The sequence below is a fragment of the Hyperolius riggenbachi genome, chromosome 3, assembly GCF_040937935.1.
Source record: "Hyperolius riggenbachi isolate aHypRig1 chromosome 3, aHypRig1.pri, whole genome shotgun sequence".
Taxonomy (NCBI): Eukaryota; Metazoa; Chordata; class Amphibia; order Anura; family Hyperoliidae; genus Hyperolius; species Hyperolius riggenbachi.
The window spans coordinates 194405394-194477482 of NC_090648.1; the positions used below are offsets into that span (position 1 = coordinate 194405394).

Here is a 72089-nt window from a genome sequence, read left to right on the forward strand (position 1 = left end):
GTTAGAGGACCTGCTTAGCTACCCAGGGATATAAGGCTTGTGGAGGTTTAAACAAGCAAACGGAAGACATTTGTTCCGTTTTGCAGCCCAGGTGAAATTGTCTATGGGGATTTGCGGTGGGTCCCCTAAAGTAGACTAGCTCCGTTTAGTGATCAGACATTAGATACAAATCTGTCAGTCTAAATGCTTAGATTCGGGCTAAGGCCTCCTTTCCACAGACCGCTGATAGGCAGTGAAATGCCTCTCAAAGTCTCTCAACTGCTCACTGCTGCCTGGTACCTGCTTGTTGCTGCATGATAACTGCTTATTTGTGCCTGGTAACCGCTTGCTGAGCACACAGCTTAACAGTTCGTGGAAAGGAGGCCTTACTGTAAACTAATTGATGTCTTGATGGTGAGCACAGTGGTGTAGTGGTTAGCGCTCTATCTGCAAGGAGTTTGTATGTTCTCCCTGTGTCTGCGTGGGTTTCCTCTGGGCACTCCCTTTCCTCCCACATCCCAAAAACATATAGATAAGTTAATTGGCTTCCCCCCAAAAAATTGGCCTTAGACTACGAGACATACATTACACCATACATAGACATATGACTATGGTAGGGATTAGATTGTGAGCTTCACTGAGGGACAGTTAGTGACAAACCTATATATATATATATATATATATATATATATATATATATATATATATATATATATATACAGGATCTTCTAAAAAAATTAGCATATTGTGATGAAGTTCATTATTTTCTGTAATGTACTGATAAACATTAGACTTTCATATATTTTAGATTCATTACACTACAACTGAAGTAGTTCAAGCCTTTTATTGTTTTAATATTGATGATTTTGGCATACAGCTCATGAAAACTCAAAATTCCTATCTCAAAAAATTTGCATATTTCATCCGACCAATAAAAGAAAAGTGTTTTTAAAAAACTAAAAAAGTCAACCTTCAAATAATTATTTTCAGTTATGCACTCAATACTTGGTTTGGAATCCTTTTGCAGAAATGACTGCTTCAATGCGGCGTGGAATGCAAGCAATCAGCCTGTGGCACTGCTCAGGTGTTATGGAGGCCCAGGATGCTTCGATAGCGGCCTTAAACTCATCCAGGGTGTTGGGTCTTGCGTCTCTCAACTTTCTCTTCACAATATCCCACAGATTCTCTATGGGGTTCAGGTCAGGAGAGTTGGCAGGCCAATTGAGCACAGCAATACCATGGTCAGTAAGGTTTTGGCACTGTGAGCAGGTGCCAGGTCGTGCTGAAAAATGAAATATTCATCTCCATAAAGCTTTTCAGCAGATGGAAGCATGAAGTGCTCCAAAATCTCCTGATAGCTAGCTGCATTGACCCTGCCCTTGATAAAACACAGTGGACCAACACCAGCAGCTGACATGGCACCCCAGACCATCACTGACTGTGGGTACTTGACACTGGACTTCAGGCATTTTGGCATTTTCCCTCTCCCCAGTCTCCCTCCAGACTCTGGCACCTTGATTTCTGAATGACATGTAAAAGTTGCTTTCATCCGAAAAAAGTACTTTGGACCACTGAGCAACAGTCCAATGCTGCTACTCTGTAGCCCAGGTCAGGCGCGTCTGCCGCTGTTTCTGGTTCAAAAGTGGGTTCATGCTTCCATCTGCTGAAAAGCTTTATGGAGATGAAGATTTTATTTTTCAGCACGACCTGGAACCTGCTCACAGTGCCAAAACCACTGATAAATGGTTTACTGACCATGGTATTACTGTGCTCAATTGGCAAGCCAACTCTCCTGACCTGAACCCCATAGAGAATCTGTGGGATATTGTGAAGAGAAAGTTGAGAGACGCAAGACCCAACACTCTGGATGAGCTCAAGGCCGCTATCGAAGCATCCTGGGCCTCCATAACACCTGAGCAGTGCCACAGGCTGATTGCCTCCATGCCGCATTGAAGCAGTCATTTCTGCAAAAGGATTCCCAACCAAGTATTGAGTGCATAACTGAACATAATTATTTGAAGGTTGACTTTTTTAGTTTTAAAAACACTTTTCTTTTATTGGTCGGATGAAATATGCTATTTTTTTGAGATAGGAAATTTGGGTTTTCATGAGCTGTATGCCAAAATCATCAATATTAAAACAATAAAAGGCTTTGAACTACTTCAGTTGTGTGTAATTAATCTAAAATATATGAAAGTCTAATGTTTATCAGTACATTACAGAAAATAATGAACTTTATCACAATATGCACATTTTTTGAGAAGATCCTGTATATATATACTCTATAGAGCAATGTGGAAGATGTCGGCGCTATATAAATACTAAATAATAATAATAATAATGTCTTCACATACATCATTTGGGCTCCTTACAGTGCTGAGGAAAAAGAAATTAAGCTGGATTTTCTTGCTGAGATCCTGTGTTGAGTGACACTCCTTCCTGCTCTCTAATCCATTGCTATGTGTGCACTTGCTTTTTGGTCAAAGTCAAAGCCATTCATAGACATTAGGAAGGAGATAGATGTGCAGCATATTCTTTCTGAACTTCAGCATGTCCCTCAGTAGGGTTGCTCATCAGTATGGTGTACACAATATGATTTTTTTTTCTTAATTAATGAGACTTAACAGTTGATAGAAAAATTGAATTCAAAGGAAATTAAAGTGTACCCGAGGTGGCAAATGACATGATGAGAAAGACATCTGTATGTGCATTGCCAAGCATACAAATAAATAGTCAATGTTCCTTTTCCTTTTTTTTTTTCACCTCAAAAAGTTAAACTTTCGGGTATGCAAGTGACAGTTTCTTTCCAGTGAGGACCTAATCGGACTCTAGTGTAATACTCACTGACAGGGAATTTCCACCAGAAAACTCTTGCCTGGAAGAAAACCGCTCCTGAGTGCTGGGGATAGATAAAAAAAAAGTCAATAGTTCAAACATATATTTTAGCTTATGGGACAGTGAAAGACTATGTCAAGTCATATGAGACAATACATAAATACATTTACTTTCTCAGCTTTAAAAAAGAAAAGAAAAGAAAAGAATAGGAGGAGGGGAGGCATGTGGCCGCAATTAAGGTCTTTATAGTCTCACAGCTTTGTACTGCATTGAGCACTGTAAAGTTAGCAATGGTAGTGGTGTAATCATTATTTCTACTCAAAAGGGATTAAGATGAAGTGAAACAAGGTAATAAAATGATCTGGATTTCATAAGTGTTTTGAAAAGTTCCACTTAAAATCAACTTTTGCCCCAAAATTACCTTTTATTGGACATCCTGAGTTTCCCCCCAGCGTTTTTCAATGGCTCCAGCTTTCAATGGTGTATCACCAAGTCTTATACCACCTCCAACAGGTTTTGGCTTGGTGATACATTTTACCCTTTTTTAATAGAGTGGTCCCATTTGAAGAACATTTTTGCCATTGTCTGCTTAGACATTACTCAAAAATCTCCACACGTGGGATGGAGCGCGGGGAGGGAGCGCTCAATGCTAAATTTTTTGAAAATCTATACCTCTCTGAGCAATTTCCCAGTGGAGCCTTTTCTCTCCTTTGTACCCATATTGTGGGGTAGAAATCAGGTTTTAAAGGTGGCAATGCATTGGTATCACATGCCAGTTAAACTTCACAAACTATTTCCACAGGTTTAAAAAATAGGAAAGAAAAGGAGCGATCTCTGGTGCATTAACTTTTTAATTCGCTTCTTTAAAGGGTAGAATAAAACTCACAATGTTAAAATGAAGACAAAGCTTATCACACTTAAAAGTGTACTTCACCGGGTCCCTCAGTTGGTATCACCATCAGAAGACGCCTCCACACTGTGGGCAAAAGTGGGGGAGAATCACAAGATCCAAAGCGCTAGCGGGTTCGGGGACTCGGAATGCTATCGGCAGCTGCCCTGCACCTATTGCGTCATGGCGCGTTTTGGCGTTCCACGCCTTCGTCAGATGACGCAGTTGCACAGGGGACGCATGTAAATACGCGTCCAGTAACCTAGCAACCACCCCCGGAAAGTCAAACTAACTCCTACGGGGACCGCAGAGGATTAAAAAAGCTCTAAGCACGCTGCTTGCGGCGAACAAATAGATGGCCCATTACTAAGCCACTGCCGTAAACTACTACGTTGGCCACCGCTTCTCATTTCAAACAGCAGCGAGAAGGAACACGGTTGTACAAGAATTTAGGCATATAACAGCACAGGATGGTAGAGCAAATCTGCGCTAAGGCCTGGTGCACACCAAAAACCGCTAGCAGATCCGCAAAATGCTAGCAGATTTTGAAACGCTTTTTCTTATTTTTCTGTAGCGTTTCTCCTAGCATTTTGCGGTTTTGTGAAGCGTTTTTGGTGTAGTAGATTTCATGTATTGTTACAGTAAAGCTGTTACTGAACAGCTACTGTAACAAAAAACGCCTGGCAAACCGCTCTGAAGTGCCGTTTTTCAGAGCGGTTTGCGTTTTTCCTATACTTAACATTGAGGCAGAAACGCATCCGCAATCCAAAATCTGCAGCAACCCGGGAGTATGCGTTTCTGCAAAATGTCTTCCGCTCTGGTGTGCACCAGCCCATTGAAATACATTACCCAAGCGGATCCGCACCCGCAAGCGGATCGCAAACCGCAGCAGAACCGCTCTGGTGTGCACTAGGCCTAATACTGCCGGGCGTTCCCCCATTGATGCCCACAGTCAATTCACGTGATATTAAATCAACCTTACACTATAAAATAAAAATGAAAGCTTATTGTTAAGAAATATAGAAATCAATAAAAATATATGGAGATATATAGATAGATAAACTTGACGATTTCTCCATCATAAAAATAATAACCGCTTTTTGCATAAAAACATACACAAAAAATCTTTGCAGAGCTGCTCAGCTGCATGTAAACATTACTCGCCACTCAAATACATTTGGAACAGTAAGTGGATGAGTGAATGAATGAATCAGTATCTCTTATCGAGATTGGTTGGTAACACATTTTTAAAGATACAGTACAGAACTAAACGAAGGGGCTGGAAAAAGAAACAGATAATTTAGACAGCCCCACTACCATTGAGCGTGTGCCAGAGAGGATCCATGGGAGATTCTAAGAGAGGAAAAGAGAAAGACAAAGACACCATACACTACCAGTGTAAGATACCACAAAACTGTTAAACTCATCATTATTACCATCCCAAATGATTAGTATGTCGTCAATAAATCTGGTATAAAATACCAGATGTTTCTTAAATGGATTGTTACCCCAGATAAAGATGTTATCCCAAAACGCCATATATAAATTGGCTTTGGATTACTTAAACTATGAGACCTCCCTAAAGGGGCCCATACACCTAACGATTTTCCCGCCGACATACAGCAGATTCGATCACTGTGAACAAATCTGCTGTAAAATCGTTGCACAAATGCCGACAGAACGATCGATTTCCATCTGAAATCAATCGTTCCCGTCGATCCGTCCGTGTGGAAGATTTTGCTTAGTCGCCGGCGGGTTGGGAGTGCGTCAATAGCGGCGTTCGAATGCCCGACGACTGACGCTAGCGGCAATACATTACCTGCTCCGGCCAGCGGGACTCCCCCGGTCTCCGCTGTCTTCTTCTCTGTGCTGGGCTCCAGCTGGCTTGGCTTCACTGAACTTCCTGTCCCGGCAGGAAGTTTAAACAGTAGAGCGCCCTCTACTGTTTAAAACTTCCCCCGGCAGGAAGTTCAGTGAAGCCAAGCCAGCTGGACCCGGAGAACAGCGCGAAGAAGAAGACATCGGTGACCGGGGGAGTCACACTGGCCGGAGCAGGTAATGTATGTGGGGGGGGGGGGGGGCGGCAGCAGAGGCAGCTTCACAGATTGTGATCGGTTTCATGCTGAAATCGATTCACAATCTGTTTGCAGTAAAGGCAGCCATACGATCCCTCTTTGATCAGATTCGATCAGAGAGGGATCTATCTGTTGGTCGATCTGATGGCAAATCGACCAGTGTATGGCTACCTTAATAAGTTTTTTTTGGGCTTCCCTCTAGTGCCACCATTTAAATCGGGTTCTCAATATGGAGTGTATGCTCCTTCTTTCTCCTCTCCGTGGTATCTTACACTGGCAGTGTATGGTGTCTTTGTCTTTCTTTTTTCTGCTCTTAGAATCTCCCATGGATCCTCTCTGGCACACGCTCAATAGTAGTGGGGCTGTCTAAATGATCTCTGTTTCTTTTTCCAGCCCCTTCGTTTAAGTTCTGTACTGTATCTTTAAAAATGTGTTACCAACCAATCTCGATAAGAGATACTGATTCATTCATTCACTCATCCACTTACTGTTCCAAATGTATTTGAGTGGCGAGTAATGTTTACATGTAGCTGCGCAGCTCTGCAAAGATTTTTTGTGTATGTTTTTATGCAAAAAGCGGTTATTATTTTTATGATGGAGAAATCGTCAAGTTTATCTATCTATATATCTCCATATATTTTTATTGATTTCTATATTTCTTAACAATAAGCTTTCATTTTTATTTTATAGTGTAAGGTTGATTTAATTTCACGTGAATTGACTGCTGTTTGAAATGAGAAGCGGCGGCCACCGTAGTAGTTTATGGCAGTGGCTTTGTAATGGGCCATTTATTTGTTCACTGCAAGCAGCGCACTTAGAGCTTTTTTAATCATCTGCAGCCACCGTAGGAGTTAGTTTGACTTTCCGGGGTGGTTGCTAGATTACTGGACGCGTATTTACACGCGTCCCCTGCGCCATTCCGTCATCTGACGAAGGCGTGGAACGCCGAAACGCGTCATGACACAATAGGCGCAGGGCAGCAGCTGATAGCATTCCGAGTCCCCGAACCCGCTGGCGCCTTGGATCTTGTGATTCTCCCCCATAGTGTGGAGGCGTCTTCTGATGGTGATACCAACTGAGGGACCCGGTGATGTACACTTTTAAGTGTGATAAGCTTTGTCTTCATTTTAACATTGTGAGTTTTATTCTACCCTTTAAAGAAGCAAATTAAAAAAGTTAATGCACCAGAGATCGCTCCTTTTCTTTCCTATTTTTTTACTTTTCTACAGAGCCATTACTATAGTCCCAGAGTAATAACGGATCAGCACCTATTGGATGAGTTTATGTGATCCTTGTGGAAGTTTCTTCCTGATTGAGCGCAGTGGAATTGTGGATTTGCTTTTATTTCCAGGTTTCCCCACTTTGCTTTAGGGGTTGTCAGTCAAAAGGTTAAATGATGCACATCTTGTGGAAGCGCCTATGGGCTGTTACTCTATGGACCTAAGCACAATTTTAGCCACACCGGCTTCTCGTGAAGCAGATTTCTTTGGACGCCACCCAGGCCCTATTTCTTGCACCCAACTTTTTTATACCTAAACTATAGAAGAGAGTTTATTATGTACTCTTAAGTGCCATTTTATGGGTTTTTGCATATAATCAGAAAAGCCAACTCTGAATTATGATCAGGTTCTTGCTAGGGAATATAACATTATGCTGTCAGTCTGTATTTATCACACAATGGACGATTCCATGGAGAAATGTCACCTGCATTAGGACGATTGGTTCTCGGCTCGTTCTAATTTTGGTTTCCAATAGCATTGGATAGTTTGTTTACAGTTACTGATTATATGAAATGCTTTATATTTTTGCCATTTTTTTTACTCTATTCCAAGACGTTTGTAATCTGTATGTACTTGACGGATGATTGATATATTTTACCTATATCAATGTCTTGTGGGATATTGTTATCATTTTGCACAATAAAACCTTAGTGACAGAATGATCAGACTTTCCCATTTGAGCAGGGAATGATCGATCCTGCCCAACACTTGGTATATGTCATGTAGTGCATGCCTAGCTTTAGAGTGGAATTTGGGATTATTGATGAAGGAGAAAACCAGGGGACAAAAAAACCTCAGGAGAGTAAGCAAACAAGACTTTCTTTCCAGCCCAGAGATTAGTGGCCCATGGCTGTCTGTTGTCGCCCACACTGTCAGAATTTCCTCTATATATGGTTTGTCAACTCACCACAGATAATTATGTAATGTGAGAAAGAGATATAACAATAGCCATGGCAACCGCTCTGTTGACCACTCCCTCCTCCTCCAATCACTACAGTCCATGGGCATCCATGGGCTTGCCTTGGCCTGGATCTCCTCCTACCTATCCAATCGCTCCTTCACCACTTCCTTCAATGGCTCCTCCTCAACTCCTGCCCCCCTTTCAGTTGGGGTCCCCCAGGGCTCTGTTCTAGGCCCCCTTCTTTTCTCCATATACACTTCCTCAATTGGCAAGCTTATCTCCTCCCTGGGCTTCAATTACCACCTTTATGCAGATGACACTCAGATTTACCTCCATACCCCCGATCTCTCAGCCACCACCATAAACAAGGTCTCCTCGTGTCTCTCAGCAATTTCCTCCTGGATGTCAGCTAGGTTCCTAAAGCTTAACCTAGACAAAACTGAGCTCCTGATCTTTCCACCCCATGCTGCTGCACCCATCCCAGGTTTCCACCTCACAATCGACAACACAACCATTCTCCCTACCTCCCAGGCCCGCTGCCTGGGTGTCACCTTGGACTCTGACCTCTCCTTCATCCCACACATCCAAAACATCACAAGAGCCTGCAATTTCCACCTCTGTAATATCTCCAAGATCCGCCCATTCTTAACCCCGGACACGACCAAACTGCTCATCCATGCCCTCATCATCTCCCGCCTTGATTACTGTAACTCACTCCTTTCTGGCCTCCCCCTGAAACGCACTGCCCCCCTTCAATCAGTGATGAACGCGGCTGCAAGACTCATCCATTCTTCGCACCGCTCTGCATCCACATCTCCCCTTTGTGAATCCCTGCACTGGCTCCCTATCCGTCTCAGGATAAGTTTCAAGATTCTATGCCTGGCGTATAAATCTGTGCACAAAACATGCCCTACCTACATCTCGGAGCTTGTTCACAAGTATACACCAGGTCGCCCCCTCCGTTCCTCCAACGACCTTCGCCTCACCACCCCGCGCATTTCACACTCCCATGCCCGCCTGCAGGATTTCTCAAGAGCTGCCCCCACCCTCTGGAATGCCCTTCCACCACCCATCAGACTTGCTCCCTCTTTCAACACATTCAAGCAAGCCCTCAAAACCCACCTCTTTATGATGGCCTACCCACCTCCTACCACACAGTAACTCTCTAAGGAATATTTAACAGCCCCCCCCTAGTGTTTCCACCCCTCCCTTTAGATTGTAAGCCTCTGGCAGGGTCCTCCACTCCCTAGTGTAATCTACAGGATCATGTGCTCCTGTCCTATGACAGCCTGTACTTGTATTACTGGGCCTACCTAACCAGCCCATATTGCATGATCATGTATTTTGTACAATTTGTATGTATAACTTTGTTCTATGTGTATAACCCTATGTATGTCATCCTTGTATCATAGTATATATTTATTGTCCAGCGCTGCGTAATATGTTGGCGCTTTATAAATACAATAAATAATAATAATAATAATAACCGCTATGGAGACCACGCGGTCCTTAAAGAGGAACTTCAGCCTAAACAAACATACTGTCATTAAGTTACATTAGTTATGTTAATTAAAATAGATAGGTAATATAATCTGTTACCCACCCTGTTTTAAAAGAACAGGCAAATGTTTGTGATTTCATGGGGCAGCCATCTTTTTAGTTGAAAGGAGGTGACAGGGAACATGAGACACAGTTCCAACTGTCCTGTGTGCTGATCACAGCATCAGGGGGAAAAAGCCCGAGCAGTTTTCTTTGATGGGTGGAGCTTAGCTAAAAATGCAGCTAAAAATGATGCTTTGGTTAGAAAAACAAAGTTCTGATGCTGTAAAACTGCTAAAGAAACACCAAGCCTTTTCAGTTCTGCTGAGTAGATTTTTAGTACGGAGGTTCACTTTAACTATTTCAGCACCGTAACAATATATGTATATGTGTGTGTGTGTGCCAGTAGTGCCAAGCGAGAATCAAACAAGTCCACAAAGTAAATATAAGAACAAATACAGAGGGGTTGCAGCATACCACGGCCCCTTTCACACTTACCGTACTGTGTCACATTGCACAAAAATACCACATTCCGTCACAGAAACAGTGATAGCTTTATGGTACTATAACACAATGATTGTGGTACAGCAGGTCCCGACGCAGTAACAGTGCATTAACAATAAGAAGAACATGTTTACCATGTAAGTGAGGCATACTTTCATTGTACTGTGTGCCGTGTGTGTGGTGTGTGTGGTGTGTGTGTGTGTACGTGTGTGTGTACGTGTGTGTACGTGTGTGTGTGCGTGTGTGTACGGATGTGTACGTGTGTGTGTGTACGGTGTGTACGTGTGTGTACGTGTGTGTGTGTGTACGTGTGTGTGTGTGTACGGTGTGTACGTGTGTGTGTGTGTGTGTGTGTGTGTGTGTGTACGTTGTGTACGTGTGTGTGTGTGTGTGTGTGTGTGTGTGTGTGTGTGTGTGTGTGTGTACGGTGTGTACGTGTGTGTGTGTGTGTGTGTGTACGGTGTGTACGTGTGTGTGTGTGTGTGTGTGTGTGTGTACGGTGTATATGTGTGTGTGTGTGTGTGTGTGTGTACGGTGTGTACGTGTGTGTGTGTTTGTGTGTGTTTGTGTGTGTGTGTGTGTGTACGTGTACGTGTGTGTGTACGTGTGCGTGTGTGTGTGTGTGTACGTGTGTGTGTGTGTGTGTGTACGTGTGTGTGTGTGTACGTGTGTACGTGTGTGTACGTGTGTGTACGTGTGTGTACACGTGTGTGTACGTGTGTGTGTGTGTGTGTGTGTGTACGGTGTGTACGTGTGTGTGTGTGTACGGTGTGTACGTGTGTGTGTACGCGTGTGTACGTGTGTGTGTGTACGGTGTGTACGTGTGTGTGTGTGTGTACGGTGTGTACGTGTGTGTGTGTGTGTGTGTGTGTGTGTGTGTGTGTGTGTGTGTACGGTGTGTACGTGTGTGTGTGTGTGTGTGTGTACGGTGTGTACGTGTGTGTGTGTGTGTGTGTGTGTGTGTGTGTGTGTGTGTGTGTGTGTGTGTGTGTGTGTACGGTGTATATGTGTGTGTGTGTGTGTGTGTGTGTGTGTACGGTGTGTACGTGTGTGTGTGTACGTGTACGTGTGTGTGTACGTGTACATGTGTGTGTGTGTGTGTGTACGTGTGTGTGTGTGTGTGTGTGTGTGTGTGTACGTGTGTGTACACGTGTGTGTACGTGTGTGTACACGTGTGTGTACGCGTGTGTACGTGTGTGTGTGTACGGTGTGTACGTGTGTGTGTGTGTACGGTGTGTACGTGTGTGTGTACGCGTGTGTACGTGTGTGTGTGTACGGTGTGTACGTGTGTGTGTGTGTGTGTACGGTGTGTACGTGTGTGTGTGTGTGTACGGTGTGTACGTGTGTGTACGGTGTGTACGGTGTGTACGTGTGTGTGTGTGTACAGTGTGTACGTGTGTGTGTGTGTGTACGTGTGTGTGTGTGTGTGTACGTGTGTGTGTGTGTGTGTACGGTGTGTACGTGTGTGTGTGTGTACGGTGTGTGTACGGTGTGTGTGTGTGTGTGTACGGTGTGTGTGTGTGTGTGTACGGTGTGTGTGTGTGTGTGTGTGTGTGTGTGTGTACGGTGTGTGTGTGTGTGTGTGTGTGTGTGTGTGTGTGTGTGTGTACGGTGTGTGTGTGTGTGTGTGTGTACGGTGTGTGTGTGTGTGTGTGTGTGTGTGTCAGTGTGTGTGTGTAATTGTGCGAAAGAGATAGAAAGAGATATAGCAAGAAAAAGAGAAAAATAAAAGGAAAGAGAGGTAAAGGGAGTTTTTTCATTGGTTGCTAAAAGATAGTTGAAAGACGGTATGCTTTTCACTTGGACATTTCTGTTTCTTACCTGTATGTTCTACTAAATTTCCACCAATTTACATACTTTGATGAGAACAATAAGATAAAAGGTGAACTTCAAAATTCTACAAAACCAATCAAAAACATGCACAAAAAATCCAGCATGTGCAGTTTTGCTGTGTAAGATAAAAATACACTGTTTTTCATTATTTGAAGAAGTTAAAGATTCACAATAATTAATTCACGGTCTCCCATAAATAGCTGTACAACTGAGGTGTCAGATGTATTGCACATGGACAGAATGAAGATGTAAAGACAGATACTGTAACTCCCAGCTGGTCCCCTTTCTTTCAGAATTACTCCTCTTTTATTACAGGATTGGGAATAAGTGGCAAACCTGGTGAATAAGCTTGACAGTCATTAAGTAGGGCAGAGGGGGTTGGGAACGTCAACATGGGTATTTTTTAATGACAGCTCCCTCCCAGCTTTAATAATGTATAAAGCATATCATTTGTATGGCGTACTTGCCAATTTTTCTTGAACGTTGAATCAGTGATAGTCCTGCAAACGTGTGATAAAGTATGCGTTATATGTGGTAAAGAACTATATCTGTTTCCAAATCTCCAGAGGCAGTAGTCACAATGCTGGTCAATGCAGCTGCTAGTAACTATGTGGCTGCATAGACTTGTACTGTAGCCATGTACAATGCTGCATCTGTCACATGGTCCTAACCGTCACAAAGTCACAAACCTGAACTGTTGAGGAAATAAAAAGGAGGGGGGGGGGGGGAGGGAAAAAATATACATGTAGTTCTAGAATAAATTATATTTTGTGATCACTTTTGGTGGCAATTTATTTTAAACCAGAATGGACTATTAAGGTGGCCACACACCATACTATTAAAAGATCTAATTTTACTCCAATTTGATACATACGATCGGTAGTCCTGAAAAATCACTTTTTTTTTTTTCATTCGTTCGAGAATATCCAATTTTTATTTGATTAAATAAGATCAGGAGTATTGGATTTTTCTGATAAATTTTTCTGAAAATTGAATGGTGTGGGGGAGATTGTCAATTACTTGATGTTTAGATCCAATCTTTTTTTTTTTCTGAGTTTTAAATTATTGTATTCATGATTGGGAAAAAATTGAACATGTGTGTGAGGTACATTGGTCAGATTTTTTTGAAATGTTACAATCAGTTAGAAAAATTGATTGCAATTTTTCAATTGAAAAGATATTTAAAAAATTGTATGGTTTGTGGCCACCTTCAGAGTTTGAAGTGGATCCACTCGTTAATTGGCAGCCAGTGAAGAGCTTGAAAGAGAAGTGCAGCAGAGGAAAAAGCAAAAAGAAAGATGAATGAGATAAGCCGCTGAGTGGTGACAGTCTGTTAGTTGGTAGTCCACAAAGTAGTATGTTACAATAGTCCAGATGAGATATTATAAGAACACGTACTAACATTTGAGTAGTGTTCTGAGTGAGAAAAGATTGAATGTAAGGTGTGTTTTGAGTTGGAGATGACAGGAGCTGGTTAGAGATTGAATGTGAGGAATAAAAGAGAGAGAGAGGAATCAAATATTACCCCTAGGCACCATGCTTTGGGAACTGAAGGTATAGGGGGTGTTATTACCATTTGTTGTTATGTCAGGCAGAGAGGTGGACAGAGACGGTGGAAAAATTATTAGTTCTGATTTACTCATATTGGGCCTGATCTAATTCGCTTTTTCTCCTAAGTTTTCTCCAAGGAGGTCATTTTTGGCTTCTGTTTAAAATAACTTTTCAGCACTCTTCAATTAAGTACCACAAAGTAGGTGAAAAAGTACTGCCAAAATTATTCCGAGCATTTTCTTGCTTCCTGATGGCTTAAAAGGCATTTTATTGACAAGATGTGAAATATCATCTTGGAGAAAACTTAGGAGAAAAAGTGAACTGGATTGGGCCAATTAAGTTTTAAGAAGCAAGATGTCATGAAAGGTGGATATAGCAAACAATCAGTCAGGAACATGTGTGAGGAAGAAGTTAACCACTTGAGGACCATGGGCTTTAACCCCCTTAAGGACCAGGCACTTTTTTTCCATTCAGACCACTGCAGCTTTCACGGTTTATTACTCGCTCATGCAACCTACCACCTAAATGAATTTTGGCTCCTTTTCTTGTCACTAATAAAGCTTTCTTTTGGTGCTATTTGATTGCTGCTGCGATTTTTACTTTTTATTATTTTCATCAAAAAAGACATGAATTTTGACAAAAAATGATTTTTTTAACTTTCTGTGCTGACATTTTTCAAATAAAGTAAAATTTCTGTATACATGCAGCGCGAAAAATGTGGACAAACATGTTTTTGATTGAAAAAACCCCATTCAGTGTATATTTATTGGTTTGGGTAAAAGTTATAGCGTTTACAAACTATGGTGCAAAAAGTGAATTTTTCCATTTTCAAGCATCTATGACTTTTCTGACCCCCTGTCATGTTTCATGAGGGGCTAGAATTCCAGGATAGTATAAATACCCCCCAAATGACCCCATTTTGGAAAGAAGACATCCCAAAGTATTCACTGAGAGGCATAGTGAGTTCATAGAAGATATTTTTTTGTCACAAGTAAGCGGAAAATGACACTTTGTGACAAAAAAAAAAAAGTTTCCATTTCTTCTAACTTGCGACAAAAAAAAATGAAATCTGCCACGGACTCGCCATGCCCCTCTCTGAATACCTTGAAGTGTCTACTTTCCAAAATGGGGTCATTTGTGGGGTGTGTTTACTGTCCTCGCATTTTGGGGGGGTGCTAATTTGTAAGCACCCCTGTAAAGCCTAAAGGTGCTCATTGGACTTTGGGCCCCTTAGCGCAGTTAGGCTGCAAAAAAGTGCCACATGTGGTATTGCCGTACTCAGTAGAAGTAGTATAATGTGTTTTGGGGTGTATTTTTACACATACCGATGCTGGGTGGGATAAATTTCTCTGTAAATGACATTTTTTTTTATTTTTTTTACACACAATTGTCCATTTACAGAGATCTTTCTCCCACTCAGCATGGGTATGTGTAAAAATACACCCCAAAACACATTATACTACTTCTCCTGAGTACGGTGATACCACATGTGTGGCACTTTTTTGCACCCTAACTGCGCTAAGGGGCCCAAAGTCCAATGAGTACCTTTAGGATTTCACAGGTCATTTTGAGAAATTTCGTTTCAAGACTACTCCTCACGGTTTAGGGCCCCTAAAATGGCAGGACAGTATAGGAACCCCACAAATGACCCCATTTTAGAAAGAAGACACCCCAAGGTATTCCGTTAGTAGTACGGTGAGTTCATAGAAGATTTTATTTTTGTCACAAGTAAGCAGAAAATGACACTTTGTGAAAAAAACCAATAAAAATCAATTTCCGCTAACTTGTGACAAAAAATAAAATCTTCTATGAACTCACCGTACTACTAACAGAATACCTTGGGGTGTCTTCTTTCTAAAATGGAGTCATTTGTGGGGTTCCTATACTGTCCTGGCATTTTAGGGGCCCTAAACCGTGAGGAGTAGTCTTGAAACAAAATTTCTCAAAATGACCTGTGAAATCCTAAAGGTACTCATTGGACTTTGGGCCCCTTAGCACAGTTAGGCTGCAAAAAAGTGCCACACATGTGGTATCACCATATTCGGGAGAAGTAGTACAATGTGTTTTGGGGTGTATTTGTACACATACCCATGCTGGGTGGGAGAAATAACTCTGTAAATGGACAATTGTGTGTAAAAAAAATCAAAAGATTGTCATTTACAGAGGTATTCTCCCACCCAGCATGGGTATGTGTAAAAATACACCCCAAAACACATTATACTACTTCTCCCGAGTATGGCGATACCACATGTGTGGCACTTTTTTGGACCCTAACTGCGCTAAAGGGCCCAAAGTCCAATGAGTACCTTTAGGATTTCACAGGTCATTTTTGTTTCAAGACTACTCCTCACGGTTTAGGGCCCCTAAAATGCCAGGGCAGTATAGGAACCCCACTAATGACCCCATTTTAGAAAGAAGACACCCCAAGGTATTCCATTAAGAGTATGGTGAGTTCATAGAAGTTTTTATTTTTTTGTCACAAGTTAGCGGAAATTGATATTAATTGTTTTTTTTCACAAAGTGTCATTTTCCGCTAACCTGTGACAAAAAATAAAATCTTCTATGGACTCACCATACTCCTAACGGAATACCTTTGGGTGTCTTCTTTCTAGAATGGGGTCATTTGTGGGGTTCCTATACTGCCCTGGCATTTTAGGGGCCCTAAACCGTGAGGAGTAGTCTTGAAACCAAATGTCGCAAAATGACCTGTGAAATCCTAAAGGTACTCATTGGACTTTGGGCCCCTTAGCGTACTTAGGGTGTAAAAAAGTGCCACACATGTGGTACCGCCGTACTCAGGAGAAGTAGTATAATGTGTTTTGGGGTGTATTTTTACACATACCCATGCTGGGTGGGAGAAATATCTCTGTAAATGACAATTGTTTGATTTTTTTTACACACAATTGTCCATTTACAGAGAGATTTCTCCCACCCAGCATGGGTATGTGTAAAAATACACCCCAAAACACATTATACTACTTCTTCTAAGTACGGCGGTACCACATGTGTGACACTTTTTTGCAGCCTAGGTGCGCTAAGGGGCCTAACGTCCTATTCACAGGTCATTTTGAGGCATTTGTTTTCTAGACTACTCCTCACGGTTTAGGGCCCCTAAAATGCCAGGGCAGTATAGGAACCCCACAAGTGACCCCATTTTAGAAAGAAGACACCCCAAGGCATTCCATTAGGAGTATGGTGAGTTCATAGAAGATTGTATTCTTTGTCACAAGTTAGTGAAAAATGACACTTTGTGAAAAAAAAAAACAATAAAAATCAATTTCCGCTAACTTTTGACAAAAAATAAAATCTTCTATGAACTCGTCATACACCTAACAGAATACATTGGGGTGTCTTTTTTCTAAAATGGGGTCACTTGTGGGGTTCCTATACCGCCCTGGCATTTTACAGGCCCAAAACCATGAGTAGTCTGGAAACCAAATGTCTCAAAATGACTGTTCAGGGGTATAAGCATCTGCAAATTTTGATGACAGGTGGTGTATGAGGGGGCGAATTTTGTGGAACCGGTCATAAACAGGGTGGCCTTTTAGATGACAGGTTGTATTGGGCCTGATCTGTTGGATAGGATTGCTAGGGGGGTGACAGGAGGTAATTGATGGGTGTCTCAGGGGGTGGTTAGAGGGGAAAATAGATGCAATCAATGCACTGGGGAGGTGATCGGAAGGGGGTCTGAGGGGGGTCTGAGGGTTTGGCCGAGTGATCAGGAGCCCACACGGGGCAAATTAGGGCCTGATCTGATGGGTAGGTGTGCTAGGAGGTGACAGGAGGTGATTGATGGGTGTCTCAAGGTGTGATTAGAGGGGGGAATAGATGCAAGCAATGCACTGGCGAGGTGATCACGGCTGGGTTCTGAGGGTGTGGGCAGGTGATTGAGTGCCCTAGGGGCAGATAGGGGTCTAATCTGATGGGCCTGATCTGATGGGTAGGTGTGCTAGGGGGTGACAGGAGGTGATTGATGGGTGTCTCAAGGTGTGATTAGAGGGGGGAATAGATGCAAGCAATGCACTGGCGAGGTGATCAGGGCTGGGTTCTGAGGGTGTGGGCAGGTGATTGAGTGCCCTAGGGGCAGATAGGGGTCTAATCTGATGGATAGCAGTGACAGGGGGTGATTGATGGGTAATTAGTGGATGTTTGGAGGAGAGAACAGATGTAAACAATGCACTTGGGAGGTGATCTGACGTCAGATCTGCGGGCGATCTATTGGTGTGGGTGGGTGATCAGATTGCCCGCAAGGGGCAGGTTAGGGGCTGATTGATGGGTGGCAGTGACAGGGGGTGATTGATGGGTGGCAGTGCCAGGGGGTGATTGACGGGTGGCAGTGACAGGGGGTGATTGACAGGTGATCAGTGGGTTATTACAGGGAAGAACAGATGTAACTAATGCACTGGCGAATTGATAAGGGGGGGGTCTGAGGGCAATCTGAGCGTGTAGGCAGGTGATTGGGTGCCCGCAAGGGGCAGATTAGGGTCTGATCTGATGGGTAACGGTGATAGGGGGTGATTGATGGGTAATTAGTGGGTGTTTAGGGTAGAGAACAGATGTAAACACTGCACTTGGGAGGTGATCTGACGTCGGATCTGCGGGCGATCTATTGGTGTGGGTGGGTGATCAGATTGCCCGCAAGGGGCAGGTTAGGGGCTGATTGATGGGTGGCAGTGACAGGGGGTGATTGATGGGTGATTGATGGGTGATTGACAGGTGATTGACAGGTGATTGACAGGGGGATAGAGGTATACAGTACACAAGGGGGGGGGGGGGTCTGGGGAGAATCTGAGGGGTGGGGGGTGATCAGGAGTCCCCAGGGGGCAGTTTAGGGTTAAAAAAAAATAGCGTTGACAGATAGTGACAGGGAGTGATTGATGGGTTATTAGGGGGGTGATTGGGTGTAAACAGGGGTCTGGGAGGTGGGCAGGGGGGGGTCTGAGGGGTGCTATGGGCGATCAGGGGACAGGGGGGGGGGGAGATCAGTGTGCTTGGGTGCAGACTAGGGTGGCTGCAGCCTGCCCTGGTGGTCCCTCGGACACTGGGACCACCAGGGCAGGAGGCAGCCTGTATAATACACTTTGTAAACATTACAAAGTGTATTATACACTTTGTATGCGGCGATCGTCGGGTTAACATCCCGCCGGCGCTTCCGTATGGCCGGCGGGATGTTGCGGCGGGTGAACGGAGACAGGCGCCGGTGGAGGATCGCGTCACGAATGATGCGATCTCTCCGCCCATGCCCCTACAAGGACCGCCGCCTTTGGGCATGAGCTGGTCCTTGCGGGCTCCACTTCCCGGCCACCTCTGTGCGTTAGGCGGTCAGGAAGTGGTTAAGGTCTGGAGCCGAGAGGTACAGCTGTGTATCATCTGCATATAAATGGTATTGAAACCCAAATGAGTTGATTACGTTGCCAAGACCATGCATGTAGATGGAAAATAAGGGGCCAAGGACACAGCCTTGAGGTATCCCCATAGACAAAGCACTTTGGATTGTGGGAGTGAAAATATTAGGGAAGAAAAATAGAAATATTTTGTGGAAGAGAGAGAACTTCTAAAGTTGTGAACTCCAGTGAAAATAATGTAATAAATAAAGTGCTTCATTTTTACAATAATTATGTATAAATGATTTAGTCAGTGTTTGCCCATTGTAAAATCTTTCCTCCACCAGATTTACATTTTGACATTTTTCACATGGTGACATTTTTACTGCTGGTAGGTGATGTCATTGGGAGTAGCTGCTGCTTGCTTTTTTGGCAGTTGGAAACAACTGTAAACAGCTATTTCCCACAGTGAAACGAGGTTCACAGACAGGAAACTGCTAGGACCATGGTCCTCACAGTTTCCTGTGGGTGGGATTTCACCACAATATCAGCCATACAGAGCCCCCTGATCTGTTTGTGAAAAAGATTAGATTTCTCATGTAAAAGAGGGTATCAGCTACTGATTAGGATGAAGTTCAATTCTTGGCCACGGTTTCTCTTTAAGGCTTTTTTTTTGTATGAAATGAAGTCCTCACTCACTTGTGATAAGGTGCGTACACACGCACTACGGCCGCCAACAACGGGTCCGTCAGACCCTCTCGCTGGACGGACTTTCAGGCGACAGTAGCGAGTGTGTACGCACTGTCGGTGGACTGATAAGGCTGTTTCTGAGCGATCCGCCCGGCGGATCATTCAGAAACAGCCTTATCAGTCTGCCGACAGTGCATACACACGCGCTACTGTCGCCTGAAAGTCCGTCCAGTGGGAGGGTCTGACGGACCCGTCGTTGGCGGTCGTAGTGCGTGTGTACGCACCTTTACTTTTTCTTCAACACCGTTCAGCTACTCTAAAGCACCTTTTTAAATCAGGACATCAGAGACAGACTACATGTCTAGGTTGCGGTAGTTTATGCAAATATGTGGGCATACTTGTGCCAGTGTAGTAGGAAAAGAGGAGGAGAGAGAGAAGTTAAGTTATGGTCAGTGAGAGGGAGCGGAGGATTGGTAAAATCAGTATTAGAACAGAGACTAGTGAATATGAGTTCAAGCGTATGGCCATCAGTGTGAGTTGGAGCAATGGACCACTAAGTGAGTGACAGAAGTTTGGTGTCAACAGAAGTGTTGTCATACAGAGATACATAAGTTAATATTGGTATGCATGTTTGGGTCACATCCTGTAGCACCTACCCATCCCCACAACAGTCGGACAAATAGTACTTTAAAAGGAAGTCAGTAAACACACTTTCCATATCCCTCTCAGTGGCTGGATAGTATACTGGTTAAGGGCACCACCTCTGACATAGGAGACCAGGGTTCAAATCTTGGCTCACAGTATTTAGCAAACCAGTACCTATTCAGTAAGGAGTCTTTGTGCAAGACTCCCTAACACTGCAGGGTGGCCACAGCTCTAATGCGCTTTGAATCCGACAGAAGAAAAGCACTGGGCAAATGTTAGAGCTATCGTTATTATTAGATCAGATAGGTATAATTTTAGTGAGTTAAGATACACAAATCTGGGAATAAATAATACTTTTGATGCCACCTTTTAGTGGCATGACTAAAAGGTAAGATGACAATTTCAGTCAGATAATCAGATATCAGAGGCCATGCTATCTTTTCTCTCTTCTCTCTATAGTATTTTGAAAGCAGCAATGTATTGATCCAGGCCAGCTATGTATACATTTTCACTTCCAGGAAATCATAAATTTTGTACATACAGTTAAAGGGAGAGAAACCCATATTTCATATGTTGTGCTTACATCAGCCTCTGTGAGTATTAGGTCAGAGAGATGTCATTATGATTTAAAACTATAAACCCTTGTAACAGCATGATACAAGTGTGGAAAGAGTAAAGGTAAATCTAGACATATTTCTTAGGCTTTCAGTGAGTAGATTGCAGGAATACATACATGATAATTCTAGGTAAGCTCTGACTCCATAGAGAGATGTGACGTGTCTGGCTCTGGTGATCTCTACAATTTCTGGCTTCCAAGTAACAAATGATGTGGCGCTGAGCTGGGAAATGCCATTGTGTCTCACAGCAATATATTTCCATCTGCTGCTCTTCAGTGACAGTGTCCTTGTGATCTGTTGAGTCATGGCAAGCTATGCTTGTAAAAAGATATAGAACAGTCAATAGCAGTGTTGGTCAACATTTTTGTATATGGTGCAAAAAAAGGCCAGTCAATCTTCAACCCCCACTTTTTTTTTTTTTTTTTTTTAACTTTGCTTCCCATTTTTACACACTCAAGGCAGCAGACAAGGTATGTTTCTGTACCCCTCTACCCTAACAGTCTTTTCTCTACAACTCATAATCCATAACACATTATACACACAGCAATGTAAGAAGCGCTTAGTTGCTCAACGTACATTACATACTTTGCGTAATCACCTTTCTGCACATGCAAGTTTCACTGATATTTAGTGAATATACCACATATCTCTTTTAAATCGAACTAAAATATTGTTAGCTTTAGCATTTCTTGCTAATCATATACAGAACTTATTCTGTCAATTAATTTAACACACAGTAAATGACATGCCTCGTGCATTACATCTATCAATATTGGTTATTCATAGCTATACTCCAGTTGCCATATAATTGCCCCATCATTTAGCTTGTCTGCGTCACCTTGTAAACTGGAGATATATCTTCTATGGATTTTATTACATTACCAAGTTTTGTATCGTTTGAAAACACACATACATGGTTTGACAATTGAACTTGAATTTATAAACCAATTAAGAATGAAGTTGCTGAAAAAAAGTTTGTGGTACTTTACTTTCAGCCTTCACCCAATCAGATAATGTATTATAATTCTCTGCACAGGACTTAAAAACTGTAAAACCTCATACAAGTGCCTTGGGCGACAGCTTGAGGCCTAGTTCTGTACAGATGCTTCACTACCCTAGACAAGCTAGCGACACGTCTGTTACTATGAAGCGAGGAGGAGGGATGACGTAAGGCCAAGGTGCTTCCAGCAGGTGTGGTGAGTATGAGGCATGAGTTTGAAGGTTTGTTGGGCGGGAGTTGTCACTAAAGGTGCATCATGCTGGATCTTTAGGCAATGATGGGTAGGCTGCCATGCGCATGCAAGATTCTCCTTTTCCCCTCCCCTGGCTGAATTCACGGTGGTTGAAAAAAAAAAATGCTAATCCACTTACCTGGGGCTTCCTCCAGCCCATGGCAGGCAGGACGCGCCCTCCGCGCCGTTCCGTGGCCAGGAGCACTCTGTGCTTTCCGAACTGCAAACTTTAGAGCACTCCCAGCCATGGGAGTGAAATCACTAGATGCACGCTGCGCAGCTGTGGGTCATGTTCTTATGGATGGGACAGCAGCAGCCTGGAGAACAGCAGAACTTTGGCATGGGACCTGATAGACTTCTAGGGGCTAGAAGAAGCCCAAGGTGAGTAAAACTTTTATTTCTTAGATTTGCATCATGTATCCTTTAAAGGGAAGGTTCATGGTGGTTGATAAAAATAAAAAATGCTAATCTACTTACCTGGGGCTTCCTCCAGCCCGTGGCAGGCAGGACGTGACCTCGGCGCCGCTCCGTAGGCTCCCGGTCTCCTCCGGTGGCGCACCCGACCTGGCCAGGCCGGCTGCCAGGTAGGGCTCTACAGTGCTCCAAAATGCGCCTCACGCAGGCGCGCTGATGTCATCGGACGTCCTCTGGGCTGTACTGCGCAGGTGCAGAACTACTGCGCAGTACAGCCCGGAGGACGTCCGATAACGTCAGCGCCCCCGCGTGAGGCGCATTTTGGAGAGCAGAAGAGCCTGACCTGGCAGCTGACCTGGCCAGGTCGGGTGCGCCACCGGAGGAGACCGGGAGCCTGCGGAGCGGCGCCGAGGTCACGTCCTGCCTGCCACGGGCTGGAAGAAGCCCCAGGTAAGTGGATTAGTATTTTTTTTTTTCAACCACCGTGAACCTTCCCTTTAAAGGTATTTTTTTTTTCAACCACCGTGAACCTTCCCTTTAAAGGATACATGATGCAAATCTAAGAAATAAAAGTTTTACTCACCTTGGGCTTCTTCTAGCCCCTAGAAGTCTATCAGGTCCCATGCCAAAGTTCTGCTGTTCTCCAGGCTGCTGCTGTCCCATCCATAAGAACATGACCCACAGCTGCGTAGAGTGCATCTAGTGATTTCGCTCCCATGGTTGGGAGTGCTCTAAACTTTGCAGTTCGGAAAGACTTGAACTGTGCAAGCACAGAGTGCTCCCGGCCATGGGAGCACAATCACGAGAGGAGCACAGCATACCTGTGCAGAAGCCCACAACCCAGTCGCAGGTCACCATCTTACAGAGGGGTCATCAGATGTCAGGAGAACAGCAGAACTTCAGCATGGGACCTGATAGACTGCTAGGGACTAGAAGAAGCCCTGAATTTAATCCTGAGTGATGTCAGGCAATGAGAAGCTTGAAAGTTGCTTCTCTGAGAAGACAGGAGTCTACAGCAATGACAGTCAGTGGTGCAGGAACTGGCCAGTATCTTGTCCCTTGACCATTTGGGATGGTCAACGCGGTGCAAATAATTCTGATGAATTATGGTGAGGCAGGATTATGCAGATTTTGTATGCAAATTCATGCAACTTGAAAATGGACTAATCATGTCCCGCCAAGGTGGAATTTAACTGGTCCTTTTTCAAGCTGCATGAATTTGCTTACAAAGTTTTCACAATCCTACATCAACGGAAAATTATTTGCATCTTATTTCAAGACCTTGAGGGTATGCGCAATAGACCACCCTGCAGTGTTAGGGAGTCTTGCCAAGGATTCCTTACTAAATAAGTTTCTGTTACCTGGGACAGTGGAGAATTGCTCATTACGAGAATATTTCTAGAAACTACTGACCATTAAAGCAGAATGAATGTAATGTCCGTGATAATCACACCTCTGCATCCTTCTAGTACTCTGTGCCTCCCCCATGTGTTATGTATTAGCTGGTTTGTGAACTGGGAAATTCCAGACCCCAACTGGTGTCATAAATCACATGGCATGAACAGAGCAGGAGGGATGGCTGTGTGATGAACCTTTTTTCACTTGAAAGTAAAGTAGGAGCTTTCTAGGTTTTCTTCTTAGCTGCCCTTTTTCCATTTTCTACACACTGCATTATTCCAAGTTTGAGGGTAGGAACACACTAGACAGAATCACATGGGTTTTCCCCATAGCATAGTGGAAAACGCATATGCGATTCTGCCTAGTGTGTTCCTACCCTTAAAGTTTTCCAGCAGCAGCCATCCATGTCCAGATATCCCACAGATCTACGTTCTGCTGAGACTTTTTGAAGTGTGCAAGGCAGACAAATTACCTTTTTCATTCATTGTTTTCTTTTCAGAATGGAACTGCATTAAAGACAATGAGGGAACAAAAAAAAATTCAAAGTGTGCAACATGGAGGTGTATGCAATATACCTCGTTAAAGAGAGTCTGAAGCCACATTAAATACTTTTTACCTGCTATTTATCTTAAGCAATATAAGCAGTGCTGAAATGCCCCATTCCCGCAGCAGAACGAGGTCTTTAGACCCCCCCCCCCCCCCCAATCCCAGGGGAAAAATGCGGTGATAGCTTCCCGGTAGAGGCAGAGCTTTGCTCTGTAGCTCTGGCAATACTGGCAATATTGCCTCTGGCAATACTGGTTCAATGCCATGCAGCAGCGGCTAAAATAAATTCTAGGATACATAAAATTGGAATAAACAAACAAACACAGAACACTTATATTGCACTTTTCTCCTGCCGGACTCAAAGCGCCAGAGCTGCAGCCACTAGGACGCGCTCTATAGGCAGTAGCAGTGTTAGGGAGACTGACCCAAGGTCTCCTACTGAATAGGTGCTGGCTTACTAACAGGCAGAGCCGAGATTCGAACCCTGGTCTCCTGTGTCAGAGGCAGAGCCCTTAAAGGGATCCAAGCAGCTCTTGGCTTCAAATAGCTGCAAGGGCTGACATTGTTCAGAAGCTCAACCCCTGCTGTTTTACAAGTGCTGTTATCCAGGCTAGGTGTGACATTCTTCAACTGTAACTGATGTTTTCTGTTTGAAGTACAATGGGGGTTTGTTTGTGGTCAATTAAGTCTAAAGAGGCAATTTCTTATCTGTTTTCACCATCTCCTGCTCAGGGACCGCAGGTCCTTTGCGGTCGGACAAAGTGGCTAATTTAACTCTTAGATGTAAAAAAATGAGGTAAAATTAAAGTTTTTTTTAATAATAAACCACATTTTTAGAATGCATTTTTTATTTGCTATAGAGCTGCCCTGGGTGTTAAAAATGATGCTCGGTTCACTTTAACCATTACTCCATTCAGCCACTTTAAAATCATGAGATGCTATTCTACTACCCCCTCTGTATAAATAAGTTGTAAGGCGACATCTACAATATTATTATTTATTGTATTTATAAAGCGCCAACATATTACGCAGCGCTGGACAGTAATTTAGGTTACAGACAATATTTAGGGGTGACAAACCGCAATATGACAATACAGGAATACAAGAAAACCAGATCACGCAGCACAGTATGAGTACAAGGTAATGCTTAGGCAGTCACTGGAGGGGAGCATGGAGATTAGGCAAGTTAGGTTCACTCAGATGCATAGCATGGGTGCACAGTAATGGAGGTGCATGATCAGGTAGGACACAAAAGGAGGAGGACCCTGCCCAAAGGCTTACAATCTAGAGGGAGAGGTAGGGACACGAGAGGTAGGGGACCAGAGTTCGGCTGTGGGTTTAGAGCAATTGTGAGAGGTAGTAGGCCAGAGTGAAAAGGTGAGTTTTGAGGGCCTTCTTGAAGGTGTTGAAGGAGGGGGCTGCCCTAATGGGTGGAGGTAGGGAGTTCCATAGTGTTGGGATATGGGATACAGTTTTGGGCACCGCAATTTAGGAAGGACATTATAGTTTTAGAACATGTACACAATTTTTAAGAGATGAAAGGTCTCACTTAGCAAGAAAGTAGCAGTATTGTACCATGTTAGCCATAAAGGTTAGACAAACTGGACTCGTTTAGCTTGGGAGGTGACCAGATTAACCAATACATCCAAAGGCAATGTTAAAGCTTGGCTAACACGCTTTTATTTATCTCTAGGTCTCTACAAAAGACAAAAGGTTATGAACTTCAGGTGGAGGAAAGGAGATTTTCCCACCTATTTAGAAATGGGTTCTTCTTGGCAAGCTTGGTTAAAATATGGAATACTTTACCACAGGTGGTAGTTATGGCTAATTCTTTACTTGCATATAAAAGGTGCTTGGATGCTTTTTTTTTACCTTTGAAGGGCATCCACAGCTATGGTTGCCAGGTGTGGTAAGATGATACCTTGAACCAGACAGAGGGCTGGTTCACACTGCAAGAGCTTTTTAAACTTTTTTTTTTTCGAAAATATTTTTTAATTTAAAAAAATCACATTACTGTAGTGATAACACACACATTGCAGTACATTAGCAAGAGCTTTTAAAATCACAAGCTCATAGAAAAAGCTCTTGCAGTGTAAACCAGCCCAGAGAGCTTCTGCCGTCGTGTCTTTACTCTGGACTGAGGTGTAGTGAGCTGTGAAAGGTTGGACTTGATTGTACACATCTTTTTTTCAACATAAATAACTGCAACTTTGTAAATGTTAATTCAAGATGACACAGTAGCTTGCTGCACTTCTGGTGACTTTGTGTAGTGCCTTTTGCAACCTCCTCAATGTGCATAAGTAGGTGGTGCCAGACTGAAGATAACTAGTGTTGCTAACTTTTGCATAGTGTATTTACAAATACAGATGTAGTTAATTTTCAAATGTCAAATTGTAATTAAAATGGACTTAATGGAACTGGTACAATCCAACATCTGGCTCATCTCAATAGCCTCGTACACACACTTATCTCTATTTGGTGTGTGTGCACAGTTTACCACCCCTACTTCGGCGACTTTGTTTAAGGATCCAACATACTGCATCTGAGCGACATGTCTGTATGAACTCTTGCCCGGAACAGTGTATGGGCAACAGTTGTTGTGCGTGAGTATGTTCACAAAGTGTTAAATGTTTCCTATCCAGGAGTTGGGGGTGGCAGCAGGAGTCCTCTCATGGTGCCATAACTCAACAGAACACAGAATAGCCAAGTTACTCCTTCCTGCAATGTACTGTTGGGGCGGGAGGCCTGGTACAGGTAGACTATATCTTTAGGCATTTAATTGTCTGATTTGACTGTGAAATCATAAAGCAATTTATGCAACCCACCGATTGATTGCTTTTATCACTCTGAAACGTATTGATAGGTTCTCTTTACTTGCACATCTGCTGCAAACAATATGAGGGAATCCCATTATATTATGGAAATGCAACAGAGTCAGAATCAGAATTGTTGTGAAAGCTCTACTTTGGAAGATCTGAGGGCTCGTTAACACTGGAGGCGTGTTCGTCCTTTTTTTCTCATGCGTGGGCCATTTTTAAAATCGCCCCGAAACGCTTGTGCAAAAAATAAAAATAAAAAATAAAAAAAAGACTTTGTATCCCCCTGGCGGATTTTTAATAAACCGCCAGGAGGGTTAATTAACACCAGAAACGCTATATAAAATCTACCATCAGGGAAAGACATGTTGGAGGTGTGGTGTAGAAGGAGGAAGTGAAATACACATGTGGTGGACATGCCCTATAGTAAAAAAAATTTGGGATAAGGTGATCGTTTTCTCACAGAATGTTTTAGGGAGGAATTTAGCCTCACAGCCACAGAAGCTATTCTCAGTTATTCTGACAAATATCATAGCCCAGGCTGCAACCTCATTAAAGAAATAGGGACCATCTGTAACGTTTGCGGAATAGTTTCCGTGGTCAGCGCACCAGACGTGCGCTGACGCGGCGGAAATCCTCCACAAACGTGTAATTTGGAGAACCCAGGTTAGGTGCAATGCACCAGTAGAGGGTAATTCCCACCAGCAGATGGAGCTGTGGAGTGCAGACGAGCACAGCCTCTGCACGCCACAGATGCCAGGTGGGAATTGTACGAGCAGGATCAAGCAGGGCTGAATAGCCCTCTAGAGAAATAGCACAGGGACAGACAGAATGTGTGTTCACCAATCTAGTCGCCCCCCAGCGACGATGAACACACATCAACGGAAAGAAAGCGCGAATGCAATCACAAGAATGGCGATTGCCAACAGACACCAGACTGAGAAGGACAGAGCATGATAGTAGCAAAGGCACAGCAAACAACAATGAGAAGATAAGGGAAATAACAAACGCTAGCTAAACGCGAACACCGCACTCATTTGCAACAGCGAACGCGTTTCTGCACGATCACCGCGCGTTAGGCGCCCAGTGATAAGCGTGCTACCCTAACTAACCAATGACAGACAAACACGAAATAGAGAACGCGAACGCTTGCTAAACGGTTACCTCACCGAGCCTACAGCAAGCGTTCTTATCAGACAAGACAGACAGACAGACAGGTGAGGCTGCCAGTAGCAACCGCTGCTCTGGCTAGCACCCCTAAGGAAGAGATACAGAAGGAGGCACTGCCACTACCACTAGGGCAAGTGCGATCCAGACAGATAAACAGAAGGGCTACCAGTAGCAACCGCTGCTCTGGTTAACACCCCAAAGGCTGAGATACAGAAGGAGGCACTGCCACTACCACTAGGGCAAGTGCGATCCAGACAGATGGAGCAGCCAGCAGCAACCGCAGCTCTGGCCTACACTCCCAGACGGACAGAACGATTCCCTGTCGACCGCCGCTGGCGACAAGGCAATCGAGGCACAGAAGGAAGCACTGCCACTACCATTAGGGCTAATGCAATCCAGACAGATGAACAGAAGGGGCTACCAGTAGCAACAGCTGCTCTGGTTAGCACCCCCAGACAGACAGAACGATTCCCTGTCGACAAGGCAATCGAGACACAAAGACTGTACAGGCAAAACAGATAGTACAATCCGACTGCACTAAAGGGAATGCCTAGTACAGTCCCAAGGAATTAGTCTAAGATAAACTTTAACTAACAAACAGGGCTGATACTCTAGGAGAGTTCATCAGTAACAAATCATGAAGATGACCAGCAAAGGTTTCTGGGAGAACATGGTATTTATACTGCCAGCCTTCAAAGGAGGCAAGTAGGCAATTTGCATAACGAATGTATGCAAATTCCTCAGCAGCAGAGCAGGTCTGAAACTTGCAAAGCAAAGACAGGTCTCTTTTCCAGAGACCTGCAGCCCTCAGACTTAAGGAATGGTCAAACAGCTGTCTGTCTGTGCAGACAGCTGAGCGGATCATTACACCATCATTGCCAAAAATCTGATTGTAATAAACTGGAAAAATTCTACTCAGCCTACATTGGAAGAATGGGTCAGTAAGATGGCGTTGTATTGTGAAGATAGATGGCATGACAGCGAGGGAAATATATGGAAGAATTTAGCAGAGAACTGCATCAACAGATCACACAACATTTGAACAACCACCAAAGGGAGGGAGGGAAGAGCGGGACGTACGCAGGATGATTGATTGAGGTCTGTTGTGGGAGTGTTTACATGTCATGTGAAAAAAAAATAATAATAATCAAGTCTAAGTGGGCTGTTTGTGGCTCCGCCCCCTTTCTGTATTTGGGCCCCGGTCACCCGGTGACTGGCTGTGCCAGGTTTGAGGCATCTGCTATTAACAGTTTAAGAATGCCAAACTATGATGCCAACCTCAGACCCACCGCCAACAATATGGTGATGCTGTCTGTACAGCTGGGGTCAATAATACGCTGAGTTTGGTTAGAGGAAAAAAAAAAGATTTTGCCTTAATGGAAGGTGTAGGAAATACGCAAAACGCTCACAATATTGATTTGTGCAGCGATTGTGTTGGCGGTTTTAAGAATAAATACATTGTATTTATTATTTACCGGTTCAAAGAGTTCAAACCACAATCGCGCGGCAAAACTGCTTAGAAAAGCGTTTAAAAGAAAAAAACAGCACACAGGTAATCGCAAAAAAAAAAAGCCACAAAACCCACCCACCGCGGACGGCCATGCGAACGCGACTCAATGTTAACGAAGCCTCACTGTTATGTATGGTAGCATATGGCCAATTTAGGGGGAAGCCCATTAACTTATCTGTATGTTTCGGGGATGTGGGAAGAAACTGGAGCACCAAGAGAAAACCCATGCAGACACAGGGAGTACATACAAACTCTGTGCAGGAACCCAGCGCTGCAAGGCAAGAGCACTAACCACTACGTCACCATGCTGCCCAGTAGGAGTATTATTATTATTATTATTATTATTATTATTATTAAATATTCTGTAAAGCCCCTCGGTCCAGGGTGCAAGATGCAAAAATCCTGAAAACAGATTTAAGTAGAACAAAATTTGCCGATAATGAAAGGAACATCTTATTACAGACTATCTACAGATACATACAGGAAAATAGTGAACCATGGCAGAAAGTAATAAATTGCTGTGTGTTTTTATCTCAGGAGCAGAAGAAAAGGATATGAAAGGCATTTCACTACTGCCATCTTTTGGGTACACAAGGGACTGCTAAATTCTATTCAAACTACAGGAATTAAGAAGACGTTCACACAGTCAGTGACACTATTTTGCATTGAATGAATGGTCATAATTATTATTATTATTTTTTGTGAAGGTAATATTTATTGTCATTTTGCAATATAACATCAAGGTTGTAAACAATACTCACTTTTTGAACAAATATGGCAAGTGCCAGTCAAGTTTAAACCCTCTCTTAGGCTTTGTTCACATCTAAAATCGCAATCGCTGATGCCAGCGGTTTGCAATTTTGTGAGTGATTTTTTTTTAGCGCCTCCCGGCGCTTACCTTTTTGCTACGATTTGCTACGATTTTTGGGAAAAGCGCTTTTCTAAGCGCTTTTGCAGAGCGATTTGTTTTTTCACTTCCTGACGCAAGTCAGGAAGTGAACTCTTTGACCCGGAAAATAATAAATACAACGTATTTATTCTTAAAAGCGCTGGTAAAATCACTATACAAAGCACTTTTTCAAGCATTTTGCGATTTCCCTATACCTTCCATTGAGGCAAATCGGCCCAAAAATGGTACAGGCAGCGCTTTGGTGAACGGATCAGAATCTAACTGCTCAGATGTGAACACTCACATAGGGAATTACTGCACAAGCTCTCTAAGGGTGATTTTGAAAATTTACCGGCACTTAAAAAAAGGTGAAAACAAGCCCTTACAAAGCTCTCTGTAAGTTGTCCCCTTCATAGAGCTCTTCACTAATTCCCAGATTCCGTTTCAGCCAGTTCCTCACATCCTTCATTTCAGTCAGCACCTCTCATTCTCGTATCCAGGACTTCTTAAAAGTTCCCACTTCCTTTTTTAGAACCCACTCTTGTATTCTCCAAGCTATGAAACCTTCAAATGCACCTCTTTCAGACAAGCATGTAATCTGCCATAGCCCCTTCAGAAGCCTAACATCACCTGCACCAGATGTCAAGCCTTGCTGCCTCCTAATCCTCATGTTACCTAGTGTCACTACCCTCTAGATTGTAACCTTGCAAAACCGTGTCCATGATAGTGGTGTAGGGCCCGCGGTTGCAACGGTCGCCTTGGCGACCGGGCCTGGCTCCTGAAGAGGCGGGGGAGGGGCCCATGTCCGTTTGGAGGGCCGTGCACGCTATTGGGAGGGGGGAGCCGCAGCCGCGGGGAGGGCAGCCCGACCTCCCCCTCCCTTCCTCTCCCCGCCCCCCCCCCCCTCAGATGCAGAGTGAGCGCGCACGGAAGCGCTGTAGGCAGAACTCACCTCCCTGCGTTCCAATCGCCGCTGATCTCCTCTCTGCATAGAAGCTGATACACACACTGCTTCCCAGGCGCGTAGCTTGGGGGGGTCGGGGTAGGACAGGTGCCCCTGGGCGCTGGGTCCCCAAGGGCGCCCAGCTGCAGTGTCCTTTTTTTTAATATAATTATTTCTCGGCGCCGGGCCCGGGTCTCCCCCGTCAGTGACGTCACCAGTGACGTCACCGCCGCACCGCCGCGCAGCGTCCTTAGCAGTGGAACGCTGCGCAGAGCGGCAGAGATACAGTGCCGCCACCAGACCCATCCTCCCATTCGCCGCCGACAAGTCACGAGGCAGGCAGGGAAGTAAGAACGGGAGGTCAGGTGATAAGTGGAGCCGGAGACAGCGTGGAGCCGGACGGACGAGCCAGCCCAGGGCTGCCAGGCGGAACGGACCAGAGCCTAATAGTGCTGTGCTCACTATTAGGCATACTGACGGTAAGTCTCTGTCTCAGTGAGAGGAAGCCTGGCAGAGGGAGGGTGGATGGGCACATATACCCCTTGCTACATATACTGAGGACACATGTACCCCTTGCTACATATACTGAGGACACATGTACCCCTTGCTACATATACTGAGGACACATGTACCCCTTGCTACATATACTGAGGACACATATACCCCTTGCTACATATAGTGGGCGCATATACCCCTTGCTACATATACTGAGGACACATATACCCCTTGCTACATATACTGGGCACATATACCCCTTGCTACATATAGTGGGCACATATACCCCTGGCTACTTATACTGGGCACATATACCCCTGGCTACATACAGTGGGGACATATATACACCTGGCTACTTATACTGGGCGCATATACCCCTGGCTACATATACTGGGCGCATATACCCCTGGCTACATATACTGGGCACATATACCCCTGGCTACATATCCTGGGCACATATACCCCTGGCTACATATAGTGGGGACATATATACACCTGGCTACTTATACTGGGCGCATATACCCCTGGCTACATATCCTGGGCACATATACCCCTGACTACATATACTGGGCACATATAACCCTGGCTACATATACTGGGCACATATACCCCTGGCTACATATACTGGGCACATATAACCCTGGCTACATATACTGGGCACATATACCCCTGGCTACATATACTGGGGACATATACCCCTGGCTACATATCCTGGGCACATATACCCCTGGCTACATATAGTGGGGACATATATACACCTGACTACTTATACTGGGCACATATACCCCTGGCTACATATACTGGGGACATATACCCCTGGCTACATATACTGGGGACATATACCTCTGCCTACATATAGTGGGGACATATATACACCTGACTACTTATACTGGGGACATATACACCTGGCTACTTATACTGGGGACACATATACACTTGGCTGTCAGAGATTACATGTATTTTGGGGGAACCACTATGGCAGAGCTCAAACTTCCCTGGCAGACCTTTTACACCACTGCTAAGGTCATAAATATTTGGCCCCACCCATTACCACGCGCACATTTTGTTGCATGACCACGCCCCTTTTTGCCGCGGCGCGCCCGCAGGTCCCTCCTTTTAGGGCGCACTAATACTCTTTGTCCCTGGGCACTGAAAGCCCTAGCTACGCCTCTGCTGCTTCCAGCTAAACAGGAAGCAGTGTGTGTATGTATCAGCATCTATACAGAGCGGGAGGAGATCAGCGGCGATTGGAACCAGGGACGGAGGTGAGTTCTGCCTACAGTGCTTCTGTGCGCGCTCACTCTGCATCTGAGGGGGGGGGGGGGGGCCAGGGAGAGGTCGGGCTCCCCGCGGCTGCGGCTCCCCCCCTCCATTATGGGGGGGCACCTACCTACCCTATCCTAGGAGGCAGCTACCTACCTAACCTATCCTGGGGGGGGGGGCAGCTACCTAATCTATCCTGGGGGGGGGGAGGCAGCTACCTAATCTATCCTGGGGGGGGCAGCTACCTACCTAACCTATCCTGGGGGGGGGGGGGGGCAGCTACCTACCTAACCTATCCTGGGGGGCAGCTACCTACCTAACCTATCCTGGGTGGGCAGCTACCTACCTAATCTATCCTGGGGGGGCAGCTACCTACCTAACCTATCCTGGGGGGGCAGCTACCTAATTTATCCTGGGGGGCAGCTACCTACCTAACCTATCCTGGGGGGGCAGCTACCTAATCTAACCTATCCTGGGGGGCAGCTACCTAATCTAACCTATCCTGGGGGGCAGCTACCTAATCTATCCTGGGGGGCAGCTACCTATTCTATCCTGGGGGGCAGCTACCTAATCTATCCTAGGGGGCAGCTACCTAACCTATCCTGGGGGGCAGCTACCTACTCTAACCTATCCTGGGGGGCAGCTACCTACTCTAACCTATCCTGGGGGGCAGCTACCTAATCTATCCTGGGGGGCAGCTACCTAATCTAACCTATCCTGGGGGGAAGCTACCTAATATATCCTGGGGGGCAGCTACCTAATCTAACCTATACTGGGGGGCACCTACCTAATCTGACCTATAATGGGGGGCACCTACCTAACCTAACCTATACTGGGGGGCACCTACCTAATCTAACCTATAATGGGGGGCACCTACCTAATCTAACCTATACTGGGGGGCACCTACCTAATCTAACCTTATACTGGGGGGGGGAGCTATCTAATCTAACCTATCCTGGGGGGGGGGGGGGGGCAGCTACCTAATCTATCCTGGGGGGGCAGCTACCTAATCTATCCTGGAGGGCAGCTATCTAATCTATCCTGGGGGGCAGCTACCTAATCTAACCTATACTGGGGGGCACCTACCTAATATAACCTATAATGGGGGGCAGCTACCTAATCTAACCTATACTGGTGGGCACCTACCTATCTAACCTATACTGGGGGGCACCTACCTCATCTAACCTTATACTGGGGGGCACCTACCTCATCTAACCTTATACTGGGGGGCACCTACCTCATCTAACCTATACTGGGGGGCAGCTACCTAATCTCACCTATACTGGGGGGCAGCTACCTAATCTAACCTATACTGGGGGGCAGCTACCTAATCTAACCTATACTGGGGGGCACCTACCTATCTAACCTATACTGGGGGCACTTACTTATCTAACCTGTATTCGGGGCACCTAGCTAGCCTATACAGGTGGCAACTATACTGGCTACCTATATTGGAGGCACCTACCTAACTAACCTATACTGGGGGCACCTACCTATCTAACCTATGCTGGGGGAAACTATTCTGGCTACCTATATTAGAGGCACCCACCTAGCTAACCTGTACTGCCGGCACCTATCTATCTAACTTATCTAGCTTATACCGGCGGCGCCTGCCTATCTAACCTATACTGGGGGCAACTATACTGGCTACCTATGCTGGAGGCACCTACTTGGCTAACCTATACCAGGGGCAACTATACTGGCTTACCTATGCCTGGCTACCTATACTCGGGGGACCTATAGCTGGCTATAGGGATTTGGATATGTGTGTGCGTCGGGTGTTGCCGGGGGAGGGGGGGCTGTTGTTGCGGGGGGGGGGGGGGGCCCACATCCAAATTACGCATCGGGGCCTAGAGGTTTGTAGCTACGCCACTGTATCCCTAGTGTTTCTCATCTCTGCAGTGCTAATTTTATCAAAAGAACGTGCACCTGAATGCCATGCCACACATGAACTATGCACGCAGTAGCGTCACTGGGGGGTGCGGTAGGTGCGGACCGCACAAGGTGTCACCAGCAAAGGGGGTGACATCAAGCTCCAGGCTAAGGGAGAGTGGAGTAAGGCTATGCAAATATACAAAAAGGGTATTATTGGTTGTGTTTAGCCTGGTGAGGTGGAGGTTAATGGGGTAACAGAGGGGTGACATCATGAGTTTCCACACCCGGTGACAACAACTCTAGTGACACCTCTGTATGCATGTATTTTATACTTGTGTTGCTGGATGTTACATAATTTGCACAACGTAAAAAATGGATGTATGGTCCCCACTATTCTGTATTGTACTCAGTACCGTGCTACAGAAGATAAAGGAGCGTTATTTTGAAAAATAAAAGTCCATTATTTCACCTTGTCCTTCAACAATTTAAGGACACAATACTTGCATTACTTTACCCAGACCAGAGATTGAATTTATTGATGCATTTTCTCTTTTCATATATACATTCACAACTTTATACAGTTGTAAATCAGTATTTTCAATATAATTATAGGATAACTGAAGTGAGAAGTTTATGGAGGCTGCCATATTTATTTCCTTCTAAACAATGCCAGTTTCCTGGCAGCTCTGCTGATGTATTTGGCTGCAGTAGTGTCTGAATCACACCAGAAACAACCATGCAGCTAATCTTGTCAGATCTGACAATATTGTCACAAATACCTGATCTGTTGAATGCTTGTTCAGGGTCTAAAAGTATTCGATGTAGAGGATCACCAGGATAGCTAAGCAACTGGTATTGTTTAGGCCCGGTTCACATTAGCGGTTGTTTGCCAAACGGACCGGATGACCTGACCGGATCCGGACCGGATCCGGATCGGAACCGTACGGTTCTGATCCGGATCCGATCCGGATCCGGTCAGGTTGCATCAGGTGTCCATCAGGATGCGATCCGGATCCGTTTGGCAAAAGTACGTTAAAAACAAAAAAAATGTTGGGGTCTGGGAGGTCAGCAGAAGGGGGACCTGTGGAATCAGGCCCTCTGCTGTTTAGCACTCACCTCCACCTCCGACATGCTGCCAACATCTCCGGATCCGGATCCAGCTGTGCTGCTCCACTCCAAAATGCTTGCCCATGTGTCCCCATCCAATATCGCCGCAACAATCCCCATAGGAAGTGGGGTAGAACATCCGGATTTCTCAGCCAGTGTGTTGTGCGCTCTCCGGTTCCCATTGGTTTGTATTGGCCTGATGGTGCAGTCCGGCTCCGCCCCGGATACGGCTGCCGGAGGAGCCGGATGAAAAAATAGCACATGTTGGAACGGAGGCCGGAGTCCGGATCCGGCCCGGATCCGGTCCGGCTCCGGTTCGGCAGAACGGACGCATGTGAACGGACGCATAGGCTTTCATTGCTATGCCGTGCGTCCGTTCCGTCCGTTCTGCAAGCGGTGCGGCTCCGGCACGGCGATTCCGGAGGGCCACCGCAAGTGTGAACCGGGCCTTAAAAGGAAATACATTTGGCAGCCTCCTTATGTCGCTCTCATTACAGTGGTCCTTTAAAGGTGGTCATACACTTATAGATTTGCAGCAGATTCGAACATCAGATAGATTTCTGTCAGATGCCTGTCAGGTTGAATCTGACAGGAATCTATCTGATGTGTGCCACACAGTAGGGACAGATATCCAATAGATTTCACAATGAAATCTATTGGAAATCTATCTAAATGCATTACTGGACCATTAGATCCAATGCAACTCTATGGGCCATCGATATGCTGCCAGCAGCAGACCGACCTAGATCTTCCATCCTGTCAGAGAGATCAAATCCATCTAAATCAATCGAAATCGGCCACAAATCGATCAATTGATAGATTTTAAAGAATCCATTTTTGATCGATCGATGGCTGAAATCGACCAGTGTATGTGCCCCTTAAGATTAATAACGAGATTGTTCCAATTTCTAAGCTATAGGTTTTTTTCATGTCCTAGCAATCAGAAAACATTCCATGCCTTTTCTTTAGAAAGACCTTATCCACTATCCCCAGCAGAAATAGTGTAGATGTAAATGGTATATTACTTGCCAAAAGGTTAGAATTTAATTGATGTCATTGAATCACATATTCAAAATCTCACACAACTTCGAGTTAAGTCACTTAAGCAATCCTTAATTAGCGTAAGATACCACACCATATATGCTTGATCCACAATAAACGCTATATAGACATATGGAAATGGTAGGGATTAGATTGTGAGCTCCTGTGAGGGACAGTTAGTGGCAAGATATATATACACTGTACAGCGCTGCGTAATATGTCAGCGCTATATAAATACTAAATAATAATAATAATTTGCAAATATTTTTTTTTCACACCGCTTATCTAATGTGGTCATCCTAGCTTTTTGGTTTACTTATAGGAAAACAAAAACTTTCCAAGGTGTCATTATAGAAGCAGAGAGTTGCAACTTGAAGACAGAAAATGGTAGCCATGTCTCCTCAGACAAAATAGTGGAAGTTTGCAATCAAGTACAGAAAACAGGAGGACAACATGCGGTCATCAAAATGAGATGATTTTTAAGCAAGTTGAGAAACCGGAGGTAATGCCTGAAAACTGAAGCGTGCAACCATGCAACGAAGATAAAAAGAGGCTTCCGCTATTCTATCCTGGAAGTAGAACCCTGAAGACTTCAATGCACACAAAGCTGGTAGTTGGAAGCAGAGGATCTCTGCATTGTTGTGGTTTGCATCCAATACAGGGTGTGATGGCAAAACAAATTTACACAGTTCAAAACAGTCACAGTCCCTCTTTCATAACCAAATTAATTGGTCTCACTTTTAGGTCTGCTGTGTAGATTTACATAAATAAATATATCTACCTACTAAAAATAAAGCTCGTAGGGTACTAAATATTACACATCTTTGCGTTGCCTATTAGCATTAATGCAAATTTAAAGCTCAAAACAGTAGTGTTGTCCGGATCATGAACGATTCGGATCTTTGATCCGAATCTCTTTTGTGAGTCGAATCATCCGAATCATCAAAATGAGTGATTCGGATCACAAAGGGGGCAGGGCCAGGAGCGGCACGCCCCCCTCAGCGGGCAGGGGGGTCCTGGAAGCAGAGCAGAGATGGATCGCTCAGTTGGAGGGGAGCCAGCCTTGCAGGGACAAGTAGATGAGAGAGGGGACATCGGTGCCACTGCCAGATATGTGTAGAGCACACATACTGGCTATAATGTGCTGCTCATTTTAGGCTGTTCCGTAGTGCCGCTGATTTTAGGCTGTTCCGTAGTGCTGCATAGTGAACAAATGGGAAACTTTTGGCTCAGAAGCACAGCTCAGTAACTTTGTAGACAGCGTGCTGGGCTAGGACAGGACTGTGATTGCAGGGCAATATGATCCTCCTGCACTGCTCTAAACAGCTGCACTTCACTTCTGGGAATGCTTTGGGGAATGTTTGCTTTCACTGTGAGACGTTTTCATTCAGAATATACAGATGAACATATAGGTGAAATATATGTAAAGCATATGATTGCAGCATGTGGGTATTGTGTGCAAACAAACATTTCTGCTCTCTGCTCGTTCCTCCTCCCTTCTCTGTCCACTCCCTGCCCGTCTCTGTCCATCTATTCCCCTTCTCTGTGTGTCCACCACCCTCCCCTTCTCTGTCCACTGCAGGGAAAGTCCTGTCCTGCTAGTCATTTCACCCCCCGAATGCTTCCCTAGTAAAATGATCCGAGATTCGGATCAAAGAACCGGATCTTTTCAATGATCCGATTCAAATCATCCGAATCATTGAAAAAATCTGAACTTCCCATCTCTACAAAACAGTGATGAAAGAATTAGCAAAATTTGGGAAATTAAAATGTCTTTTGCCTGGAGTTTGGAGGTATACATATAGATTAATATAAATGCTTGGAAAAGAAAGAGTGAGGGATCGCACTTGAGGTGTATAGAATACCCAAGCAGCTCAGGGTGACCCAAAACCTATCTGCATGTGGGCTTGATATGGCTCTGTAAATTATATACTATGCTATACACCAGTGGTTCTGGATGTAAGCCTGGCTTCAGGAGCATAAAAAGATAATTTGCATATTCAGCAGTGGTGCATTGTTGGTAACCACAGTTACAATGCAACCGAATGTCAGTGTTTGTAAACACACATTTTAATAGTTGCTTCGGAGAGAAAAAAAGCACAGTACCTGGGCTGGCACCAAAATGCAGCAGGGCAGACACACCGGGCATAGGACCAAGGAGCGTGCACATCCACAAATTAGTTGTATCCAATAGAATTGAAGGCAAAAGAAGGGGCACCGCTTCTTAAAATTCCTTTATTCCGGTGGGGGAAGTAGCAGGTACACAGCAGTGGGGGTGGAAAGAGCCTGACAGCTGTTTCGGTGGTTTAAACCAGCTTCTTCAGAGGCAGAGTGTACACTCTGCCTCTGAAGAAGCTGGTTTAAACCAGCGAAACAGCTGTCAGGCTCTTTCCACCCCCACTGCTGTGTACCTGCTACTTCCCCCACCGGAATAAAGGAATTTTAAGAAGCGGTGCCCCTTCTTTTGCCTTCAATTCTATTTTAATAGTTGCGCAGGGAAGAACCACTGCATACTGTATAACATCTAGTGCTTGTTCTCTCTAGGGCAATTCATAGCGTTACTCCGCATACAAATTTTGACAGAGAACCATAGCCTATTGAAATCAATAGGCCACTTCCAATTTTGCATACAGGGGCAAAAAAAACACATTGTGGCGGCTGCATTTTTACCGATACCGCATACGTAAAGACATGAAGCCTATGACAGCTGATCGCGCTGATTGGCTGGCGGGGGGAGGGAGGACTGGGGGAAAAAAATAGCAATATTTATAAAAAAAAAATAAATTAAATATTTATAATAAAATAAGACATCCTGTTGGTGGGCTATGATCGCTGCCAGGATGAGGGGGAGAATTTGTGTGCTGAGGGGGGTACGCCCAGGGTCCTCAACAGGTTAAGAAGCTAGCATTTATACAAGAGCAGTTGACAAGTGGTGAACCCACCATTTCCACTACCTCTGAATAAAAATCAAGTAGTTGCTGCACTGTGTGTAGTATACTGTATCTACACACCGCAGGACTTAATCTGAAGTCCCATGGACGTAGATCTTCATCTACCGCCGCCACCGCAGATGTGCGCGCTCCCGTGCACGCTCTCATCACCGCTCGTTAGTGCACAGATCAGTGAATGGGAACACTTCCCATTCCCCGATCTAATTGCCTATGATCAATGACCACTGGCATCAGTGAGATGCCTGGTGAAAGTAAAACATACACACACTACTTCCTCCCAGGGCCGGCGCTTCAATTAAGGTAAGGGGGGCCCCAGAGTCCATGCCCCCCCCCCCCCAAGTGTCAGCACAAATTTAAATTTGGCAGACCACTGGGCACCGGGTTGTGTCTCTGGTGGCTGATGTGCGACCTGTGTTGGTTTCCAGTTTGTGCTTGGCAAGTGGCAGGCAGCGGGAGGGATATACAGGATCTTCTCAAAAAATTAGCATATTGTGATAAAGTTCATTATTTTCTGTAATGTACTGATAAACATTAGACTTTCATATATTTTAGATTCATTACACACAACTGAAGTAGTTCAAGCCTTTTATTGTTTTAATATTGATGATTTTGGCATACAGCTCATGAAAACCCCAAATTCCTATCTCAAAAAATTAGCATATTCCATCCGACCAATAAAAGAAAAGTGTTTTTAAAACAAAAAAAAGTCAACCTTCAAATAATTATGTTCAGTTATGCACTCAATACTTGGTGGGGAATCCTTTTGCAGAAATGACTGCTTCAATGCGGCGTGGCATGGAGGCAATCAGCCTGTGGCACTGCTCAGGTGTTATGGAGGCCCAGGATGCTTCGATAGCGGCCTTAAGCTCATCCAGAGCGTTGGGTCTTGCGTCTCTCAACTTTCTCTTCACAATATCCCACAGATTCTCTATGGGGTTCAGGTCAGGAGAGTTGGCAGGCCAATTGAGCACAGTAATACCATGGTCAGTAAACCATTTACCAGTGGTTTTGGTACTGTGAGCAGGTGCCAGGTCGTGCTGAAAAATGAAATCTTCATCTCCATAAAGCTTTTCAGCAGATGGAAGCATGAAGTGCTCCAAAATCTCCTGATAGCTAGCTGCATTGACCCTGCCCTTGATAAAACACAGTGGACCAACACCAGCAGCTGACATGGCACCCCAGACCCTCACTGACTGTGGGTATTTGACACTGGACTTCAGGCATTTTGGCATTTCCCTCTCCCCAGTCTTCCACCAGATTCTGGCACCTTGATTTCCGAATGACATGTAAAAGTTGCTTTCATCCGAAAAAAGTACTTTGGACCACTGAGCAACAGTCCAGTGCTGCTTCTCTGTAGCCCAGGTCAGGCGCCTCTGCCGCTGTTTCTGATTCAAAAGTGAGTTCATGCTGAAAAGCTTTATGGAGATGAAGATTTCATTTTTCAGCACGACCTGGCACCTGCTCACAGTGCCAAAACCACTGGTAAATGGTTTACTGACCATGGTATTACTGTGCTCAATTGGCCTGCCAACTCTCCTGACCTGAACCCCATAGAGAATCTGAGGGATATTGTGAAGAGAAAGTTGAGAGACGCAAGACCCAACGCTCTGGATGAGCTTAAGGCCGCTATCAAAGCATCCTGGGCCTCCATAACACCTGAGCAGAGCCACAGGCTGATTGCCTCCATGCCACGCCGCATTGAAGCAGTCATTTCTGCAAACGGATTCCCGACCAAGTATTGAGTGCATAACTGAACATAATTATTTGAAGGTTGACTTTTTTGTTATAAAAACACTTTTCTTTTATTAGTCGGATGAAATATGCTAATTTTTTGAGATAGGAATTTTGGGTTTTTATGAGCTGTATGCCAAAATCATCAATATTAAAACAATAAAAAGGCTTGATCTACTTCAGTTGTGTGTAATGAATCTAAAATATATGAAAGTCTAATGTTTATCAGTATATTACAGAAAATAATGAACTTTATCACAATATGCAAATTTTTTGAGAAGATCCTGTACTTTACCTGGTTCCGCCTGCTGGCCAGTTGCCATGGTTACCTTCCGCCTGAAGTTCCTCATAGCGGTGAGACGCACCGCAGACAGCCTCAGTGTCCTCTCTCCTCGTGTTAAAGCAGGCATATGACGTCATGTCAGTACGTCCATGCCTGCAAGGAGGGAAGAGGCGTCGTGCTGACGCTGGATGGGACTGCACCCTCATCTTCTCAGTAAGAGGACACCTGATGCTGCAGACTCCCTTGCCTGCACAGTGCACATGGAGCCAGGGGGAATTACTGGGGAGGAGAGATTTTTTTTTGACAGTATCCAAGTCACTTTGATACAGTAAAAAACATTGTAGGTGGCATTGGATACTGTAAAAAACATAAGTGGCATAAGGGCCCCCAACCTCCCCCTTATAGTATACCTGAGATCAGGGACGGATCTAGACCAAGTTGCCCCTGGGGCAAGGTCAGGTTTTGGCACCTAAACTGCCACTTTCCATCCAAATTTTGCCGCCTTTTTAAGAATTCAACAAACTGCTCCTGGGGCAAGAGACCCGCTTGACCCCCCCTAGATCCGTCCCTGCCTGAGATGGCATGTGTGGTCTAATTTATACTTACCTGGGGCTTTTTCCAGTCCTATGAGCTGCCTGGAGTCCCTCGCCGCCATCCCTGACCCCTCCGTTCTCTTAGAATCGTTCCTGGTAGATTGGTCAGTCGTGGCCTATCGTGGTGTTACTGCACATGCGTGGCTCAGCCGCGCCCACCCCTGCCACGCTCCCGTGCGCAAGAGCACCTGCGCAGGGGCAGATTGCTCCCTAGGATGGAAGCGTGATCATCTTAGTGGCCAAATAGTAAAATTACACCTACATACATTACATACAAACAAAAATACAGACCTTCCCCACTCTCCCATAGTTAACCCCCCCCCCCCCCCCAAAAAATGCATATTTTAAAAAATACCAAATAGTTACCGTAGTGACTTTTTAATATGTCACGAGGGTATATTACCGTTATTGTGATGGACTGAAAACTGAAAAATTACACCTTTATTTCTAAATAAAATATTGTCGCCATTGTGATAGGGACATCATTTAAATGGTGTAATCAGGACAAATTGGCAAATAAAATCAGCGGGTTTTAATTACAGTAGCATGTACTATTTTTACACTATAATGGCTGAAAGCTGAGAAATAATGAATTTTTTCTTATTATTTCCGTTAAAATACATTTAGAATAAAATAATTCTTTGCAACATGTACCATGTCATTTGGTGGTGAAAAAAAACAATATACAAACAATATAATTTTTTTGTGATACGTGGTGATAAAGTTGATAGCGAATGAAAGGAAGGAGCAGTGAAAGGTGAAAATTGCTCTGGTCCTTTAAGCCTGGAACCCACTAGCAGTACATTACTAAGGCTTCGTTCACACCTAAGTGGGAATTGTGCGATTCCCGCTAATCGCTAAAGCGGTAGCTTTTATTAAAAACGCTAGTGCTATTTTTGTCTATGGCAGTGTATACACTTGAGCGATTATCGCTAATTGCGGGCGTTCCGCGATTATCGCTAATCGCAAACGTGTTACATGCAGCATTTTTCCAGCGATTTTGAAGCGATCGCCATTAACATATAAAAACACTAATCACGATCGCTCCAAAAACGCAAATTTGTACAGTGATTTTTCCACGTTACAATCACCCACTGAAAACGCTAACGCAAATCGCTAGTTTTTAGCGATTTTAGCGATTTTAGGTGTGAACGAGGCCTAAGCCATTTCTAAGTGCTTATGATTTGAAAAGCTCTTGCTAATGTAATGCTATGGGTGTAATCCCATTTGAGTGATGTGATTTTCTAAAAATCCCCCATAGCATTACAGTAGCAAGAGCTTTTCATATCACTGGCGCTTAGAAAAGGCTGCTAGTGAGTTTGAGTCCTAAAGGAGATATCAGGCAAATTAAAAAAAACAAAACAAAACAGATTTACTTACCTGGGGCTTCCTTCAACCCCTGGAAGCTTATGTGTCCCTCGCAGCAGCTCTGCTGTCAGCCCTCAGCCCGGTGAAGTTGGCGACTATTGCGAATGCAGGAGACCACGATCAGCATAGCCGCACACTTGCACAGTAGCAGCTGACCTTGCCGCGTTGGTGGCTGCTACGGAGGGTACCCCAGGCAGGGTACTGAAAGCAGAGCTGGGGTAAGGGACACATAAGCTTCCAAGGGCTGGAGGAAGCCCCAGGTAAGTACAGGTAGTCGAACGAGATAGGGACTGTAGGTTCGTTCTTAACCTGAATCTGTTCTTAAGCCGGAGCACTGTGCCATCTCTGTCTCCTGTACCTCCTCTGTGCCCCCCTGTGCCTCCAGTGTCCCCCTCTGTGTCCCCTCTACCCGCTGTACCTGCTTATACAAGTTTAAAAGTCTTTTTTTCTTTGAATTTTTTAAAAATAGATTTTCTCAAAAACTACTTAATCCCATGGAAACACATGCCGTTTGTATCTGCGGGTCGTTTGTAAGTCAGGGACTACCTGTATCTTTTAAGGGGATAAAAACCTTAGGCCCCGTTTACTATTAATCAGTTGCTCTCAGTTATAACTGAAAGGACAACTGATTTTCAGAGTAAAGTCCCATGTTTTCCTATGGCACCTTTCAGACTTAACACGTTTTAACTGAAATCTTTTTTCATAATGCACTGCTATGGAGAAGAAAAAAAAAACGTGTAGGGCCTGTACACACTGAAAAATGCAAGCAAAATCGCAAGCGCATGCGTTTTTAAAATCGCAAGTGCATGTAGTTTTAAAAATGCATCATATGCGTTTTTAAAAAGGCATGCGCTTTTGCATGCGTTTTTGATACGTTTGCGTTTTTCTTGTAATTGCTGATTGGCTAAAGAATCCTTTGTTTTTTTTCCTAGTTTACATTTCAACAGGAATCAGGAAATTGCAGAGTCTTCTGGGATACTGACTTCTGAAAAACGCAGGCGTTTTAAATGCGTTTTTCAAGCGCTGCGCTTAAAAAAATGCAGCAGGCACTGCGATTGCGTTTTTCTAAAAACGCATTGCACCAGTGTGTACAAGTCATCACGATTTTCATTCTTTTTCAAAAGACCTTGCGATTTTAAAAACGCAACGCAAGCGCAGCAGTGTGTACAGGCCCAAAGTGTAAACGGAGCCTTAGTGGTTAACTAGTTAAAGGCTGTTATATACTGCAAGTCACAAATGCTGTGCAATTTCATAGCGATTTTACAATTTTCCTGCAACTGCATTGTCGCTGGATGCAAGGAATTGGAACACAAAGCCTTATGTATCCATGCACCATTGATGCCAGAGCCGTGCATGCGCAGTATCCTGCGACAGGACAGCTTTCAGAGGGGGGAGGGGGGACCTGAAGGACCACAGGGGGCTGGAAAAAGCCCCAGGTAAGTTAAGCTGAAGCATGCGATTACTGCTAACCATGTTAATATTAACAACTTTGTATAATAATACTGTATGATGAATCATTATTAGTGGTGCACTCATCTATTCCATAGCTGTATGATTATGTTAATTCATGAATGCGACATACGTGGTGTCAACAGTGAAAAGAGAAATGTGTTCTCAGCAGGAGTGCAGCATGCGGTTGTTTTATTCAGTGTGGTTTTAATTTTACAGAGTTAATGACTGTGCTTAGCTTCATGTGCATTACTGTCAAAATACATCAAGTCTTAAGTGGACTCTGTCATATTTATGTACATTAAATGTATGCATTTACATCTTTCACTGTGTACTAGTGATAGTAATCCAAGAAACATCGCCAACATCCCTGAGCCAAGCCCCAGCAATTCCCAGTAGTTGTCAAAACAGATTTGATTAATAGAATATAAGTGACTCATTCTACTTCCCCTCTGGATGTTGGCCTCAATATATATATATATATATATATATATATATATATATATATATATATATATATATATATATATATATATATATATATATATATATATATATATATATATATATATATATATATATATATATATATATATATATATATATATATATATATTGAGTATGTTCTTAGACACAATTGACACAGAATACATAGCTTTCTGAAGCATGTGGGCTAGATGGCTCAGGGCTACCACCTGGTGGACGTATTTAGTACAGCACATCAACATGACATAGGCATGATAGCATGCCTTATAAAAGTTAGCACGCCTTATCAAAGTTAACACGCCTTATCAGAGTAGGGGCTCAGGGCAGGACAAGTCGAGCTCTCGTCATTGCCAATTAGCAGGCATAAGTTTGCTATGCTACTCTGATAAGGCGTGCTAACTTTGATAAGGCATGATATTTGTCTTAGTGAATTATTTATTTATTCTATTTATAAAGCGTCAACATATTACTCAGCACTGAACATTAGTTTAGGTTACAGACAATATTTAGGGATGACATACAGCAATATGACAATACACGAATACAAAAAAGACCAGATCATGCAGCACAGTATGAGTACAAGGTAATGCTTAGTCAGTCACTGGATGGGAACATGGAGATTAGGCAAGTTAGGTTCACTCAGATGCATAGCATGGGTTCACAGTAATGGAGGTGCATTATCAGGTAGGACACAAAAGGAGGAGGACCCTGCCTAAAGGTTTACAATCTAGAGGGAGAGGTCGTCTGGGTGGGAGAAATATCTCTGTAAATGAGTTTGTTTGTTTTTTTTACACACAATTGTCCATTTTATATTTCTCCCACCCAGCATGGGTATGTGTAAAAATACACCCCAAAACACATTATACTACTTCTCCCGAGTACGGCGATACCACATGTGACACTTTTTGCAGCCTACGTACGCTAAGGGGCCCAAAGTCCTATGAGTACCTTTAGGATTTCACAGGTCATTTTGAGGCATTTGGTTTCTAGACTACTCCTCATGGTTTAGGGCCCCTGAAATGCCAGGGCAGTATAGGAACCCCACAAGTGACCCCATTTTAGAAAGAAGACACACCATGGTATTCCGTTAGGTATATGGTGAGTTCATAGAAGAATTTATTTTTGTCACAAGTTAGCGGAAATTTATTTTTATTGTTTTTTTTCCACAAAGTGTCATTTTCCACTAACTTGTGACAAAAAATAAAATCTTCTATGAACTCATCATACACCTGATGGAATACCTTGGGGTGTCTTCTTTCTAAAATGGGGTCACTTGTGGGGTTCCTATACTGCCCAGGCATTTTAGGGGCCCAAAACCGTGAGGAGTAGTCTGGAAACCAAATGTCTCAAAATGACTGTTCAGCGGTATAAGCATCTGCAAATTTTGATGACAGGTGGTCTATGAGGGGCCGAATTTTTTGGAACCGGTCATAAGCAGGGTGGCCTCTTAGATGACAGGTTGTATTGGCACTGAAGTGCAGGATGTTCTCAAATCGTGACCTGGACATGGCAGCAGAGAACATGGGCATGTGATGTATTGGGTGTGTAGACCAATAAGACTGCAATACATTCTTTTTGACTAGACCCTGGCAGTTGCGTATTGTATGGCATAACGGTTGGTCTCAGCCACAATTAAGTCGTAGAGACCAGCAGTGATCAGCAAAAAAAAAGATTCTGTCACTCCGGTGGGGCGGGTGAGGGTTTGGCCGGGTGATCAAAAGCCTGCAGGGGGCAGATTAGGGCCTGATCTGATGGATAGGAGTGCTAGAGGGTGACAGGTTGTGACAGGAGGTGATTGATGGGTGTCTCAGGGGGTGATTAGAGGGGAGAATAGATGCAATCAATGAACTGGGGAGTTGTTCGGAGGGGGGTCTGAGGGGGACGTGAGCGTTTAGCTGAGTGATCAGGAGCCCACACGGGGCAAATTAGGGCCTGATCTGATGGGTAGGTGTGCTAGGGGGTGACAGGAGGTGATTGATGGGTGTCTCAGGGTGTGATTAGAGGGGGAATAGATGCAAGCAATGCACTGGGGAGGTGATCGGGGGTGTCTGCGGGCGATCTGAGGGTGTGGGAGGGTAATTGGGTGCCCGCAAGGGGCAGATGGCAGATAAGGGTGTGAGCTGATGGGTAGCAGTAACAGGTGGTGACGGGGTGATTTATGGGTGATCAGTGGGTGATTAGAGGGGAGAACAGATGTAAATGCACTGGGGAGGTGATCGGGGGGGGGGGAGGTCTGAGGGCGATCTGAGGGTGTGGGCGGGTGTTTGGGTGCCCGCAAGGGGCAGATTAGGGTCTGATCTGATGGGTAGCAGTGACAGAGGGCGACGAGGTGATTGATAGGTGATCAGGGTGTTATTAGAGGGGAGAATAGATGCAAGCAATGCACTGGCGAGGTGATCGGGGGGAGGGGTCTGAGGGCTATCTGAGGGTGTGGGCAGGTGATTGGGTGCCCGCAAGGGGCAGATGAGGGTCTAATCTGATGGGTATGATGGGTAGCAGTGACAGGTGGTGACAGGGTGTGATTGATGGGTGATCAGTGGGTGATTAGAGGGGAGAACAGATGTAAACAATGCACTTCAGAGGCGATCTGAGGGCGGGTCTGCGGGCGATCTGAGGGCGATCAGGTGCCCACAAGGGGCAGGTTAGGGTGTGATCTGATGGGTGGCAGTGACAGGGGGTGATTGATGGGTGATTAACAGGTGATCAGTGGGTGATTACAGGGGAGAATAGATGTATACAGTACACAGGGAGGGGGTGTCTGGGGAGGATCTGAGGGTGTGTGGGGAGGGGGATCAGGAGCCCCCAGGGGGCAGTTTAGGACCTAATCTAAAATATATCGTTGACAGTGACAGGGAGTGATTGATGAGTGATTAGGGGGGGGGGGGGTGATTGGGTGCAAACAGGGGTCTGAGGGGTGCTGTGGGCGATCTGGGGGCAGGGGGGCCAGATCAGTGTATGTGTGTGCTTACCAGGGGGGCTGCCTCCTGCCCTGGTGGTCTCTCGATCACTGAGACCACCAGGGCAGTAGGCAGCCTGTATAATACGCTTTGTATACATTACAAAGCGTATTATACGCTTACTATGCGGCGATCGAGGGGTTAACAACCTGCCGGCGCTTCTAAACAGCCGGCGGGTTGACGTTGCGGGTGGGCGCAATCCCCGGCTAATTAGTCCCCCAGGTGCCACCGCCAATTGCCGTTACGCGGTCCTGGGGTGCCACTTTGCCGCCGCCAATTGGCTATGGGCGGTCAGCAAGTCGTTAAAGAGAACCTGTACTGAGTAAAATTATTTAAAATAAACACATGAGGTAACTTCAAATGAACAGTAAATAGTTACCTTGCCATCAGTTCCTCTCAGAAGCTCACCATTTTCTTCTGACAACAATCCCTTCCAGTTCTGACAACATTTTGTCAGAACTGAAATATATCAGTTGATGTCAGTTATATATCAGTTGCTGTCAGTTATAGCTGAGTGGACAACTGATATGCCCGGTAATGTCCATGTTTCCCTATGGCTCAAGTGGATGATGTTACAGTTTAACAGTGTGCTGACCAGAAAGTTGTTATGAGGTAATGACCAATTTCAAAATGGAGGACAAAGAATTCCCTTGATCACAGTGGACATACAGGACGCGGGAGAGGAGAAAGAGTTTGAGGAGTAGCCTACACGGGAGGTAAGTATGACTTGTGTATGCTTATTTTGACTTTTAATTTTTAGTTCAGGTTTTTTTTAAAGAGACACTGAAGCGAAAAAAAAAATTATGATTTAATGAATTGGTTGTGTAATACGGATAATTACTAGAATTTTAGTAGCAAAGAAAATATTCTAATATTTATTATTTTCAGTTATATAGTATTTTATTTTTCATAGAGAAATCGATTTAAAATCTGTTTGCAGTGTAGGCAGCCAAGCCAACAGAGCCCTCTTTGATCAGATTCGATCACAGATGGATCTATCTGCTGGTTGATCTGGTGGCATAATCGACCAGTGTATGGCTGCCTTAACCTCTTGAGGACTGCAGTGCTAAACCCCCCTAGTGACCAGGCCATTTTAAGCAAAATGTGCCACTGCAGCTTTAAGGCTAAGCTGCAGATCTGCACAACACAGCACACACGTGATTTCCCCCCCCCTTTTCTCCCCACCAACAGAGCTCTCTGTTGGTGGGGTCTGATCGCCCCCAGATTGTTTTTTTTTTTGTTTACAAATATTTTTGTTTCTTTTTTTATTAAAAAAAGCGTGTTCTTTTAAATCTATTCCCTCCCTCCCTCCCTCCTTCCCCACAGCCAGCCAATTGTGGCGATCGGCTGTCATAGGCTTCTGCCTATGAGAGCCGATCGCTCTCCAGTGTCCCAGGGGGACAGCCGTGTCACATGGCTGTCCCCAGTACAGCGCTGCTGCCGATCGCAGCGCTGTACGGGTAAATAGACGGCGATCACGCCGTCTATCAGTCTCCCGAGCGGCAATAGCCGCTCGGAGACTGAAGAGGGGGCGGAGCTCCGCCCTCCGAGAATGAGATGCGCGTGCAGCGTGCGCGCGATCTCATTCAAAACAGAGCCCCAGGACTTTACGCCAATTGGCGTTAGGCGGTCCTGGGGCTGCCGCCGCGGCCACGCCTACCGGCGTGACGCGGTCGGCAAGAGGTTAAGAAAGAAGTTGTATACTGTAATAGCACTAGCCTTTCCACAGTAAATGAAACGATGTGTATTTACAGTGCTAGTTGGTTTGAAAGGCCCACTACAGCGAACTTATAGGGCCACTATACAGCAAAAAAAACAAATAAAAGTATGCTGTTAAAATCTGACAGAACCAACAAGGTTTTGGACTAGTCCATCTCCTCATGGGGATTCTAAGTGCCCTTCTACACAATATCAGTTGCTGTCGGTTGTAACAAAGGACACCTGATGTGCAGTCCAGTGTCCATGTTTCCCTATGGCCTCTTTACACTATACGCTGAAAAACTGTAGCTTATTCACGGTGCACTGCTATGGAGAAAAAAAAAATCAGTAAAACGCAATGCATAGCAAAGCATTAAAACGCATTAAGTGCAAAGAGACCTTAAAGAGACTATCAAACAAAAGTTCCCCCGGGGGGTACTCTCCTCGGGAGGGGGAAGCCTTAGGGTCCCAATGAGGCTTCCCCCTCCCCTGTAGCTGCAGGCAGTCCAGCGCTGGCTCCCCCTACAGAGTTCCGGAATCCTCCCTCAACAAGCCTAACAAGCGCTGATAGGTGCTGATTTATTTACCTTTCCTAGCTCCAGCGGGGGCGCTGTTGCGGCTTTCCGCACTGAGATAGGCAAAAATAGCCGATCTCCGTCGAGTCCGCTGTACTGCGCAGGCGACTAGCTAGGGTAGTGCTAGCTAGTCTCTAAATGACACAATTAAATAAATTAATTAATTCCGGCGATTGACAATCCGCAGGAAAACCTCTGCAGCAGCATGCTGCAGAGGTGATAAAGAGGTTAATCCTGCACTCAAAACTTTTTCTGCAGTTATGGTTTGGAGTTATCGCATACCTTAGGAGCACTGGCCCTTTAAGTGCTATTGCCAAACAGTTGCATGTTGGGGGTCTTTTTAGCTACATATTCCTCCTTTTCCCTTTAGTTCCCCCTCCTTCTAATGACATAAGACAGTTCATAGACCTCAGTGGGAGTGTCTGAAAACTCTGGGGGAGGAGGGTGGGTAACGAATACACAATTAGCAAGAGAAGAAAAAAGTGAGGGAGGAAATGATGTCAGGAGGTCAAAGGTAAAAGATGTAAACTGCCAGAATAGGATTCTCTGCTTACCCTTTATGAAATTCACAGGAATCATGTGGACAGTGCAATACATCCGTTATACGAGTAGAACTAATATTTATCTACTTATGAGTTTTTTATTTCTAGGTTACCATTGGTGTCACGTGTTCTGTAAATGGGACCTTAACCGAGTTTAACTTGCCTGGGGTTTCTACCACCCCCCTGCAGACGTCCTGTGCCTGCGCTGGGCCACTGCGTGCAGGTGTAGTGGCCACCGACTGGCCAGCTGCCAGAAATTAAACTAGCTTGCTGCGGGCAACTGGAGGATTGGTTTGTCCCAGCACAGGATGTCTACAGGGGGGCACGGTAGAAGCCCCAGGTAAGTTTTTTGTTTTTTCAATCAGTTAAGGTTCCCTTTTTAGTGAAAGTATTTTAACATAGTTACTATGCACATTTCTACCTGCCACAACAAAAAAAATCTTATTTTTCCTCAGGAATGGCTAGTTTCACTATTTACAGGGAAGGTTCGAGGTAATTAAAAAGCAAAAAACTACTTACCTGGGGCTTCCACCAGCCCCTGGCAGTAGTCCTGTGCCCTCCCCATAGCTCCATTTGCAGCTGGTGGCCAGGGGTCCCCCTCCTCACCAGGTCAGCATCTACTGTGCCTGCACGAGAGCCGTTCGGGGTTATGCTGACACGGATTGGGGTGTACTGCGCAGGCGCCAGGTTTAACCACTTGAGGACCCACCCTTTACCCCCCCTTAAGGACCAGCGCTGTTTGTTTGGATCTGTGCTGGGTGGGCTCTGCAGCCCCCAGCACAGATCCGCGGCCACACAGAGCGATCAGATCGCCCCCCTTTTTTTCCCCCTATGGGGATGATGTGCAGGGGGGGTCTGATCGCTCCTACCTGCAGGCATGTTGCGGGGGGGGCACCTCAAAGCCCCCCTCCGCGGCGACATTCTCCCCCCTCCCTCTCCTACCTGCTCCCCCGGGAGATCTGGGCTGCACAGGACGCTATCCGTCCTGTGCAGCCAGTGACAGGACGTCCCGTCACATGGCGGCGATCCCCGGCCGCTGATTGGCCGGGGATCGCCGATCTGCCTTACGGCGCTGCTGCGCAGCAGCGCCGTACAAATGTAAACAAAGCGGATTATTTCCGCTTGTGTTTACATTTAGCCTGCGAGCCGCCATCGGCGGCCCGCAGGCTATTCACGGAGCCCCCTGCCGTGAATTGACAGGAAGCAGCCGCTCGCGCGAGCGGCTGCTTCCTGATTAATCAGCCTGCAGCTGGCGACGCAGTACTGCGTCGCTGGTCCTGCAGCTGCCACTTTGCCGACGCACGGTATAAGCGTGCGGTCGGCAAGTGGTTAAAGTGAACCTCCAGACTAAAAATTGACTCAGCAGCACTGGAAAGGCCTGGTGTTTCTTTAACTGTTTCACAGCATCAGAACTTTTTTTTATTCTTATACAAGCCTCATTTTTAGCTGCACAGAAGAAAACTGCCCGGGCATTTTTCCCCTAATGCTGTGCAAAGCATGATGGGATTTCTGATGTTGTTGTTCTCGTTCTGCTGTTTTGGTGCATTTTTTTTTTTTTTTACATTTTGAATTTGACATTTGAAGCCTAGCATGTGCAGCTGGGAGGGGGGATCAGGACACAGGATAGTTGGAACTGTGTCTCATGCTCCCTGTCACCTCCTTTCAACCAAAAAGATGGCTGCCCCCATGACAAAGACGGCAGCCCCCATGAATAACAAACATTTGCCTGTACTTTTAAAATGGGGTGGGTAAGAGATTATATTGCCTATCTATTCTAATTAACATAACTAATGTAACTTAATGACAGTATGTTTGTTTAGGCTGAAGTTCCCCTTTAAAGTGACTCTGTAACAAAAATTACAACGTTTTTTCTACCATCCTACAAGTTCCAAAAGCTATTCTAATCTGTTCTGGCTCACTGCAGCACTTTGTACTATCACTGTCTCTGTAATAAATCAATGTATCTTTCCCCTGTCAGACTTGTCGGCCTGTGTCTGGAAGGCTGCCAACTCTTCTGTGCTGGTCTGTTCCTCTATGCACACTCCAGTGTGTGTTTTATTTACATAAGCCAGCAGCTTCTCTGCTATCTTATCAGTGATAGAAGAGAGCTGGATAAAAATCCTCCTCTGTTTAGGCTGTGAAAGTAGCTGGCTGACACATACTGAGGAATTACAAACACAGGCACAAGCAGAGCTGTCTGCAGGAAGCCTGTAATGTTCAGTGCATGAGAGAAGAAAGGGACAGAAGGTGATCTTTTGAGATTCAAAAGGAAAGCTGTATACAGCCTGCTTGTGTATGGATGTATTTTCTATATGTGGACATATTGTACATCAATCTACTTCCTGTTTTGGTGGCCATTTTGTTTGTTTATAAACAAACTTTTTAAAACTGTTTTTGACTACTTTTAATGCGGCGGGGAGCGGCGAAATTGTGACAGAGGGGAATAGGAGATGTCCCCTAACGCACTGGTATGTTTACTTTTGTGCGATTTTAACAATACAGATTCTCTTTAAGGACATTAAAACCTGGTCAATATTACGTCTATGTTAAAGCCTAAACTAGAAATTATTTACACTTACCAATTTATAACAGCACATCTGCCACAAATCTGCATAGTAGATAAAGAATATACACAGTCAGAATTTGCTTTTTGAAAAATGGACATGTCCAAAATGTTATTACAGAGATTTAAATTGCATACATCCAATTTTGACTGGCCAATTTTTTTCTATGTAGTATGAGGATCAACAGATTTTTAATAGTTTGAGAGTCCTTTCACACTGTATAAGTTGCTTTGAGAATAGCTCTGCATGTACACTCAGCGGCATCGCTAGGGCTTTTGATCCGGGGCACCACTCCCGAACCTGTTGCCATAGTGCCCCAGATCGATTGAGGGGCAGGAGGGGGCACTGGGCAGAGCGGCGGGGGGAGCGAGCAGTTAAAAACTCACCGCCAATCACTGCAGGCATAGCCTCCATCTTCTTCTGACTTCCTTCCCCGGCGTCCGTCACCTTGGTTACAGTGCCCCCTTTGACGACGTGACCGATGTCATCACAGGGGGTGCTGTTACCAATGCGAGCTACGCCAGGGGAGGAAGTCGGAAGAAGCTGGAGGCTGTGCCTGCGGCGATCGGAAGAGATTGTTTAACTGCCCGCTCCCCCCAGCACCCCACCTACTTACTCAGGCACTCTCTATCCTACGCTGGGGGAAGCTACCTATCTAATCTACGCTGGGGGAAGCTACCCATCTAACCTATGCTGGGGGAAGCTACCCATCTAACCTATGCTGGGGGAAGCTACCCATCTAACCTATGCTGGGGCAGCTACCTATCTAACCTACTCTGGGGGAAGCTACTGATCTAACCTACGCTACCTATCTAACCTACACTGGGGAAAGCTACCTATCTAACCTATGCTGGGGGAAGCTACCTTTCTAATCTACGCTGGGAGAAGCTACCTATCTAACCTACATCATGGGGAAAGCTACCTATTTAACATACGCTGGGGGAAGCTACCCATCTAACTTATACTGGGGGAAGCTACCCATCTAACATATACTGGGGGAAGCTACCCATCTAACCTATACTGGGGGAAGCTACCCATCTAACCTATACTGGGGGAAGCTACCTATCTAATCTATACTGGGGGCACCTACCTATCAAACCCATACTGGGGGAAGCTACCTATCTAACTTATACTGGGGGAACATACCTAGCTAACCTATACTGGAGGCACCTACCTATCTACAGCCAAGCAAAGCCCCAGGGCCCTCTATGCTGGGGGAAGCTACCCATCTAACCTATACTGGGGCAGCTATCTATCTAACCTACTCTGGGGAAGCTACCTATCTAACCTACGCTGGGGGAAGCTACCTATCTAACCTACGCTGGGGGAAGTTACCTATCTAATCTACGCTGGGGGAAGCTACCTATCTACCCTATACTGGAGGAAGCTGCCTAACCTATACTGAGGGAAGCTACCTATCTAACCTACACCGGGGGAAGCTACCTATCTAACCTACACTGGGCGAATATACCCATCTAACCTATGCTGGGGGAAGCTACCTATCTAATCTACGCTGGGAGAAGCTACCTATCTAACCTACGCCATGGGGAAAGCTACCTATCTAACCTATACTGGAGGCACCTACCTATCTACAGCCAAGCAAAGCCCCAGGGCCCTCTATGCTGGGGGAAGCTACCCATCTAACCTATACTGGGGGAAACTACCTATCTAACCTACGCTGGGGGATTCGCGTCACCTCGCTTTATCAAGGAGAGAGGTCTTCTCTCCTTGATAAAGCGAGGAGCCGCTCGCGGAACTAGTGGGACTTGTCCTCTGAGGGGATTCCTTGTTCCCTGCTGGGCTGCTGAGATTGACCTCATTATTTCTGGGCTAAGTATCTCCTATTTTTTGCACTACTCCACTTTATGCTCTTTTTCCTATGGGTTGCTCCTTTGCCTCAATTTTTTACCAGGCATCTTATAACTATTAATACTGCATATCTGGATAGCAATTGTGCACTTTATTTTTTTTATAAACAGTACAGACCAAAAGTTTGGACACACCTTCTCATTCAAAGAGTTTTCTTTATTTTCATGACTATGAACAGTGTAGATTCACACTGAAGGCATCCAAACTATGAATTAACACATGAGGAAGTATAGTACATAACCAAAAAGTGTGAAACAACTGAAAATATGTCATATTCTAGGTTCTTCCAAGTAGCCACATTTTGCTTTGATTACTGCTTTGCACACTCTTGGCATTCTCTTGATGAGCTTCAAGAGTTAGTCACCTGAAATGGTTTTCACTTCACAGGTGTGCCCTGTCAGGTTTAATAAGTGGCATTTCTTGCCTTATAAATGGGGATGGGACCATCAGTTGCGTTGTAGAGAAGTCAGGTGGATACACAGCTGATAGTCCTACTGGATAGACTGTTAGAATTTGTATTATGGCAAGAAAAAAAAGCAGCTAAGTAAAGAAAAACGAGTGGCCATCATTACTTTAACCACTTGAGGACCACAGTCTTTTCGCCCCTTAAGGACCAGAGCCTTTTTCTCCATTCAGACCACTGCAGGTTTTACGGTTTATTGCTCAGTCATACAACCTACCACCTAAAGGAATTTTACCTCCTTTTCTTGTCACTAATACAGCTTTCTTTTGGTGCTACGGCGAAACCGGAAGTGGCTGCCGGCGGGGACATGAGGATCGGAGGGACACGGCGAGGGCACCAGACAGCTGCAGGGGGCTATTGGAAGCCTCAGGTGAGTAAAAGTCTTTTTTTTCTGACTGAAGGATCACTTTAAAACAACTTTTCAGCACTTTGTAATTGAAAAAGTAGGTAAAAAAAAGTACCATCAAAATAATTTGGAGTATTTTCTTGCATGCTAGATTTTTATAAGATATTTTATTGACAGTGTACCATATCACCTAGGAGAAAACTCTGGAGAAAAAGTTCATTGCATATGGGCCATTAAGTGAAAGGTTAGGAAACTCCCTCTCCTTAACCACTTGAGGACCTAGGGCTTTCTACCCCTTAAGGACCGGCCACTTTTTTTCCATTCAGACCACTGCAGCTTTCACGGTTTATTGCTCGCTCATACAACCTACCACCTAAATGAATTTTGGCTCCTTTTCTTGTCACTAATAAAGCTTTCTTTTGGTGCTATTTGATTGCTCCTGCGATTTTTACTTTTTATTATATTCATCAAAAAAGACATGAATTTTGGCAAAAAAATGATTTTTTTTTAACTTTGTGCTGACATTTTTCAAATAAAGTAAAATTTCTGTATACATGCAGCGCGAAAAATGTGGACAAACATGTTTTTGATAAAAAAAAAAACCCCATTCAGTGTATATTTATTGGATTGGGTAAAAGTTATAGTGTTTACAAACTATGGTGCCAAAAGTGAATTTTCCCATTTTCAAGCATCTCTGACTTTTCTGCGCACCTGTCAGGTTTCATGAGGGGCTAAAATTCCAGGATAGTACAAATACCCCCCAAATGACCCCATTTTGGAAAGAAGACATCCCAAAGTATTCAGTGAGAGGCATGGTGAGTTCATAGAAGCTTTTATTTTTTGTCACAAGTTAGCGGAAAATGACACTTTGACAAAAAAAAAAAAAAGTTTCCATTTCTTCTAACTTGCGACCAAAAAAAAATGAAATCTGCCACGGACTCACTATGCTCCTCTCTGAATACCTTGAAGTGTCTACTTTCCAAAATGGGGTCATTTGTGGGGTGTGTTCACTGTCCTGGCATTTTGGGGGGTGCCTAATTGTAAGCACCCCTGTAAAGCCTAAAGATGCTCATTGGACTTTGGGCCCCTTAGCGCAGTTAGGCTGCAAAAAAGTGCCACACATGTGGTATTGCCGTATTCAGGAGAAGTAGTATAATGTGTTTTGGGGTGTATTTTTACACATACCCATGCTGGGTGGGGGAAATATCTCCGTAAATGACAATTGTTTTATTTTTTTTACACACAATTGTCTATTTATAGAGATATTTCTCCCACTCAGCATGGGTATGTGGAAAAATACACCCCAAAACACATACTACTTCTCCTGAGTACGGCGATACCACATGTGTGGCACTTTTTTGCACCCTAACTGCGCTGAGGGGCCCAAAGTCCAATGAGTACCTTTAGGATTTCACAAGTCATTTTGAGAAATTTCGTTTCAAGACTACTCCTCACGGTTTAGGGCCCCTAAAATGCCAGGACAGTATAGGAACCCCACAAATTACCCCATTTTAGAAAGAAGACACCCCAAGGTATTCCGTTAGGAGGATGGTGAGTTCATAGAAGATTTTTTTTTTGTCACAAGTTAGCGGAAATTGATTTTAATTGTTTTTTTTCACAAAGTGTCATTTTCCGCTAACTTGTGACAAAAATAAATTCTATGAACTCACCATACTCCTAACGGAATACCTTGGGGTGTCTTCTTTCTAAAATGGGGTCATTTGTGGGGTTCCTACACTGCCCTGGCATTTTAGGGCCCTAAACCGTGAGGAGTAGTCTTGAAACCAAATGTCGCAAAATGACCTGTGAAATCCTAAAGGTACTCATTGGACTTTGGGCCCCTTAGCGCACTTAGGGTGCAAAAAAGTGCCACACATGTGGTACCGCCGTACTCAGGAGTAGTATAATGTGTTTTGGGGTGTATTTTTACACATACCCATGCTGGGTGGGAGAAATATCTCTGTAAATGACAATTGTTTGATTTTTTTTTTTACACACAATTGTCCATTTACAGAGAGATTTCTCCCACCCAGCATGGGTATGTGTAAAAATACACCCCAAAACACAATATACTACTTCTTCTGAGTACGGCGATACCACATGTGTGACACTTTTTTGCAACCTAGGTGCGCTAAGGGGCCTAACGTCCTATTCACAGGTCATTTTGAGGCATTTGGATTCTAGACTACTGCTCACAGTTTAGGGCCCCTAAAATGCCAGGGCAGTATAGGAACCCCACAAGTGACCCCATTTTAGAAAGAAGACACCCCAAGGTATTCTGTTAGGAGTATGGTGAGTTCATAGAAGATTTTTTTTTGTCACAAGTTTGCGGAAAATGATACTTTGTGAAAAAAAAACAATACATATCAATTTCCGCTAACTTGTGACAAAAAATAAAATCTTCTATGAACTCACCATACACCTAACAGAATACCTTGGGGTGTCTTCTTTCTAAAATAGGGTCACTTGTGGGGTTCCTATACTGCCCTGGCATTTTAGGGGCCCTAAACCGTGAGGAGTAGTCTTGAACCCAAATGTCTCAAAATGACCTGTGAAATCCTAAAGGTACTCATTGGACTTTGGGCCCCTTAGCACAGTTAGGCTGCAAAAAAGTGTCACACATGTGGTATCGCCGTACTCAGAAGAAGTAGTATAATGTGGTTTGTGCTGTATTTTTACATATAACCATGCTGGGTGGGAGAAATATCTCTGTAAATGACACATTTTTGATTTTTTTTTTTACACACAATTGTCCATTTACAGAGAGATTTCTCCCACCCAGCATGGGTATGTGTAAAAATACACCACAAAACACAATATACTACTTCTTCTGAGTACGGCGATACCACATGTGTGACACTTTTTTTGCAGCCTAGGTGCGCTAAGGGGCCCAACGTCCTATTCACAGGTCATTTTGAGGCATTTGTTTTCTAGACTACTCCTCACGGTTTAGGGCCCGTAAAATGCCAGGGCAGTATAGGAACCCCACAAGTGACCCCATTTTAGAAAGAAGACACCCCAAGGTATTCTGTTAGGTGTATGATGAGTTCATAGAAGATTTTATTTTTTGTCTGTGAGTAGTCTGGAAACCAAATTTCTCAAAATGACTGTTCAGGGGTATAAGCATCTGCAAATTTTGATGACAGGTGGTCTATGAGGGGGCAAATTTTGTGGAACCTGTCATAAGCAGGGTGGCCTCTTAGATGACAGGATGTATTGGGCCTGATCTGATGGATAGGAGTGCTAGGGGGGTGACAGGAGGTGATTGATGGGTGTCTCAGGGGGCGGTTAGAGGGGAAAATAGATGCAATTAATGCACTGGGGAGGTGATCGGAAGGGGGTCTGAGGGGGATCTGAGGGTTTGGCCGAGTGATCAGGAGCCCACACGGGGCAAATTAGGGCCTGATCTGATGGGTAGGTGTGCTAGGGGGTGACAGGAGGTGATTGATGGGTGTATCAAGGTGTGATTAGAGGGGGGAAATAGATGCAAGCAATGCACTAGCGAGGTGATTAGGGTTGGGGTCTGAGGGCGTTCTGAGGTGTGGGCGGGTGATTTGGTGCCCGCAAGGGGCAGATTAGGGTCTAATCTGATGGGTAACAGTGACAGGTGGTGATAGGGGGTGATTGATGGGTAATTAGTGGGTGTTTAGAGGAGAGAAGAGATGTAAACACTGCACTTGGGAGGTGATCTGATGTCGGATCTGCGGGCGATCTATTGGTGTGGGTGGGTGATCAGATTGCCCGCAAGGGGCAGGTTAGGGGCTGATTGATGGGTGGCAGTGACAGGGGGTGATTGACAGGTGATCAGGGGGGATAGATGCATACAGTACACGGGGGGGGGGGGGTCTGGGGAGAATCTAAAGGGGGGGGGGGTGATCAGGAGGGAGTAGGGGGCAGATTAGGGACTAAAAAAAAAAATAGCGTTGACAGATAGTGACAGGGAGTGATTGATGGGTGATTAGGGGGGTGACTGGGTGCAAACAGTGATCTGGGGGGTGGGCAGGGGGGGTCTGAGGGGTGCTGTGGGCGATCAGGGGGCAGGGGGGGGGACAATCAGTGTGCTTGGGTGCAGACTAGGGTGGCTGCAGCCTGCCCTGGTGGTCCCTCGGACACTGGGACCACCAGGGCAGGAGGCAGCCAGTATAATAGGCTTTGTATACATTACAAAGCCTATTACACTATGTACATGCGGCGATCCGGGTGCTAGTAACCCGCCGGCGCTTCCGAACGGCTGGCGGGTTACAGCGAACGGGGGGCGGAGCCAGTCCCCGGCGGCTGATCGCATCACGAATGACGCGATCGCCGCATAGCAACACCCGCAGCCGCCCCCGCCGATGGGCGTATTGCGGTCGTTTGGGCCCGGACTTTGCCGCCGCCCATCGGCTGGGGGCGGTCGGGAAGTGGTTAAGAAATGAAGGTCAGTCAGTCTGGAAAATTGGGTAAACTTTGAAAGTGTCCCCAAGTGCAGTCTCAAAAACCATCAAACGCTACAAAGTAACTGGCTCACATGCGGAAAGGAAGACCAAGAGTCACCTCTGCTGCGGAGGATAAGTTCATCCGAGTCACCAGCCTCAGAAATCGCAGGTTAACAGCAGCTCAGATTAGAGACCAGGTCAATGCCACACAGAGTTCTAGCAGCAGACATCTCTACAACAACTGTTAAGAGGAGACTGTGTGAATCAGGCCTTCATGGTAGAATATCTGCTAGGAAACCACTGCTAAGGACAGGCAACAAGCAGAAGAGACTTGTTTGGGCTAAAGAACACAAGGAATAGACATTAGACCAGTGGAAATATGTGCTTTGGTCTGATGAGTCCAAATTTGAGATTTTGGGTTCCAACCACCGTGTCTTTGTGCGACGCAGAAAAGGTGAACGGATGGTCTCTACATGCCTGGTTCCTACCATGAAGCATGGAGGAGGAGGTGTCATGGTCTGGGGGTGCTTTGCTGGTGACACTGTTGGGGATTTATTAAAAATTGAAGGCATACTGAACCAGCATGGCTACCACAGCATCTGCAGCGGCATGCTATTCCATCCAGTTTGCGTTTAGTTGGACCATCATTTATTTTTCAACAGGACAATGACCCCAAACACACCTCCAGGCTGTGTAAGGGCTATTTGATCAGGGTGCTGTGCCAGATGACCTGGCCTCTACAGTCACCAGACCTGAACCCAATCGAGATGGTTTGGGGTGAGCAGAGTGAAGGCAAAAGGGCCAACAAGTGCTAAGAATCTCTGGGAACTCCTTCAAGACTGGTGGAAGACCATTTCAGGTGACTACCTTTTAAAGCTCATCAAGAGAATGCCAAGAGTGTGCAAAGCAGTAATCAAAGCAAAAGGTGGCTACTTTGAAGAACCTAGAATATGACTGTATGTGATATTTTTATTCATGTGTTTATTTTTTTAGTTCTCATTGCACAGGTGTTTATTGGTCTTGCATCACACTAGGTTGTATACTGAACCCTGGTTCTCCCCCTTTTGGGCTCAATATTGGGGTATTATATCTGACAGCAGCATTATGTCATTATACAATATATTGTATCATTTAGAGTGATTATTTCATATGCAGCAGGGATCATGTTGGAATATTTGCTTGTTTTTTAAATGGTTTTATTTTTTATTGAATCATTAATAATAAAGTTGCCAATCGATAACTAAACTCAACTCTTAATATCTGGGGATAGATGGCATTTGGGTCAGGTGCCTTGTCTATCTTGATCTCAGCATGCCTGCACACCTTCCTGTGCTATGCTAGGTACACACACCATAAAATTTTCTGGCAGATTTACCTGCCAAATCGATTATTTCCAACATGTCCGATCTGAATCTCGATCAATTTTCCGATCGTTTAATTTTTTTTTCAATTGATTTTTTCAGTTCTATGAAAATCAATCAAAAAATATAAAATCGGAAAATTGATATAAATTCAGATCGGACATGTTGGAAATAATCAATCTGGCAGGTAAATCTGCCAGAAAATTGTATGGTGTGTAGCTAGCATTAGGAAATTAAAGGACAACTGTAGTGAGATGTACATGGAGGCTGCCATTATAATTTCCTTTTAAACAATACCAGTTGCCTGGGCAGCCCTGCTAATCTATTTAGCTGCAATAGTGTCTAAATAACACACCAGAAACAAGCATGCAGCTAATCTTGTCAGATCTGACAATGTCAAGTACCTGATCTGCTGCATGCTTGTTCAGGGTCTATGGCTAAAAGTATTATGGTGGCCACTAATGATCCAATCTTTTTCATCCAATCTTACCAAATCTATTTAGTATAAGGGTAAATTGAGTGAATATACTGAATGAATACATTGGGCAGTTACCTTATATTACATAGAAATGGTAAGATTGGATGAAAAAGATTGGATCATTAGTGGCCACCTTTAGAGGCAGAGGACCAGCAGGATAGCCAGGCAACTGGTATTGTTTAAAAGGAAATAAATAAGGGAGCCGCCATATCCCTCTCGCTACAGTTGTCGTTTAATGCTGAGTACGGTGTCGGTTTTAACAGCCTCTGCCGCCACTTTTACCTGCTTCGGTCCAGCTAGCAAAAAAAAACAAAACACTAAATTGCGGAAAGGTTAAGGAAACCGAATGCTCCTGGGTTTGAAGAGTGGATGACTAGAGTGTCAAGAGTTCGAGAAAAAGTCATTGGCTTTCAGAAGAATGGATATTAGACATGTAATTATTGTAAACATATGGGAAGAGATTAGGCATGGAAAGGGTAAAGAACACTTTTCAGTGGGCTTATGCTGGGTACACACGATGCATTTTTTTTTTTTGTCAATTTCCCGTGCGATCGATTTTCAATTCGCTTTTTCCACTCGATTTTCTTATCAATTTCCATTCACGTTTATGAGAAATCGAGCCGTAAAACTATCAAAGTAATAATCGGACAGGACAGAAATTATCAATCGAACTCATCTATCGAAAAAAAAACGTGTGTACCTAGCATCATTAGTGCCATTCCTATGGCACTATGCTGATATTTGTTTTATCAGTTGGAGGACTGTAAGGGCAAAGAAAAGTATACAGTAGTTGTTTAGACAATGTATGAAAGATAAGACCACTACCTGGAGATCTGAATGACATTCGATAAGATAGGTAGCAGAATAAATCTGGACAACGATCATAGATAGAATCAATGTTTATTTATTTGTTGATGAAGATCACTGTATGTTAGCATATTAAAAAATAAGGAACAACTATGCCAACAATTGAAATGCTTTTACTTCTCCAATTTATTTGTACAAAATATCTGACTGTGTTGTAAAACAATCACTTTCATTTCATATAAATTATTTACATTTAATACTTTCAAGGAATAAAGATGCAACCATAATGATCAACAACATATTCAATGGGATATTACAAAAATCTTTCAAGGAAAAATTCTGTTTTCTGTGCTTTTGCATCAGGATATAAGGTGCTTTAGCCACTTTCTTGAGCAAGTGCTCCAACTCTGTATTGCAGTGAGTAAAATCTGCAGACCCATAGGGCAGAGATGGAGCTAGAAACAGCAATACAATGTATACAGTCACCAAATAAGCAGCTGGGTTCATGTTAATGGTCAACTGAGCTGGGAATACTGAACATCCACTTTCCCCACCATGTACAGTTTACTGCAATATTCCCCATTGGATGCTGGGCTTTGGACAAGCAAAGCCCAGAGAATATCACTGTTTTGTGTAAATTACAATTGCATATTTCATTTTACTGCATAGAAACATATCAGCCCCAATTCAAGTTTGCATAAATACATCAGGACACAATATACAATCACAAGCTAAAGCTTGTCAGACAGTATTTCAAAAAGTAAAGTGTCATAAGTTCTTAAAATGTAACTCTAGATCCTTCTACTGCATAGAGAGGAAGCCATCTTGTGATGTGAACTAATAGTCTCATGCATAGACAAGATATTTTAATCATTGCTTTGGAAACAACATGAATCACTCAGACAGCCTGTTTTTCTCCTGGCATGTCCACGTTAAACAGCACTGCCACTGTACAGACTGAGCAGAGTCTTTGTTCTATCACCCCAGACCCATTGAGGAATGATAGCTTTAGTTTTCGGCTCTAACCCTTCAGCACCCACTTTGTCAGGTTTTATTTGTGCTCTTTTGTCAACATTGCAGAGATGTCGCCACACTTCCAGATGCGGAGACACCAAAGCTGTTACTGTCTTGTGTATTCCATTGGGAGTAAATTGTCCCCATATTCCTTTAGAGAAGCCTGTGGGCTGTTCACAGTATGTTCAGTTCACAGCTGAGGAATGAGTATCATCAAGATAGCAGCAGAGGAGGATTTCTCAGAGGGAGACACAAACTATCACCAAAACCTGACAAGCGATCTAACCTTTTCCCTGCGTCATTTAAAGGTTAAATGACCACTGCAGCTAAATATCAGCTTCTCTGCTACCCCACAGTCACTCAGGTCATACAGCAGCAGAATAGATTTATAAGTATGTTAAAAGTAATCAAACATGCCAGTGGTAAATATCTGACAGTTTCTCATTTGTCAGCAGGGCTACTTATGTGGGCAGATCTTTTCGTTCACTTGGCCTCTTCCACCAGTTCTTATAACAGACATTTCTTCTCTGCACACAGTGGTTATTCATTAAAGGGGACCTGAAGTGAGAGGGATGAGAGATATGGAGGCCAACATATTTAATTTTAAACACCAGTTACCTGGATGTCCTGCTGAGCCTCTGCCCCTAATACTTTTAGCCATAGACCTTGAGCAAAACATGCAGATCAGGCGTTTCTGACAAAAATATGATGCATACTTGTTTCAGGTGTGTGATTAAGACATAACTGCAGCCAAAGAGTCAGCAAGACTGTCAGGCAACTGGCACTGCTTAAAAGGAAATAAATATGGCAGCCTCCAAGTACCTCTCGCTTCAGGTTCCCTGTAAGGCAATCAAACTTAAAAAGACTTTCTGTAAATTTTTAAAAAAAACATAACAAAAAAAAAATTAAAAAAGTAAGTACACTTAATTTTTAATTATTATATCAATCAGACAAATGATCAGAAAAAGTTATCCGTCATGTAGCTGAGCAGGTGAATGGGGGAAGACATTACAGGAGGGAGTGGTATATAAGCAATGGCTTCATATATATGTACTGCATTGGGCGATACAGAGTTAGCAACAGCAGCTATGTAATTGAAGCTAGATTAGCTTCTTGCCAAAATCCGATCCATCACTGAATGAAGAAAGGTGGTAAGTGGGTAACCAATCAATATCAAGTAGATCTCGATTATTAATTTGATTTAATAACATATTGTTGGGAGAAGAGACCAAGCAAGATGGGGGGTTTCTGTCAATAGCCCTATTTACAGATGAGGAGCAGACTGATATGGAAAAGCAACTGAAAATATATTAATCTCCTTAGCAGTAATCACAAGTTCAGCATGGGGTAAAAAAAACATGCCAGGAGCGGTATCCCGAAGCTGAACTCATGGCAGCGGCCGGAAGTTGTATGCAGAGCAATGTGCGTGGCGGGCATCTCAACTCACCTCCCAGGGATCCCGACGTCGACCGCCATTCTTCTTCCTCTCTTCCGAGGCTCTGCTTCCCCTTGGTGAGATTGCGTCTGTCGTCATGACGACAGCCGGAAAACTCACTATAGGGTTACAGCGCCACCTGATGGACGGAGGGAAAACTGCAGCGCTGAATCCCTGGTAGGTTAGTGAGTGCTGGGCTGCTGCAGAACTCCCTAGCAGCATGATTTTTTTCCCCAGGATTTAGGATCTAAAAGCATGCAAAAAAATTGCACCGCTTTTAGACCACAAAATCCAGAAAAAATCATAACGCCAAGGGGGTTAAGGCGTATAGAGATACTATATAAAGGACTATGGGCCCTGCACAGGGGAAGTCTGAAGAAAAAGCTATATGGCAGCTGCCACAGCCATCTCCTTCCAAAACTGCAAATGACCTGCCTGTCATGCTAATCCTTTAGCTCTAGTAGAGCCTGAATCACAGGTCTAGAACAAGCAACAGGGAATGGAACTCCAGCACCTAATCTACATTGCTTGGCCAGGTCACACATTCAGAATATATTAAAGACTGTTTCATCTTTAACAATTTAAAAACAAAACAGTGTTTTAATAAACACAACAAGGGCAGCCTCCATAGACGTCTCACGTATATTTCATTTATAATTTACAAGGCTGAAGTGCCATTTTATGCCTTTACAGCAACCTGATGCAATGATGTAATGTGCAGCCATGATTCCTGGTCATTGTATGAATATGTCAGAAATATATAACCCAATGTGATTGGTCAGGTCCAGTGAGTTACATTAGGGAGTCTGGTCACCAAATGCTCGTTTAGTGGCTGGCACCAATTCTAATTCTCAGAAGTTTTCAGCAACTCACATAATGGCTTCCTCTATGGAGCAGAAGTCAAGTACACTTCATAAAAGAAGAAAGTAAAATAAAAGATTAAAAGTTCCTTTTACAGAAATAAACATTTAGATTAGCAAAACAAAATATGTTTAAAGTTTCCACATAGTAAAACAATAATTTAAGTGTAGAAAAAAAACACACACACACCAAGTGACGGACTAATCACAGTACAAAAGAACTTTGGTTACTTGATATTATAACACATTATTTGGTAACTAGACTAAAGAGTGTATATGTACATGTGTATATATAAACATATACACATACATACTAGATAGAGCTAAAGTAATTGTAAACGTATAAAGTCTGTAAACATGTCTATACTGTACAACTGTGCAAGAATCCATGTGTGCACGCTCTGGCTAATGCAGGCTCCCACATACTAACATCTTGCTCCTTAGAATAAACTGAACAGATTTAATTTACTTCTGAGTGAAAAAGAAAACATTCTCATCATAAGAAAAATAGTAACTTTGTAGCCTGAGCATAAGTCATTCTATGGCAAAACAATTACAGACTTCCTACAATTCTTACATAACCAGAAGAGAACAACTTAGGAATAATGTTTGCAAGAAATTAAGTGTTTAATGACTGGAGTACTAGAGGCAAGTAAAGAAAAAAAAATATAAACACCACACACAAAGAGGATGTAAGGTGTATAGTAAAGTGTAAGAATCACAAATACACACAAGAACATACAAAAACTAAAGTAATATACAGCCATTAAGTAATCTTTATAGCCTAACCCCACTTTATACAGTGTTAGTTTTGAAAACTGTATCCAAAAGCACTCATAGGTCCAAATGCAATCTGTAGTTCATCATATAACTGCACATTTGCAACCATAGCCACGCCCCCTGTGCATGTCTCACCATACATCATCCTCTGCATTGGAGCACGTTTGATATACTGTAGTTAGATGAGTGGGCGGGGAGTATGGCCATGTCTTGTGAAGCTATGTCCTTAACTACTAAGTGTGGGTGAGGACAGGGTTTGTAAGAGGTTGTTCTGCTGCTTCTACCCAAAGAAGATACTTATGTATGGTCAGGTGGGGAGTAGTGTGTCTATGGTCACACCCAGATATGACTGTATAGCTAACATTAGCCTTACTATATGGATATGCTAATTGCCAATATTTCACGACTTTCATTGTAATAGGATTTAAATGCATGGACAAAATGACTAGTTATGATTGGAGGAAGTGTTAAAAGCCTCTGTGTGTTTTCTAACTTTATGATCATGTTCCTTTCCTGGGGGATTGGTTTCTCTTTTGCGCCATCACATTTTTTTTTTAAATATGCAAAATCAATAAAATGACTGGGGGGGGGGGGGGGGGGGATGTAGCTATGGTCGCTGTTTGCACATGCAACAAAAAAGTTAAAGCTTTATACACTTGTTTTCTTTTTAAACTAGCACTGTAGAAATAGTGGTAAGGTGGCATAAAGTGTGGCCACACCCCCTGTGTTTGTGTTAAGGTTGTACTTTGCCACAAAATGATGTAGTAACTTGTTGAGGTGGTTTTTAACTACAGATAACCGGGGTCAATACGTTGTTGTGCTTTACAGAGATACCGGAAGTTGCCACAAAAGCAGCTTCAATGCAAAAGAGGTAATGTGTAGCTCCGTGTGAATTAAGGAAGTTTGATGATTAAAATTGTACGTTTTATTGCTGTTTGCATTCTTGCTGCATAGATCTCGCTTTCACGTCCTGCCATGGTAATACTTGTCACTAATACGGAAGTAAGAGTGAAAAGTATTCAACAGGAAGACCAAAAGCAAAGACAGGAGGTTCTAAGCTTTTCCCACCATTTCCAAAATAAAAGATTTAGCTAAGGTTCTTTCTTAAAGTGGAACCTAGATGAAAAACGAACTATAACAAGTGACTTGTCTATATATCTTATCTAAATTCAGATAGTTTACACAGCATATCTAGCTGCAAACAGCTTCAAAAGTTTATGATTATTTATTACTGTGATACAATGAGGGCAGCCATGTTCTGTTTGTCACATTGTCACAGGCTGAGAACTGGAGATGCTATCAGCTTGCCTGTGTGTAAATTCAGTCCCCTCTCCTCCTCCCCTCTGCATCTGAAATCAATGGCAAGTAACCTCCTCCTACTCCTCCTCCTGCCCAGACTGAGCTTTCATACGCCCTTGCTACAGTGCCAAGGCACAAAAGGAGCTGTGGGCGAGGCTTGGTTAGTTTATAGGGAATTAGGGTATTAAACAAAACAAAAAAAGTATTTGGCTTGAGGAATGCCCTATAAACTATATGAAAGGAACACAATTATGCAATGAGTAAAAGTTTATCTCGGATCCACTTTAAAGTTAGCCATAGACAAGAATGCACGATCCACAAATGTTTCTTGTTCCAACATACATACAATTCAGTTTACCCACTCATTCCTGTTCACACTCTAAAGGAGGAGTTGGCAAAGGCAAATGCCAGCCAATTTCGGTGGGAACCTGTAGCAACAGGAAAGGGTTCTCCAATTTCTCAGAAAGCCATCAGTCCCTGAGACAACGTGGTTTACAATGTCTGCCATAGACATGAGCCAGTCATTCGACTACATAAAATCAGCCAACATTCGCCATATGCCTTTGACCAATTTCAGGTAATACATCCCCTTGCAGTGGGATTTCCAATGGCCATCAGTGCAGGCAACATATTAATTTTGAAGAAGGCTCTAACTGCACATGCTGACCCTTACAGGTAAAACACAGTATTCCAATTTGGATGTTCTCAAACAAATCAGGCAGGCAGGCAAATCACTGACAGATGAAAGCACTACCATTGCTTAAAATGGCCAGGAGAATGTGAAAATAACTTTCGGAATAAGTTGTATTTCACAAGTATAAAAAAAAATAATACATAAGCACTTATCATAAGGGATTAAAAAAAAATTCACAGTTTGTGAAATTTAGTTGATTGAAAACCTCTGGCACAAGCTGTGATTAAATATGAACCAGCCTTGATAAAGACCATAGACCTTGGAAGTGGTTTTATCTTGTACGTTAGGTGACAGAGAAAAATCAATTAATTACTTGATTGGAATTTCTTTTTTTTCACAGTTTTAACTTCAGTAGATTTTGACCATGTAGGTTGTCTTTTCTAAGAGGTAATATGGGACCAATGTCCCTAAATGGTAAAACTTAGGCAGGAATTTTGCAGTAGGAAGATTTTGTGGTAGTTACAGTGAGGTGTCTTTCTGGTCACTTCCATCAATCAGAACGGCAAACACCACTACAGAGATTCCCTGCGAAAAAAATCTATATACTTTGTTGTAAACTTAGCACTGTTCCACATTTCTCCGTTCTATTGTCTTTAGTCCACCCCATCAAAACCTTGAGCGTTTTCTATTGCTATGTGTAGTTTATCCCATAGGTCTTCAAATGACTCATAAGGAGGTAAATCCAGGCGGTTAAAGCTGAGAAAAAAAAAGGGGGAAAAGTTAGGAAATTGTCACTTCCAAGTAGGTTTTAACAGTGCTAATGAGTAAAGAGAATTACCATGTATGAGCTCTGGGAAGTTTCTCCGGAGTGCCCCATTTTTCAATTGTAAATAACTGTGGTCCATTGGAGCCTGAAATCACATATCCATTATTCAGAATGTATCTGTGACAAGACCTGTATCATCAATTACCCTTCAGATGACGGTTATTAATTGATAAAACAAACCAAAATGGGTATCCCCCCAACCTTTCTCCCATCATAAAAAAAAAAGAAAAGAAAGAAAAAGAAAAAAGAAAGCCAAATAAAAAAAAAAAAAAAAAAAAAAAAAAGATGGCCTTGGTTTATGTTTTTTTTTTTTTTTTTAGAGAGTTTTCACATTTCATTAGACATTTTTACTAAATCTAGTATGTGATCTACTGAAAATATCAGCGTAAGATGGCCTTTAAAGTATCCATGCAATCAACCAATTTTAAAAGACTAAACAATGCCTACAGTATATGACTTGTCAGCAGCATTGGGCACATGTAGGCAGTGGTGCTCATCCGAATTCCGGATATCCGGGTAACCCGGATATCAGTACTTTTTTTCCGCTATCCGATTCGGATTCCGGATTTTTTAAAAAAATCCGGATAGCTATCTGAGGATATTTGTGCGCATAACGCGGATATCCGCGGATATCCGGATCTGAAATACTGTAACTAAGGAGATGATGTCCTGGAGCCAATCAGGACGTGGCAAGTGCCACTTGGCAAGTGCCAAGTGACACGTGCCACGTGCTAAGTGCCAATTGCAACGTGCCACGTCCGGCATGCTCCTGGCACACATTACACCTGCTGCATTGCCCTGCTCCCTGTGCAGCTCCCACCGCCAGGCCAGGGTGCCACAGGCACTGATACCACCTATATTTAACCCAAAACACAATTGCTGCGTAATTTTTTGGAGGCGTCTTGGCTGAAAACTGTCATGTCCCAGTTGTGCGGTTGGACTTT

The 72089-nt window shown here is 44.2% G+C and overlaps 1 protein-coding gene and 1 long non-coding RNA gene across 4 annotated transcripts in view; one reads left to right on the forward strand and one right to left on the reverse strand.

Annotated features, from left to right (window-relative positions):
• Positions 1-317: 317 nt before the first annotated feature.
• Positions 318-38138, forward strand: LOC137561265 (uncharacterized). Its single transcript, XR_011029957.1, has 4 exons — positions 318-393; positions 25946-26063; positions 30286-30393; positions 37684-38138. It is a non-coding gene; the product is annotated as an uncharacterized lncRNA (long non-coding RNA).
• Positions 38139-64425: 26287 nt separating this feature from the next.
• The window catches only part of NEDD4 (NEDD4 E3 ubiquitin protein ligase), a 172402-nt gene continuing 164738 nt past the window's right edge, over positions 64426-72089 (reverse strand). For all 3 annotated transcript variants that reach the window (XM_068275495.1, XM_068275496.1, XM_068275494.1), the window contains 2 exons: positions 71158-71230; positions 64426-71075 (listed from right to left, as the gene is read on the reverse strand). In XM_068275495.1, coding sequence (XP_068131596.1) covers positions 70973-71075; positions 71158-71230 — 176 coding nt within the window. In that variant the 3' untranslated portion in view covers positions 64426-70972. The remainder of the gene's footprint in view (positions 71076-71157; positions 71231-72089) is intronic.